The sequence below is a fragment of the Astatotilapia calliptera genome, chromosome 23, assembly GCF_964374335.1.
Source record: "Astatotilapia calliptera chromosome 23, fAstCal68.1, whole genome shotgun sequence".
Taxonomy (NCBI): Eukaryota; Metazoa; Chordata; class Actinopteri; order Cichliformes; family Cichlidae; genus Astatotilapia; species Astatotilapia calliptera.
Window position 1 is genome coordinate 29,747,501 of NC_137443.1, and position 72,089 is coordinate 29,819,589.

The 72,089-nt window shown below is 40.8% G+C and overlaps 2 long non-coding RNA genes across 2 annotated transcripts; one reads left to right on the forward strand and one right to left on the reverse strand.

Moving 5' to 3' along the window:
* Positions 1 to 8,265: 8,265 nt before the first annotated feature.
* LOC113016651 (uncharacterized) lies at positions 8,266 to 8,970 on the reverse strand. Its single transcript, XR_003271281.2, has 3 exons — positions 8,845 to 8,970; positions 8,589 to 8,767; positions 8,266 to 8,510 (listed from the first exon to the last, which is right to left on the reverse strand). It is a non-coding gene; the product is annotated as an uncharacterized LOC113016651 (long non-coding RNA).
* A 10,151-nt stretch (positions 8,971 to 19,121) lies between these two features.
* LOC145424528 (uncharacterized) lies at positions 19,122 to 19,482 on the forward strand. The gene is made up of 2 exons (XR_013905613.1): positions 19,122 to 19,283; positions 19,376 to 19,482. It is a non-coding gene; the product is annotated as an uncharacterized LOC145424528 (long non-coding RNA).
* The last annotated feature ends 52,607 nt before the right edge of the window (positions 19,483 to 72,089 follow it).

Sequence of the window (72,089 nt, forward strand, 5' to 3'; positions counted from 1 at the left end):
AAAGTAGCAGTTGATGTCCATATAAGGAGAACTTTTTGAGAGGTGGGGAATTGTTATCATTTCCAGTAAAGATCTAACTGTGATGTCATCATGGCAATATAAGGATACGGGACGGTCCATTCGAGGAAGGATTGTATTGCAAATTGTCTTCCCACACTGACTGCGCAAAGTGTGTACAATAAAAGATCACTATTTTTGACACCTACCCCGGACTCAGCCTGCTTTCTTCTCTTACCCAAATCGAACGAACTTTAACAATTCTTGGTGCCGAGAACCCGTTGGGGAGGAGAAGAGCGTGCGGCTCGTCGTGGAGGTGACAAAGGGACGAAGGCCAGCAGCTTATCTGAGTGACGCCCAGTGTTGGGTAAGTTACTTTAAAATAGTAACTTAGTTACATTACTAGTTACTTCTCTCAAAAGTAACTCAGTTACTTCAAGTTACTCGTTACTTTCAAAGTAACTAGTTACTAGGGAAAGTAACTTTGGTTTTACTCAGAATTCTCTTGTTAATGTGTTGCTTCCATAACTTTGCCAGTCTTCTAGCTTGCTTACTTGCCACTGTCATGGATCGCTGTGTGGCAGGCAGGAGGAGGACCCAAAATGCAAAACTCACAGACACGGGGTTGAACTCAAAAATTACAGCTTTAATGCTGGAGAGGCAGAACGTAGGAAATACAAAACTAAACTGGGAAAACTAAATACAAAGCTCGCCAAGAAACACAGGGAGGAACACACACAACATGAGGGAGAACGCGACACAGAACTGAGGGAGACGCAGACATAAATACACAGAGGGGTAATGAGGGAAGTGGGAGCACACGGGGAACACAGGTGACACTGATAATAATCACGGGACATGGCAGGAGTGAACACAACACTGACGGTAGAGGTGAAACAGGAAGTACAGAGGTTCAGACAGGAGGAGAGAGAGCACGGGGAGAACACCAACATAACGGGCAGGGGAGACACGGAATAAACACGAAAGGGGACGAGGGCTCATGAATACACAGAGGGGCACACAGGGGGTGAGAGTCACAAAGGGAAAGCACTCAGGGAACAACACAACAGGGCAACTCAGGAAACAGAGCCTAAACAGGGAACAAAATACAAACATACAAGAAAACTAAGAACACTGGGCCAACATGGCCCAGGACCATGACAGCCACAAGTGCACTGTGCCACCTACCAATAGAAAGGAAAAGATAATGTGCATATTTCCATGAGAGAAATCCCACGCCTGGACCGTCATTGACTGCTGCCATGATTCTAGCCTACGTCACAGCGTCATGCGCGCCTTTTACATCCAACACAAAAACTGGAGTCGTGGTGCTTTCGATTGTACTCAGAACTCGGAAATTCTGCCTTCTGAATAGGAAGATGTAGGCAACACCAGACTGCAGATGAGCTGCATACAGGGCTGGACTGGGACAGAAAATTGGCCCGGGCATTTTGACTAGAGACCGGCCCACCATTATAGGAAAAATCTTAAAGCCTTTGAATGAAAATAAACACTGTTGTGACAGTGATGTACACTGTTCTGATGGTATATATGCATCAATCTATCAATCGTTTGTTGTAAGATTCAGATAATTATTTTTTAAAAGCTAGACATTTTAAATGAGAATAAGAAAGAAAAGTATTTCTTTGTGCCCCCCTTTCCCTGTTAATGCCCTACATGCCCCCCTGGCAACACTTTGCTAGATCTGCACCTGCACAGTTACCAGCTGTCAGCTACCTAAAAAAGGATCCTGGTGTTATTTGTCTCTCAGAAACAGTTCATAACTTCCCTTCAACTCATTCATGTCACCTAAAAGGTAAACCTGTTTCTCCATCACCTGTTCAGCTCTGATGATTCAGTAAGGACATCTCCTGGTTTCATCTTCATGTTTCCCTCTCACCAGATAACCAAACCATATCATGACCAGCAGCTTTTTTTTTTACAGCTGTGGCTCCAGTAAACATCAGCTGATACTAGAAATTAATATTAAATAAATTCTAACAATAGCTGATCAAGCTTAAACGTGCTGCTGCTGCTGGTTTCCTCTTTCGGCGCAAAGTGAGCGATAAACAAACAAGAGAGCCGATCAGCTGATCATTGATCAGTTTTCATGATTGAAGCAGAAACGGGAGCGGGAGGGGGAGAGAATGAGAGAAGAAGAGGCAGCTGTGCAGCAAAGACACAGAATAACTCCAGCTTTGTGTCTTTTTCATTGTAGCTGAATTACGGGACAAACTGTTCCTTTTCACCTCAATAAGAAACGTGTAATATTTTCTCTGAATACCAGGCGGGACGGTTGGCAACTCTAATAACTTATGAACAAAATAAAGTTCAACATCATTAACTTCATAGCACCCACCCAGCTGTATAGAAACTCCGTCATGCTAGCTAGCACGCAGTACGGAAAAAGTCAGAATAACGAAAATAAACTCCACCTAAACTTGGTTCATATCTGACCCAGAGAGACTGCAGGTCATAACTTCTTACCTGAGGTTCAGTTCACACTTGGACCGGCGGCCGCCTCGGGTCTCTTTTCCTTCTGCGTCCCTTTCTCTCATCCACCTGCTGGCCTCCACCACTTGCTAATGTTACTGAATCTGTGGAAGCTCCGCGATAGCCACCACACGAAGTAACGAGTAACGACCCTATCTAAATCCCAGTAACGAGTAACGCGTTCCTGATTTTGGCATAATAACTAGTTACCGTGCTCGTTACCACAATAATAACGTAGTTACTGTAACGCGTTACTTAATAACGCGTTAGTCCCAACACTGGTGACGCCAGATTAGCAGGCTGTTAGCAGGCTCTGTCTCTGTGATGGGGGTCTGTTTGGGGGATTTTCCTCCACACAGAGTGTTTTCTTCTTGTTTTCAAGTGTTTACAAAAACTGGTTTTGTGGCCACAGTAGAGATTTCCTTCCTACATTCATGACTATATTTACAGCTCTAAAATATCTCGGTGAGATGCTGCTCTTTCTCACTCACAGCAGCCTACCTGTGTCTGAATGTGACCACATGACAACAAACCACAGCAGAGCAAAGAAGAGGAGGTGAAGAAAAGTGTGCTTGTGTGAGAAGAGTGGTGTTTGTACAGACAACTACTGTTTGATGAAATTGGAGCAACCTATTGAACTAAGAGAAGAGAAACAAACTAAAGCATTGATCCTGTCATCCCAGTAATGATTCAATACTAATATCAACACTGGTATTGATACTATCAGTATTTGGATCAGTCCAACCATCCCTCATATGGGCTTATGTTGTCCTGTACAACAAATACTTTAACACTTCAAAAAAGAATCATCATAAGGCAAACTTAGATAGGGCTGGTCTGCTTTTCTCATAACAGGGACATCCAATTCTTAATCCATAGGGTTTAGTATGATGTTGGCCCACCCTTTACAGTTAAAACAGCTTCATGGCAACCGCAAAACCCACACTCATCCACTGGGTTGTCAGACGAAGAAGTGTGATTCACCTGGAGTCCATTGGCGGCGTGCTTTACACCACTGCATCTGACACTTTGCATTGTGCTTAGTGATGTAAGGCTTGGGTGCAGCTGTTTCCATGGAAACACATTCCATGACGCTCTGTATGCACTGTTCTGATCTAATCTCAAGGTCACATGAACTTTAGAGATCTGTAGCAACTGACTCTGCAAAAAATCGGCAACCTCTGTGCACTATGAGCCTCAAAATCCTCTGACCTCACTCTGTGATTTTACGTGGACTATGACTTCATGGCTGAGTTGCTGTCGTTCCCAATCGCTTCCACTTTGGTATGATACCACTAACAGTTCACTGTGGAATATTTAGTAGTGAGGAAATTTCACGACTGGACTTGTTGCACACATAGCCTCCTATCACAATACCATACCAGAATACGCTGAGCTGCTGAGAGTGACCCATTCTTTCACAAATGTTTGTAGAAGCAGTCTGCATGCCTGGGTGCTTGATTTTATACACCTGTGGCACGGAAGTGACTGGAACACCTGAATTCATATTACCCTATTTATATTAGCCTAGCCATAGCTTTGTAGGGTTTCAGAGTGGTTTGATGTTGCAACATAAAAGCATTAATCCTGCTAAGTCTCCACTAAACCTTTTAAATCTTTTTTTTTTTTCATGCATTCTAGATGGTAAATTTTATTATAACAGCTAGGGGAAGAAAGGGAAGAATAATTTTTCTACTAATTTCTATTTTTTCCCTTTAATTCTGTGACTGCCATAATGACATTTCCACTAGATGTGAATGATCACCTACCGTACCATTTCCACTTGTCAGTCTTTTGTGTCATTTAAAGCAGATTGCTCAGCCAGTCGGAACACCAATCAGTTAGTCAAATTTTAAGAACCATGATAATAGCATTAGAGTTAGATTTAACCATATGTAATACTTTCTAATAATCTGACAGCAACACAAAGAAACCATACATTTATTTCAAAACAGCACGTATCCTATTAAACTTTTGGCCTTGCACAGCTTCAGGAATTTAGCACTTTGAGGGAACGGTCTGCCAGACTCCAAATAACAGAATTTCTGAGCAGCTCTAATCAGTGAGGGTTGAAATAGCATCAGTAGCATTAATGCCATTATATCTGAAAAAACAAAAAGTAAAAATAAACGTATATAAAAAAAACCTTATATTATTTTTTTTCTCCCAATTCTAGTCAGCTCTCTGTTGTCAAAGAAAAAAAGAAAAAGCAAATATCAACAAAAAACAAAAATTATGCCCCAAAATCTTTATTAAAAACCAGAAAAAGCAAGCAAGGCTGAACCATATTGACATGTTTTCTCTGTGTCTCTCTGATACTTTACCTGGCAGCATGTGGTTTGAATCAAATAACCTAAAAGTACAAGCAGCTGAAAAAGAGACAATATCCAGTTACAAGATTCATGTATTTTGTGGGTAAAAGCATAAAAGATTACGTTTTATTACTGAATCTCGCTTCTGTGTGGATCAATATTTTCATGTTTTTCTTACGTAAGAAATATTTAAGTCGGGAGGTGGAAAATAAACTCCAGGGGTCAGCAGATTAGAGGGAAAGAAATTTGTCACATCTGCCCTGTTGAGCTGCTGGTTATGTCCAACTCACATATACGTTTTCCTGTGTGGAAAGCAGGCCTTTATACTTCACTTCGGGGACCTCACAGAGCATGCATCTTCATGAATTTAATTATTTAAAAGAAACCATATATTCACTTTACTGTGCCAACAACAACAGATAATGTGTTTCCTTTGATTAATCTTGTTTATTTGCATATTGTCTTTATGTGTGTATCCAAGGGTTCCTGTGCTGCACACTTTACATCTGCATAGCTCAGTTTTGTTTGCATAAACCTGTTGTTGGCCTATTGATCGGTCTGCACTCTGAAACTGCCAATCAAATACATTTATAAAAGGAATTCTTGAATCAAAGTCTTTTCAGTCAAACCTCTTGGAAACATAAAAGAAGTAGATCAAACCCAGAGTAAATCCTCTGTGAAGAAGCGCAAAGAAAGGTCGCCACACTTATGTGACTGTTGCACACTGGACAGAGTTGTAGTGACATTTGTTGGACAGCGACCTGCTTAGTGCAGCAGACAGAGAAATGAGAACGTACCAGTCACCTGTTACTAGATTCACTTAGAAAAAAACATGGTAAAATATTTGTGCAGTCGCCTGTCGGGAAGAATCTGATCTAAATCAGAAAATGGAAGTGCAGAAGATCCATCTGAAAAGCCCATTTCCTGTGTTAACCAGAACTCCAATGGAGGGAAGGCAGTGAGAACATTTTGCTCTTACTTGACACTTTCTGCCTCCTCTTACTTGACTCGTTCTCTTGTCTGGTGCTAGCACATCTTCCTCTCTGGTCATGTAGGTGGAAGAGTGAACGAGGAGAGTTATATTAGTCCTGATTTTTACCTGAGGTTATTTTGAAGAAGAGGCATTTCCTGTTGAGTAGCAGATGGAGGTACATGCTGTTCAGGTGAGGAATCCAATGATGGGACACACAAAGGAACTCACATCAGTGCCAAGCTGAGGATGTGTTGATGATGTAAATTAAACGTTCATTAATTTGGGACAAATTCAGGATCATCAAGCTAGGAGGTGGGGTGAATCCATTTTATGGTGAACAGCTGAGTCTGACAGTTCAAAAGACATTCATTCACATGAAAGTCTTTCTACTAAAAGTGCGCATGAGTTGAATATGCTTAAGACCAGAAGTACTCGTCAGAATGGTCCCCCAGAATTGAATTTTTATATATATATATATATATATATATATATATCTCATAAATGTTATTTATGAGGAAACAGCATGTAAGGCCTTGTTCACATAGGCCTAAAGACCAGTCAGTAACCAGACGCTGTTGTGTGTTTTCTGTATTTAAAGATCTTAATCTCAAAAGTAACTGCTAACAGGTCAGAAATAACAATGTAAACTGTCAATATGATTATTATCAACAATAAAGGCTGATTTGTCTGGGGAAATACCGTTCACCTGTGTTTATACCTCACATTTCTCCACTTGCTGGTCAGCAGTGTCAAATAATTCATCATCACTCTCATGTTCCTTCAAGGTTTTGTGTCCTTTTTCTTTTGCTTCCTTTGATCTCAGTTTAGTTTCTTGAGTTCAGTCATTTCTTTTGTCTGCTTGGATTAGACGGTTTATCCTGCCGGTTCTGTGGAGCGCTTTTTGTTTCTGTTTCTTGTCAACAAAACTCTCTGCCATCTGGAGAATCCACATCCTCCATGTGGGTCCATTTCTCACCACACACTCAGAACATATATCATCATAAGTCATCATAGAGGATAAAATCTAAATCAAAACCCCTTTAAATGAACTCTGTTTTGTTAACAGATCTTTACCTTTAAATATTTTCTTTCTTTTGAATAATAAGCAGAGATTTTGTATCCCTTGCAGACCGCACCAACACCTCTGATAAGTGGCACCCAGAAAGCTTAAGGATAGCTCATTTAACTAGAGCCATTATTCAGCTTTCAGTCTGTGGACTGGATGGTTTTCACATCTGATGCACACACAGGGGAATACACCAGTTCGCTTGAAGAGAACATTAAACTTTAAATTGTGTTTCTGGACCACACCCAGAATCAACAACAGGCTTTACACTTCAGAAAACAGAAGTGTAATCTCAAAATCTCAAACGCCTTCTGGCTAGGAAATAAATCCCCAAACCTGGGCTATTGCAGGGCTTTGGTGCTGTGCAATATATACTCACCAGACACTCTAAGGTAGACCGTCACACTGCTGATTTGGACCCTCTTTTGCCTTTCAAACTGCTTCAGTTCTTCATTGCACAGCATCAGGAAGGTGCTGGAACCACTTGCTCTCGTTGTCTATATCAGTGTTTCCCAACTATTGGGGCGACCGTGGCTCAGGGGGTTGGGAAGCGTATCTGTAACCGGAAGGTTGCCGGTTCGATGCCCGGGCTCTCTGTCCTGGTCGCTGTGTCCTTGGGCAAGACACTTTACCCTACTGGTGTCGGCCAGAGGGGCCGATGGCGCGATATGGCAGCCTCGCTTCTGTCAGTCTGCCCCAGGGCAGCTGTGGCTACAACCGTAGCTTGTCTCCACCAGTGTGTGAGTGGCATTGTAAAGCGCTTTGGGTGCCTTGAAAAGCACTATATAAATCCAATCCATTATTATTATTATTAACTATTGTGCAGCAGCACATAGGTGTGCTGTGAGAAATGATCAGGTGTGCTGTGGAAGATTATCTGGTTCCACCTGATTAGTACTCTAAGTAACGGCGTGAGTAAAGGGGAGAACAATTACATTCTCTTCCACTAGAGGGCAGTACAACTACCTACTCTAATTAAATGTGTTGCCATTAAAATCGCTGAAGATGAAGAAGAAATTACGTGATAGTTACCGTGAGTGAGACAACACAGCAAGTATTAGCAATAGATAAATATGTGAAAAGAAAAAGTAGTCAATCTACGGAAGAGGATTAGGGCCACTGGAAAAAAAAAAAAAATTATTTTTTTCCTTCCTTTCCAGAATTCTGAGAAAAAAAAAAAAGTCCGAATTTTGTTGTCTACATGAAATTATGACCCCACCACCTGAATGTCGCAGCAGAAATGGAGACTCTTGAGACGAGGTAATGTTTTTCCAGTTTTCTGCTTCTGAATTTGCACAACTTGTTCTTAGGAGTACAACCTGGTGTGGTCTTCTGCTGCTTGCATGCTCTTCTGCATGCTGTCATGGCAAACAGCCAAATCAGAGGAAAAGGACTCAAGTGCTGAATTCAGATGGAGGTGTGGATAAATGTGTGAAACAATATTTATTTACAGCGCAGTGAGACAATACAATGAGTGATTTTTAACTAGAAGAATGAATAATGAATAATGAAGTCAACGTGAGCTATGACAAGAACGGGAAATACTAAACAACACTAAGCAAAACTGGAGCTAGGCAGACAACGTGAATAATTAGAGCATTGCTCTGACTGGGCTCCCGTGATGTGAGGCAAAGGGAAAGTCAGGTGGGAACCAAGGAGGTCAGAGTCACTGGAATGAGAGAGGCAGATTCAGAAGTTGTCCAAGGAAATGCGGCAGGCATGAACAGAGTCTGATGTTGGTGCTTACTTGCCACAGGTGGAGAAACAGCGTGGAGTGGTTGGGTCCAAGTGGTTCCAATTACTGCGGCAGGGAGGCAGGCAGGCAAGTGAAAAGAGCAAGAACTGTAGCTGTGAAGTTGTCGAGAAGTCCAGCATCCTGAGGTGAGGATTATTTTCAGAGGTGGAACATAGCAGTCTGGTGAGTAGCTGAGAAAGAAAAAGCACAAAGTAAGTTAAAGTAGCTTTTCTATAAGTTTTGCAAAGCTGTGACAGCCTACACTAACTAGGGTTAGCTGAAGATCTGGCGAAGAATGGCTGAGAACGCTGGACCTAAATACTGACAGCTTTGTTACCAGCTGGTGTGGAAAACATGCAGGAACGAGGTGGCTCCTCCCAGAGGTGGAACTGCCAGCTCTATGGAAAAACACAGGCACTCACCCAGACCATGACACATACCTTAGTTGCAAAGAGTGGTTATTTGAGTTACCTAGTTACCTACCTAAACCCTAGTGATGGCTGTGTGGGAAAGTGTTGTAGATTAGCAGCCTCTGAAATACACAGACCAACAACCACGCCATGTTCACAGTCACTTCAATCACCTTTCTTCTCCATTGTGGTGCTCATTTTAAACTTCAGCAGGTCCTCTTGACTGTGATTGGCTGAATAAATATGTACATTAATGTGATGGTGAACAGATATATCTAATCTCACATTATGTACTTTATAGTTGTTGTCTTAATATTGTTTTAATGGTTAACTGTCACGGTCCTGGGCCTGTGACCCAGTGTTTTGTTCTCTGTATTACTATTGAACTTTGATTTTGTCGTGATTGATCAGTTCTTGGTTTGGGTTTTTTTTTTACTGTTGAAGTTCTTAGTCTTCCGATTTCTGTGTGTCATCCCCTGTATTTCTCCATGTGTCTCTCCATGTTCCAGGTTCAACATCTCAGGTTTTCAAGTTTCTAGTCACATGGTTTTTGTTTTTTGTATTTTTATTTTGTAGCTGTTCCCAGTTTAGGTTTTGTTAGTTTAGTTCCCTGCCATGCTCTGCTTTGGTTTGTATTTTGTCTTCCTTTATTAATAAACTCTCTCACAACTACACTGTCATCAGTGCTTGCGTTTGGGTCCACATCCTTCATCTACTGACAATCGTGACATTAACTTAACATCTAGCCAAGAAACAACAGTTGCACATCAACCATTTGGCTAACAATGGCATTTAAGATTTAAATTAAAAAACAAACAATTGAATTAATAAACAAATAAATAAAGAAGCAAAACCTGCCACTACAAATATGGGATGAATAACCAACAGATGTTTAATGTGTGTTTTCACAGTTTGTGTTATTTTCATAAAATAAATGAATTAAAACAATGTCCAGAGAAAAGGTGATAAAACATGAAGTGGAAGCTCCATTTGTGCTTTTACCACTATGCTCTTCTTCCAGAGATAATTGATTTTTCTGCACGCTGTTCTGATCTTTTGTTTCCCTCTCTCCACTCGCCATCACACAGATCTGTGACAGTTTGAAACTTGCTAGTCACAGTCAGTCAGTTAACACAGTCATTTAAAACATTTAAAGCACAACAAGAAACCAAATGTTCTTTAAACACAATGGTCTTCTATTCACCGTAATGAGCAGAGTGAGTGAACTTCTTAATCGTGCCATTTTTTCCCCACTCATCACCACAAATTTAACAAAAAAAGCCTAAAAACAAAAGGTTACTTTTCAAAGTACTCTTTAGTGTTTATTCTCTATTCCAAAGTTGGCTTGAAATAGGTATTCAGATAAAACTTTACCCACAGTAATGTGTTATGTGTCCAATAAAAGGCGCATGGCCAATTGAAAGAGAGGCTCTGTGTTTGTGTGATGGCTAGTTGAGAGGCGAACATTACTCTCTGATTGGTTTAATTAAATGTGCGAGAGTGACAGCACATTCAGGGATGGTCATTTTGAAAGCGATCGGTGTAATCACACACTTGTCGTAATTGGCAATCTGATGCAACAGCAATTTCAATCAAATCATAGGATATCCACACTGACAATTTGTTTATCAAATGAATTGAAAGGTTTTTTATCCAAGTTTTTTTTTTAAAGTGTGGACCTGATTGTAACTGGTATTTAAATGTAATTTTAGAAGCACTCTTCTATACATTTGCGTAACTTGAAAAAATTGGACACTGCCCAGTTGTATTCCTCACGATACCCAGAAGGAGGATGATGGGTGTAGCACTTTTAACCACAGTCAGCTGCACGTTTTGTTAGAAATGGATGAAAACATGAGGGATACTTTCACATTTATTAAAGCTTGTCTAAAAACATTACTTACACTGCATTGCAAGAGGCATGGCATTGTATTTCTCATTGTTATAGAATTAAATGTCTTCAAAATACAAGTCCACTATGCGAACAGTGTAGAAATATGTAATTATAAGACACTAAGTTTATAAAACACATTCTGCTTAAAATTGCATTCACTTCAAAGCCAAAGTTCTTGATAAGAAGAGCTATTTTTTAAACAACCTTGAAAGGCATGCCTCATTAATTTAGACACGTTAAAATAGACTGCAAAACCCTGAGTCTTCCGCCTTCTACAATGAATCACGCCAGTAAGTTTTATCAGACTTTTCTTGTCTGGTCTGCAGCACACAGTGAACCCAACAGGTAGCAGAGCAGCAGGCTTAGCTTTATTCTTTTGTCTGTGTCTCCACAGGTTGTGTTCAGGCCCAGTCTGGCTGCCCTCATAGCTAAATCTGTAAAGTTGCATGGGAAAAATAGGAAGAACTATGAAAAGGCACCTGGCAAACAGTTTTACACTGAATGGGTGTTTTTATGACACCTGTTTAAGATGTGCTCACACTAGAAAAACAGTTAAAATGTTTAAATTGTGTCAGTATTCACAGTTTTACCCTGGCCTGTCCTTCCTGTTCTGTCTTCTATGAGAAACTTGGTAGCTTGAATTTTTTTTGTCTATTATTCTGTTTTTTAAACCATTTTCTTCTGTTTATCTGGTTCAGGGCTACAAAGAGCTGGAGTCTATTCCATCTGTCATAGGGCAAGAGGTTGCAAGGCACTGTTCATTACAGTGGAGGGTGATGTAAGTCCACCATGCAAGGCATGTTATGACAGTATATAATTATTATATGCATGCACATAAATGGCATAGACATCATTTTTTGATAAATAAGGCTGATGTGGTAACACTCTTGTCTGAACATGGAGTGAGTGTTGTTGTTGATCAATTAAACTTTGTTTCTTCATAATTACTTGTGGATTTCCTGATTTGTAAGGAGGACCTTTGATGGATCAAAATGTTGCCATATTTTGCATCTGAACCTTTTTTTTTCTCAGGAAGTATGTAAAAATCAGCCAAGTATGCAGATAATGTGAATGTCTGTAAAGTTATATGCAAAACTGTATTGTAATGTGAGCGTTGTCTGCGATACACCTTTGGAACAAACACAGACTCAGCTTGACCTTTCCAACTTTTGGGTTCACTCAAAAGAACAGTTGACAGCTGAAGTAATTGCTTGTAAGGCACCTATCTCATGAACATGAAATGATACAGGAAAAGGCAAAAAATGTTTTTCTTTATTAGTCTCTTTGTCACACGCGCACATAAACACAGCTGCAGTGTTTCAGACTTCTCCTCCAGGGCAGCGTGTTGAGCGCTGGCATATCGAGGCTGCGCTTTTGTAAGCGAGAACATTGCTATTGATTCCTGTTCACCTCACCTGAATCAAACGATTTCTAAATGGAGCCGATTCCACAGTCAAGCCCGCTGCTGATCATGTGACCCCCAGCTCCCCTCATAAATAAAGAAATATGCTCTCTTTACACATTTCTCCAGTAATTTAGCTGTCTAATGACGTTATAGTAAATTAGTCCTGCTTTTAAACCAAGTAATGTATTCCTCAGTTTTCCTGCTGTTGAATAGATGGAACACGGGTCACTCTGCCTCTGAGACTTTCTAACTCATAAATCACAATTTAATTAGTTTGCGTTTCAGTAGACTTCACCGTGCTGCCAATAAGAGACAATTTGAGAGAAACAGTGAAACTTGTGTTGGGAAGTTGGAGAGAAATATTAGATATTGGCACCAAATGTAGGCAACTGGCAGCTGAATTCATATTTCCGATGTGCAGTGCAGCGCTCTTCTAACAGGGTTACAAGCAGCGATTGGCTGTGGCTGTAGGAAAACAAAGAGAATGAATGAATAAATTCAGACTCTTTCCGTTGCTTTGCAGTGGGGGACTTTGAGGAAAGGCCCAAAAGGCCACAGTGAAACCTTTGTGAAACTTCAAAATGGCTTAAATTTCAGCCATGACTGATTTTAGAAACTCATTCAGGACTTGAATGTTGAGCTACAGTATATTAATGATGACTCTATATTATATTTTCTCAAATTACACTGCATGAAATAATAATTGAACTCATTTGGATTAAATTGAATTTGCTCAACCATTTCCACAAGGGATATAAAGCTCTGCGCTATCACGATATTGTTGCGGATTGATATGTCCGGCACCCCTAGCTGTAGTTTTGATTGACGTATTCTCGACCGTGGGGCTGGCCGGCGAGTGTAGATTAAAGAGCAGAGATCATCTCAAGTGCGGTAAACAAACCTAAAAGCGGTGAGGTTTGACTATTTCTCAACACAACTTCACTTTGAAAACCAAGAAGAAAGGTTGTCTACTTAATGCCTGTTGATTGCGTCTGCCTCCAGTTTGCTCATTTGGCCCTGAGACGGATTAAAAAAAGTTGTTCAAAACTTCAAGTTGAAAAAAGCTTGAAATGTGTAATCAAACATCATCGTGACTCACTTCAAAGTGGGGAAGGTGCTTAAGAAGGTGTAGCGTATTAATCACTTAACAGGTGATAAACTAAATAAGGTGTAACTGACACAAGTAGGCTCATTAAATGTTGTGCAAAATTAGCTACACTTGATTAATTTATGCCACTTATAATACATTTATGTTTCATTGATTTCATTGATGCTTTCATCCTGAATGGACTTCTCTGGGCACAGAGGGCAGCTTCCCTACATGTGCGGGCTGGAATGTTTAATGTTAATGGAAAACTCATTAGATAACAAAATACACGAGACATTAAACAGATGCCTGATTATCATCTTAAATCCCAATATTAGTGGAGTTTGTAAAGTGTTTTGTGTGTAAACTTTATGCTTTGATGTGATGGGATATATATTTACACACACTTTTGGCTTTTGGCCTAATTAGCCAATGGACAACAGCTTTATAAGCATAGATCTGTAAGATTTGCATGTAATAATAGATACACTGATGCAGAGACAAAGACATAGAGGGATACAGATGATCAGACACAGAGACATACAACCCCACAAATAGCCACTCTATACACACATGAGATATACATAGACATACTCCTACATTCACATTTCCATTTCCATACTTTTCCATTTAGGAACAGAGCATCTACATGTGAGCACAGTTTCAAGAAAGTACGTGAGATATGCATGACCTGTGACCTTTTGGGGAGGGGGGGCACATGTTCATACTGACGGCAATTTGTCATGTCTGATGAGTCACAGTTTCTGCTGCAACACTCAGATAGTAGAGTCAGAATTGTGTAAACAACACGAAATCATGGCTCCATCCTGCCTTATATCAACGGTTCAGGTTGTTGGTGGTGTAATGGTGCGGGAGATATTTTCTTGATATAGTTTGGTCCTTTAGTATCAACTGAGCACCATTTAAACACCACAGCCTATTGTTGCTTACCATGCCCACACCTTCCTGAGCACAGTGTACCCATATTCTGATGTTTACTTCCAGCAGTATAACACAACATCTCACAAAGCTCAAATCATCTCAAACTGATGTCTTGACCATGGCATTGAGTTCACTGTACTCAAATGGCCTCCACAGTCACCAAATTTAAATCCAGTAGAGCAACTTTGGGATGTGGTGGAACAGACATATCGATTGTTTTCTTGTGCGTTCCCAGGTTTGGTACATATTGGATTCTCTTGAGCTCGACTTTTACTTGAGCACCAAAACAAGACACATTTTAGAATGAATAGACCATTTAAATTAAAGGAATTAAGTGCTCTAAAATTCAAGTAGATTGAGACATTATGCTAATACTGCACAGTCAAAAACAAATCATTTAAAGCAACGTAGACTTCATAATAGCACAGAAACTGAGAATATCCCCAAAGTGAGCTACTCTTAATATTTGCATAAATCTATCCATCCAGTCTTCTACATAGTTCGGTTTCTACCAACTCAGCAGCTCATTTTATTTTGGTCTGCCACCTTCATATGCCACTATACTTGGAATGTGATTTTTCCTATTTTTAAATAAAATAGTTGGTAGGTATCAGTAGGGTTCCCATCTCATATTTGCTCTGGAGTGACCATGAGGCTAAATGACTGAGACTAAACTAGTTGCCTGGATGTTTCCTTTGTGCTGAAAGACACCTGGTGAAAAGTGCTGAACCTTTAGATAATGGAAAGGTTCCTTTAACAACTCTGTCACCTTGGCACGACCCATTATTATGATTAATAGTGCCTCCATCCTCACGGAAAATTACAGCTATTTGTATATTTCCGTATGTATGTAGTTGTTGATTTACTAATCTGTGATGTGGAAGTCACTGTCAGAAGGCCAATTTGAGGATCCTTTATGATAAATGATGGTATCTATTGGAGCCAGCGGTGTGAAACCGGGTTATGACTAAGGTCACTCCAAATGGAGTTTGTGGGACTGTAGGTGCTTGCAAGTCAGTGTCATCAACATAGATCACAGAGACCCCCCTCCCTGAATGACCGAGCTGCTCTGACGCTTTTTAACTGCTGCTACAAAGACAGAGAACAAGATAGAAGAAGACGGGTTTTTTTGCATGTTTGCAAGAAAAATACAGCAAAATGGTGATACAGAGGCAGCTCAGATGGACTGTTTGATGTTTAAGAACACAAGTAGTGGACCGGCTTGGCCTCCCTTCAGCAGCTTTTTTGATTTATCGTAACAGAACATGTTAAGTGCTGCATTTAATGTAGCCAGATAGAATACCCATCTTCCCCTCCACTCCTACAGCACCCCGTGATCGTTATGTCATTTGTTTATGATCCACAGCCCCCTCATAATGGCCCGTTTGGCATAATGCAATCCATCAGTCTTCCGAATGGCCTACTTTCACATAGACACCTTTCCCCCTCCTGTGTGATGCATTAACAAAAAAATGCGTTAAACCAACGATTGACTTTGAAATAGCGACACGAGGACGTAGGTGTGTTTTCAGAAAGCCAGAGTCATTGCCGTTGGAGAGGACTATAATGTGATGACTACTTGGCAAGCGCATCCATTGTTATGTTTTTTTTTTTCTTCGTTTTTTTTACGAGTCTGTAGAGGCAAAGTTGAATGCGTTCGTAAAAAGCTTTAGGTAATTGACATAGTCAGCTAAAAGTGCCTGTGAGTTTTTTTCATATTTATATTAATGCCACTAGTATACCAGAATAGTTGAGGCTTGGAAATGTTTCCCAAAAAATCAAAGTAAAATCCTGTTTATGTACTGTGAACCAAAATGGAAAATTAACTGTAATCTCTTATCTGCTGCTCTCCACCACTTTTTGGCATTTTAAATTTCAGTTGTTGATGTGTTTTTGCTGAAGGGAAAGCATATTGTTTTATATTTCATTTTCACAAAAGTAAGCTTGGTTAAAGTAATCGTTTTATGCCGGGGCCATGGCTTGGAAATGTCAAGCCATCACATACAGTAAAAGACACTGCGATCTCAGGAGGCGGCTTAAATGATGAACATTGTCCATGGGCAGAAATAACTTTACATGAGCACAATATCCACTGACATTTGGTGTCTGTAGCACAGAGATCAGTGTCTGCTTTTTAATAATGACCCTCAGAATTATTTGAGGTTTTGAGAAAGTTATTGCATGTGGCAGGGGGGCATAATATCAGGGATTGACTGTTTCATTCACTGCAACATGACCTTACCCCTTTTACAGGCCTGGAGCCACTCTGTTTAGTGGAAATGTCATAACAGTCATGCACCGATCACCCGTGCTGAGGTTTTGGAACACAACTGTAGGTTCAACATAATAAAATCAGCCTTTTATGCAGATGTGTGGCTGGAGACGGAGATATCAGGGAAGAAGACTCACCTTTAGCTGAATATCTGCACATTATTTAGATACTGAAACAGTGTTTAGTGTTATTTACAGGGGGAAAGAGATCTGATGAGAAAAGTTGCTTGTATTTTCCAATAGATAAGCAATGCTTAAAACAGCACATCCACATTCATGTCAGCAACAGGCAGTATAACGATAGTCAGTATGGTGGAAGCAGCCAGTGGAGTACCAGGGGGAATCCAGGTTTATCTAGGATTGCCGCTGGCACCATAAAATCAGTTGTGGATCTAATCCAACACAAAAAGCAGGAATATGACTGGCCAACAAACAAATTTGACTTTATACTCAACAAGTGGATTTTTATGCAGGGGAATAAGGAAGCTAAGAAGTCAACTAAAGACTTTTACCCTCATATACACCTCCCACAGTAATTCTACAAGTTTGCTATGATGACCTGGTGAAAGTCAAAAGTTTAAGCCCTAGGGAATCACATGAAGATGTGGTGAGGCGGAAGGTAAAGTTTGGGCAGAAACTCAGGCTTTGTTTCCTGAAGAGATTGCGCTCTTCGGGAAACACAAAGAGATTAGCGCCTCAAAACTCACCTCTGTTCTGGGTCTCCTTTCGGAGGGTGTTTACAGTTCTGTGACTATGACCTGATGGCAGCACCAGATTCCCCTGAGAACTTGAAGTTAAGAAAAATGTAAGTTTCGATAAATTCTACGATGAACTTTCACCCAACAAACCCCTTTCTGTCTGTGGCAGGTAGGAAAACTCATCTTCATCCTTATACACAGTCAGTCCTCTTGAGAGAATCAACAAGGAGGTGTTGGTGGAGACCATCAAAGAGCATTCGATGATTTCCCAACAGGTTATTCATGATCACGATGGTTGAAGGGCTTCTCAACATAGCCCCCACAAAAGGTCTTCTCCTCTCTTCAGCTGCTGGCGGCAAAAGTATCACATTTATCAAGTAAGATGAGCAGAGGCCCTGTAAAATGGAGGAGATAACACACCTTGAAAGAGGCGAATAGAAGAGAATAAGGTCCTCCTCGCGCCTGCTGATCACAGTGATGAAAAAGCTGATTCACAAGGAAAACTGTGCTTCACCTCAAAGTCCAATTTCATTTGAAGAGCTGTAGAAGAAAACGAAACAATTCTGCAGATGGTGACCTGGCAGTTTTAGGAACTGATAATCCTGAATCTACTCTATTGTTTCTAATTGTAGACTTGTTTTAGACTAGGGGCATTTATACTTGAAATATTATAGTATAAACATGCAATATAATGGAAGTGGTGGGGAAAACTTAAAAACCACCTTTTTGCTTAACCTTCACTTTGTGGTATTTTGTGTTTGGAGTGTTTTTAACTAGATGACATAAACTGCACTTAAAACATTATTTCAGGTTATTGTGATTTTGTTAACTTCCCTGATTGTTATTGTCACAAAGTGTTATTGATGATTTGTTCAAGGGCCGTTCAACAAGATGAGCAGTATGCAGAGCCAGAACAGGGTCCTATGATGCTGACTCTGGTTGATTTGCTCTGATTTGCACATTTTGCATATTTTTAATGAAAAACAAGAAGCACTCCTAGAGCGCAGACCTCCATCAAGGCAGCTCACTCTGTGGGCAGTATTGACTTTTAAGGGAACAGTGTTGTATTTTGTTTAAATTTATCATTTTGAGCTTCACATCAATCTGCTGAATTTGGTCAGAGGTCAAGTGTGATGTGATATTCTCTTTATGTGATTCTTTCTATATGTTGAAAAAACCCACCACACTTATAAGACTCACAGTTTCTGAGTTATAAGGGTTTTTGCCACTTTCAACTGAATAAATTATTGCGTTGACGTTTCTTGACCTTGTAGTTGTAGTTGAAAATGTTAATGAATTGTTATAACATGCTTGTACGCATCCATTCAAACACTATGAAAAACATAACCAGCCTCCATTTCAAGCTGACTGTCTTAAAGATTGCTCTATTTTTCACCTTTTTGTTACGGAGTATAGCATGGTGGGAAAGGACGGAGAGAAACCCCCCCCCCCCCCCCCCCCTAAGTTTTGTTGGTTTTGTTTTTGAGTTTGTTTTGGATTAATTGCATGTTTTTGTGTTTATTTACGGTTGTTGCACCTGTGTGGGAGGGGAGATTTTACTCTAGCCCAGCTGCCAGTGAGGCGGAGTTGAATACAGGGAGTGGCTGATTGGAGTTCCTCTTTATAAAGGGGAGAGGAAGCAGGAAGTGTGGTTGTTGTTTTTTTAGTAGGACCTCGGTGAAGAAGGAGAGCCCCGGAGATCCAGGACAAAGTGTGCGCATTTTTAATAGAAAGGATTTTTTTTTAGCCTGGCCTGGTTTTTGCTTTTAACGAAACGGAGGACGTGGAAAGGAGGACGTATTCCTATGGAGCTGTGAGAGGACGTGCTGGGAAAGAGAGGACGTGCTGGAAAAAAAGGGACGTGTTGGAAAAGAGGAAAACGAGCACTAGACTGGAGACCTCCTGCGCCCCGATAAGAAGAACTGGACCAGCTCGGGGAAGTTTAACTGCCGGGAGGTAATGTAGAGACCCAGCCTCGAACAAAGTTAAAGCCTGAAAAGGTGGGTGGCAAACCTGTTTTAGGGAGCTGCAGGATTGATACGTGTTGGTTGCGTGTTCGTGCAGTGACCCTCTCTCCCCTGTTTGTAACTAGGCGAAGAACTCGGACCGCGGTGGTCTTTGGGCTTTGGATCCCTGGCCGGGGTTGTCTTCAGCCGGTAGTTTGCCTAGAGGAAGAACAAATAAATTTTGTGTAACCCATTGCAGTGTGTGCGTGGTGGTTTGTTGCTGGTCCCTACTAGAATTCCTATTCTTTTTGCACGGAGGCTCTCTTAACAGACCTCCCGTAACATTTTAAATAAACAATGTCTTGACTACTTGTCTAGTAATTGTGTGTGATGTAAATTTGGTTGTTGATAACTCAGTTAGACTTCTGATTAAATGTGAAGCAGAATCATCATTTTGAGAATCGATATATGCAAATATTTGTTTTTATCAAAGCAGTATTTTGCTTGACAACCTTGAAAATGCTTTAAAAGTGCTTGAATTTGACTTTGGAAAAAGGTGAAGGAGCTCTGTGGCCAAGATGCAGCGAACCATGCAAGATTTTGATGGTCTACCATTAGGCATCCTTATAAATTTCCTCAGCCAGCACAGATGGTCTTCCACAGTGGTAGCCACTGTGATGGGAATCTGTTGAGATGTTTTTTTGAATGTTGGAGCGGAATTACACATGTATGCCCAACGCTTCCCAATGTGGAAAATGTCCTTTGGCAACGAGTGCAGCACCCGAATACAAAATAAGAGTGCAGTGGAGTATGCGCTCTCCTCAGAAGGACTTCCATGTGCTGAAAAAGGAACAGAGGGACTTAACAAGGCTGCCAGATCACCAGTCCATCTAAGCCTGTTTAAAGCATCCTGCCAGCACAGTACTGTTAGCTGTCCACACTCTGTATTGATGGGCCTGCACATCACTGCACCTCTGAAATCATTCAACCCATACAGGCCAAGAGATACGGTAGGAGTCCTGGTGAGGGTGAGGCTGTTTACTTACTTCGCCAGCAGTAGCGAGCTGTGTGGCTGGTGATGGAGGGGTTGCTGTAAGCAGATGGGCTGCAGGCAACCACCTCAATACTAACTGCTGCGCACTATATCTCGACACCCCGTGGGCTTTGTGACACTCAGACACGGAGTGAAATGATGCTGACAACTCAGTACCAAAGTGTTAAAAGCGGGATATGTAATGCGTCGAAGTGGTAACAGTTGTCAAACTGTCACAATCAAGATGACATATACTCTGACATGAGGAAAAAAGCAGTCTGCTGCAATAGTCACTGATGTAAAATGTCATGTTGTGAAGACACTTTTCCCCGAAACCCTTTACAGCACAATGAAGATGAGTTCATGTCCAAGCTTTATTTTCATGTACAGATGCAACTGTAGCTTTGTCAAAGTCAAAGTCAAAGTCAGCTTTATTGTCAATTCTGCCACATGTACAGGACATACAGAGAATAGAAACTACGTTACTCTCAATCCCTAGATAAAATAGCAAATGAACATTTAAATATAAGAGTGATTAAAAATGCAAGTAAAATAATTAAAAAGTAAAATTTAAATAAATAAATACAATACAATTTTTACATATAACAAGAAAGCTATACAATATACAATATAATGAGTAAATGACATTGAGTGCAAACCAGGCAGAGTAGTGCAAATGGGCAAATAGTGCAAATGGAGATTTGGTAATGTACGGTAAGAGATAGTGTAACAACAAAGTCTTATGAGGTAGTGGCAGTCCAATGCTCCACAAAGTGACTGGTAACTGGTGCAGGCCAGTGAGTGAGTTAGAGAGTGTGTGTGTGTGTGTGTGTGTGTGACAGAGTTCAGTAGGACCGTGGAGGAGAGAGGGGAGAGGGGGCAGAATCGGGAGGGAGTTAAGCTTCCTGACAGCCTGATGGATGAAGCTGTCCTTCAGTCTGCTGGTCCTGGCCCGGAGACTCCGCAGTCTCCTCCCCGACGGCAGCAGCTTGAAGAAGCTTTGCATTGGGTGCGTGGGATCAGCCGCTATGCAAAGGGCTTTTTTAGTGAGACGGGTGCTGTAAATGTCCTGGAGGGAGGGGAGAGAGACACCAATGATCCTCTCTGCAGCTCTCACTATGCGTTGGAGGGTTCTATGACAGGACGCATTGCAGGTTCCAAACCACACAGTGATGCAGCTCGACAGGATGCTCTCGATGGTGCCTCTGTAGAAAGTGTACATGATGGGGGCTGGTGCTCCTGCTCTTCTTAGTTTGCGGAGAAAGAAGAGACGCTGCTGTGATTTCTTGGCCAGTGCTGTGGTGTTGTACGTCCAGGAGAGATCCTCTGTGATGTGCACACCCAAGAACTTGGTGCTGCTCACTCTCTCCACAGACGCTCCGTCAATGGTCAGAGGAGCATGTTGGGTGTGCATTCTCCTGAAGTCCACAACAATCTCCTTCGTCTTCTCCACATTCAGAGAGAGATTGTTGTCAGCACACCACGTGGCCAGGCGTCTCACCTCACTTCTGTAGTCGGTCTCATCCCTGTTGCTAATGAGACCCACCACCGTTGTGTCGTCCGCAAACTTGATGAAGAGGTTGGAGCTGTATGATGGAGTGCAGTCATGGGTCAGCAGAGTGAAGAGGAGGGGGCTCAGCACACATCCCTGCGGGGCCCCCGTGTTTAAAATGATGGTGCTGGATGTATTACTGCCGACCCGTACTGCTTGAGGTCTTCCGGTGAGGAAATCCAACAGCCAGTTGCACAGTGAGGTGTTGAGCCCCAGCTGGACCAGTTTTTGAGTGAGCTGTTGGGGGATTATGGTGTTGAATGCTGAACTGAAATCTATGAACAGCATTCGAACATATGAGTCATTTTTGTCCAGGTGTGTGAGTGCCGAGTGGAGTGCAGTGGAGATGGCATCATCGGTTGAGCGGTTGGGCCGATACGCAAACTGGAAGGGATCCAGGGAGGGGGCAGGACAGTCTTGATGTGTTGCATGACTAGTCGTTCGAAGCACTTCATCAGGATGGGAGTAAGTGCAACAGGATGGTAGTCATTAAAGCAGGAGGGAGATGACTTTTTTGGAACCGAAATGATTGTGGTGGCTTTAAAACATGTGGGGACGACAGCCTGGATGAGTGATATGTTGAAGATGTCTGTGAAGACATCAGTGAGTTCCACTGCACAGTCTCTCAGTACACGACCAGGAATGTTGTCAGGACCCGGAGCTTTACGTGCATTGATCCTGCTGAGGGATCTCCTCACGCTGTCCGGGGACAGAGTCATCACCTGGTCACCAGGAGGGGGTGGGGTCTTCTGTGCAGTGGTGCTGTTTTGGACTTCAAAGCGAGCAAAGAAAGTGTTCAGCTCGTTCAGCAGGGGGATAGTGCTATCACAGGTCTGTGGTGGGGGCTTGTAATCTGTGATGGTCTGAATGCCTCGCCACAGGCTCCGTGAGTCTCTGCTGTCTTTGAAGTGATGAGATATTTTCCTGGAGTACTGTCTCTTAGCCTCTCTGATGCCACGGGAAAGGTTGGCCCTAGCTGTCCTCAGGCTTGCCTCGTCTCCAACTCTGAAGGCAACATTCCGAGCTTTCAGCAGCCTGTAGACCTCTCCTGTCATCCATGGTTTTTGATTGGCCCGGACAGTTATGGTTTTTGTGACTGTTACATCCTCAATACACTTGTTGATGTAGGCAGTAACAGTCTCTGCGTACTCCTGGAGGTCAGTGGTGTTGTTATAGGTGGCAGCCTGCTTAAACATGTTCCAGTCTGTGGTGTTGAAGCAGTCCTGTAAAGCCTCTGAAGACCCTTCTGGCCACACTTTTATCTGCTTACGAACCGGTTTGGTGACTTTAACGAGCGGTCTGTAGGCAGGCATTAGCATGACAGTGATATGGTCTGAGGCGCCGAGGTGGGGGAGGGGAAAAGATTTGTAAGCTCCTCTCTGGGTGGTATTTTGTGTAACACAAAAACTTTAACAGAATTACTCCATACCACAGCACCGGCTAACACAAGCTTAAAACAAAGAGCAGTTCATCAAATTATTAAAAGAAAACCCCAATACATTTTCCACCCTTTTGCAAGCAGATCGACAGCTTTGGGACTGAAAAATGAATGTATACAAAAAAATGTGCAAATAAATAGACAGTTTGTTACAGATATAGAGGCAGAGACGTATTTATTTTCTCTACATAATGAGACACTGGTTTATGAATGCATCTGTTAGTTGCAAAAAGGTTTATTGACAAGCAGCTCGAAGCTTGAGAGACAAAATGTTTACTGTGCATTTTACTGAAACTATCATTTCCCCCCCGCCTAACCTTGATGAAAATGTTTTTGTTGCATATGCTGGGAGTCAGACCTCTTAAACCTTTCACTTCAGTGCTGCAACGCTACGTAATTCACAAGCAAAAAAAATAATAAATGCCTTTTAATGTAATCTACTTAATTTCATATGGACTGCTGCATTTGAAAAGGTTGTTTGTTGTGACACGTTAGCTCTGTGGTTCTGACAACCTCACACATTTTTATTTTATATAAAGTTTTATCTGAAATGCTTGCAATGTGAACCTTTAAACAACGTCTCCGCATGCAAGTGGTGGCGGCTTGATTGGATTACTCAACATATTTTCCTTTGACTCTGCACGAGCAAATCATAATTTTGACACAAACATCATATTCGACTGTAGAGCAGCAGTTTATCAGGGACACTGATGTACAGTCACTACAGTCACCCAGGTGTCGGCTGTGTGATTTAGGCTAGCCTGACGTATGCGTAGCAGAGGCCCAGGCAGTTTTAGCATGTGTTCATTAGCGGATGATGGGGAAGCTTATCATTCTGAATAGCCTCATTAGTGATAGGGATTAATATGCCGTAGGTTCATTAGAGAGACAGGCGGAGGACTGTGTTGCCAGAATTGCAACAAGACTGCTGGTCAGAGCTGGCCTTCGTTGTAGTGTAGTTTAAGCTATTAACGATGAAGCCTCTGTAGAGTTTTGATCATTTGATCACAGCAGATGACACAGTGGTGTATTGTGATTCGAGTCTGACAGCATCCTGGCTAATGCTGCATTTCTATAGAAGATGCAATGATCACATTTCAAAAAAATACTGTTAATTACAGTGGCTTGCAAAAGTATTCGGCCCCCTTGAACTTTTCCACATTTTGTCACATTACAGCCACAAACATGAATCAAGTTTATTGGAATTCCACCTGAAAGACCAACACAAAGCAGTGTACACGTGAGAAGTGGAACGAAAATCATACATGATTCCAAACATTTTTTACAAATAAATAACTGAAAAGTGGGGCGTGCGTAATTATTCAGCCCCCTTTGGTCTGAGTGCAGTCAGTTGCCCTCAGAGGTTGTCTAAGAGAATATTGGGAGCAACAACACCATGATGTCCAAAGAACACACCAGACAGGTCAGGGATAAAGTTATTGAGAAATTTAAAGCAGGCTTAGGCTACAAAAATATTTCCCAAGCCTTGAACATCCCATGGAGCACTGTTCAAGCGATCATTCAGAAATGGAAGGAGTATGGTACAACTGTAAACCTACCAAGACAAGGCCGTCCACCTAAACTCACAGGCCAAACAAGGAGAGCGCTGATCAGAAATGCAGCTAAGAGGCCCATGGTGACTCTGGACGAGCTGCAGAGATCTACAGCTCAGGTGGGGGAATCTGTCCATAGGACAACTATTAGTCATGCACTGAACAAAGTTGGCCTTTATGGAAGAGTGGCAAGAAGAAAGCCATTGTTAACAGAAACCCATGAGATGTCCCGTTTGCAGTTTTCCACAAGCCATGTGGGGGACACAGCAAACATGTGGAAGAAGGTGCTCTGGTCAGATGAGACCAAAATGGAACTTTCTGGCCAAAATGCAAAACGCTATGTGTGGCAGAAAACTAACACTGCTCATCACTCTGAACACACCATCCCCACTGTCAAATATGGTGGTGGCAGCATCATGCTCTGAGGGTGCTTCTCTTCAGCAGGGACAGGGAAGCTGGTCAGAGTTGATGAGAAGATGGATGGAGCCAAATACAGGGCAATCTTGGAAGGAAATCTCTGTAGTCTGTAAAAGACTTGTAAAAGACTGGGGCGGAGGTTCACCTTCCAGCAGGACAACAACCCTAAACATAAAGCCAGGGCAACAATGGAATGGTTTAAAACAAAACATATCCATGGGTTAGAATGGCCCAGTCAAAGTCCAGATCTAAGTCCAATCGAGAATCTGTGGCAAGATCTGAAAACTGCTGTTCACAAACGCTGTCCATCTAATCTGACTGAGCTGGAGCTGTTTTGCAAAGAAGAATGGGCAAGGATTTCAGTCTCTAGATGTGCAAAGCTGGTAGAGACAAACCCTAAAAGACTGGCAGCTGTAATTGCAGCAAAAGGTGGTTCTACAAAGTATTTACTCAGTGGGCTGAATAATTACGCACACCCCTTTTTTCAGTTATTTATTTGTAAAAAATGTTTGGGATCATGTATGATTTTCGTTCCACTTCTCACGTGTACACCACTTTGTGTTGGTCTTTCACATGGAATTGCAATAAAATTAATTCATGTTTGTGGCTGTAATGTGACTGTCACAAACTGAAAGCAGGGACTCAAGCGCAGAGCAGGTTGACGTATCAGAACACGATTTATTTACACACCAGTGCAATACTATATACAGTGACGGGGGAAAGTCCAGGGTTCCAGGGGATTAGGGGAAGGCTCTCTCTCTCTCTCTCTCTCTCTCACGCTCGCTCACGTCCTTACATCCGACTCACACACGTCCGTACCGCGGGGAGGTCACAGGTCCGGGAAGATAAAGTCAGTAGCTCAATCATCCAGCGATGAGAGGATCTGTGACCCAGCCTCAAATAGTAGATCGGTAATCAGCTGATCGCCATCAGCTGATCGCCAACAGCTGTGTGAGCCAAGGGTGGGAGCCAGCTGTGAGCTTCGCCCAGGCAGAGTGGTAGGGGAGAGAGAGAAAAAGCAAAAACACAAGTGTAGCCTTGTGAGGCCGGCTGGGCAGGCACAGGGACCATGACAGTGACAAAATGTGGGAAAGTTCAAGGGGGCCGAATACTTTTGCAAGCCACTGTATATGACATATGTATCTTTTTTTTCTTAGCTTTCTTTCAAGAAGTAATTGTGCTAGGTGTTTTTTAAAACAGGCAAGGTAGTCAAAATAGTGATTTGATGTACATATGGCCATGTAAAATGTACTGTAACCAAAAGAGCAGCTTGTATATGATATACCTGAGTGTAAGTAAAGTGACAATAATGTTGACTTGAGTAAGACATAGCAAGTAATTTTAGATACAGTACAATAATATGTAGAAGTCTAGAGCCAACCATCTAAAACAAAATAACACCCAGTTTTGGTTCATACAGTTTGTTGTGCTGTGAGCTGGTTGTTCACTAGTGATTAAACTCAGGTTAGCTAAGGTTGCTCGGTGTTGGCATTTTAAGAGGAAGAGAAGAGCAAAACAATTAAGGACAAGAATAACGATCACAAGCTTTATTTATGTGGAAAGGTCCAGTTTTAGACATTAGGTCATAATCTGTCCATAAATTGGCAATAGAAGAAGTTTTATAGTTGAAATCTGCTGCAAACAGAGCCTTTGAGATAAAAAAACAAAAAAACAAAAAACAGAGGTTCAAGTTGACTTCACTAGAAAAAAAAATGAGGACGTGATTCATTTTCATCAAAGTTTTAGACATCAAAACTTTATGGGATCCAGTGGAAATTCCATCTACAGGAAGCCATAAATATTCTGATTGTTAGACTGAGTTATCCATTCAACAAATGCTCTTCTGTTTGCATCTGAATGACTGCTGGTGGGCCACCGCATACTTGTCCTGTGCTAAAAGCATACTGGGGAACTTGTGCACCAGCGTCTTCGCGGCACATTAAATATTAATTTGAAGCGCGACTGTGTGTTCTTTTATTTATTCAATATTTCACCCACTAAGATTCAATGTTTGAGTTAAAAAGTTCTTTGGAGCCCATTGTTTCATCGCATAGGGCTTTAAAATGCCCACGGGTCAGAAAAACTTCTGCAGTTACACTTTGTTCCTTCCGCCTTCACAGTAAACGCAGAAGAAATGCTGCTTTTGTAGTATAACGCTCATTTGGTGTGTTGACTCATGCGGTGCTTTTGACTTAGTTTGACTCTTCTTGTCTATTCTAATATCTTTTCCACTTTATAGTGCATATAATATCAAAATTCTGCCACCCTCTCAGAGAGAAATGAGGCATGTTACATCAGGGTTAAGAGTAAAATAAATAAATAAATAAGCTTGTAAAGTTCTGTGAAATTGCTCTGTGATATTTTAGTAGGAAAATTAGATTTTTAGCAGTACACTCTTTTGGATTTGAACCAACATGAACATTAGCTGTGAATTCTTATGTTGGTGTTTTAAGCCATCAATAAAACTACAAAGGGAGGGAAACGTTTTTTGAGAAACGTTGAAATGCAGTATATGACACTTTTATGGTACAGAAATGATGTGATTGTGTACAAAGATGGGGGAAATTGTAAACTTTGGCATTGCAGCAATTACCATTTAAATGTTAAGACATGCAGGTTACAAAAGCTTAGAAATAAAAAGGAATTTAAGACTGATTAAATTTGGGGTACATAATTTTTGCTGAGGGATTCATGTCTTAGGAGTGTCATTCTAGAGCAGGGATGTCAAACTTATTTGACATCGTGGGCCGCACGCAGCTCACTATGAGCTTAAGTTGGCCAAACCAGCAAAACCCCATTGTAATATAGGAAGAAGAAGTGCAATTTCAACAGCACATCTCTGATTTTCAGTTAAAATACAGAAAATGTTCCTTTTCCCCCTTTGGACCCATTGTTAAAAAATTTTTTTAGTAGACAGTGGATCTTTCTATTGTTTTTCTATTACTTAATTACTTTGGTGTAGTATGAATGACAATGGTGGATGTCTTTATCAGTATGAATTAGTACGAAAAATCTCAGTTGGTCTGATTCTGACCTTTCTTGGGCTAAATCTGCCCCCTGTGCCTTGTGGTGGACAGCTCTAATTTTTCCCCCTGTATGCTTTTGCTAGAAAGTGATTTACACTGTGAAATGCTGTCTGATCAGTTTTGCTATATTTAGCTACATCTGAGGAGAGAGTATAAAGCTTCACGCTTTAGAATTCATCCTGTTACTTTTGTCAGCAGTCGTGTCATCGGCGAAAACTAGCCACCTGATTCTAATGGCAGCCGTACTTGCCCACGCCATAATACTGCCTCCACTATGATTGAGAGATAATGTGGTGTGCTTCAGCTCATGGGTCCTTCATATTCTTCTCAGTACATTTTTCTACCTATTATTCTGGTACAAGTCAATCTTCAGTTAATCTTCTTCAGTCCAATGTTTGTTTGTTTTTGTTTTTTCCGCAGTTGTGTCGACTCTTTTACATGTTTTCTATCAAAGTCTACTTCCTGTGAGTGTAACCAGTGGTTTACCTCATTGTACACTCCCTGCATTTCCCTTCATGAAGGCGTTTTTTTGATTGTAGACTTTCAGAGTGAGATATCTGCCTCCTCAAAAATATTCTTCACTTGGTCAATTATTCTTCTTAACCATAGAAATAATTCTGCCATCATGGACTGTAGTCGTATTCTGTGCCCTTTAAGAGCTTTAAGACCTTGTTGATTTAGGTTGTTAAAGTTTTTGCTCTCTCTGGTTTCTCTGTCATCTCTTTGGGCCTCATATATAACTTTACAGTGAAAAGTTTTAAAATACAAATGCTTCATTTGCAATGAAAAAGCAAGGCCTCACCTGGCCATGAAACTGTCTGACGCCTTGATTTAGAATCCATTGTGTTCCTGTACAGAGGCAGAACTACAAGGACTGTGTCTTTGTCCAACACATTTTGGCCCTAATTCTAAAACTTGAGCAAAGAGACTAAAATGATAAATCCCAAAAGGTTGATTCTGTTCAAATGGATGTAGCGTTTTCAAGTGTTCAGATGAACAGAATCAAGCTTTTGGGATTTACTTACCTGGATGATTGAGCATGCATCAAGACATCCAATAGTAAAATATACTAAAACAAACAGCTGTCGAGCTGTAAACAGATTTGCTTTATGATCACATTTGAGTCCTTTAGTTGGGTCTTTACTTCTCTCTCTACCTCTGCTATCTCTTTTCAGCTTTTCTAAAAAAGCTGAAAAGATACAGGTGATGACAGATCTTCTTAATAATTGATTAAAACATACAGTACCTCAAGTTACCTGGACTAGTACAGTACCAACACAAAACAAACAAAAACAAAAAACCTCTCAGAGATCTGATACAGCCCAATCTGAACCCAACAGTCTGAGTCACATAGAAAGTTGACAAGCAGGCAAAAAAACCCTTTTTTTCCCTTTTAATTTTCTTTTTCTGTTTTCATTAACTTGCAGGAGTCGACACACGAATTGTTTCTCCACTTACAGACTTAATAATGCATGTAATAAATTAACAACTGCTGCAGTTTTACGAGCGCACCGAGATCAGCACAAGGCTTATTCTTAACCCTCCCCTCTTTTCTCTTTCATAATCAAAATTCTAACTTGTTTGTTAGCCCTGTGGCACTCTCAAAAAGCACCGAAAACATTACAGCCGCCCACCACTGGCAAGGAATTAGCATGCAACAGATGTTGTGAGGCGACAGAGTTTGTCTTTCACAAAGACGGCAACAAAGCATCAAAAACAAACTCATGTACAGATGTACCTGACAGCAAAAGAGAGAGCAGAAAGGGGTTGGAGCAACCCAGTGATGCTGAGCTCTGCTTGTCTGAAAACTGTCTCCTCACTAAGCTTGGGGTAAATTCAGCTGCCACAGGTGATATACCTGATGTGAGGGAGACACAGAAGCTAAATGGGAGTGTGTTTCTTTTATTTAAATGTTAGAGCCTTTCATAAATAATGATAAAGATTCAGGAACTCGTTGTTTCCGGGCCTTGAGCTGGAGGGATCTTTCTAAAATGTGAAAAATGTGCAACATTTATAAGCTTTGTGTCCTCTTTTTGAGGTTCTGATGCATTTGGTCACTGAAGGCTGAAGTCATTTTGGACAGCGTGGTGCTCACAGTGTGCCCTGGCCTTTGGGATAATCCGACATGATCCAAATTTAATGTGCAGTGAGCATCTTCAAGAGATGGCGGGAGCAGGATTTGATGCATAATTCTCCGCCATCACCACGAAGATGGAAAGCCGGAATGACTTCTCAAAACCATTCTGTTGACTGTGATTAGAGCTGATCTGTGCCTGGCTAAGTAGATGCCAGAGAAAGCGATTTCACAGCAGTAAAGAAGTCCCCTGTACGCCTCAGTTCTTTTCACGATGAGGTCATTTTGGTCATGACCTGTGTTGTGATTGAATTTCAACAGCAGACAATTCGATGATCAAATGTGATTACCTGCTGTTCTCATATACAACGCCCAAAATCAGCATCTTATTTAAGCTGTTTCCATCAGCTATGATCATCGACTTTGTGCTTGAACACAGCCATGATTTAAGTCTGCGTTGTAACAAGTTTCCTTTTGGGGGACTGGCTCCCACGCAAAAAAAAAAGTTATGCCAAACATGAATTAAATATAACAAAAATAATGAGCTGGGAGTATTTGCAGTGGCTGTATATTTCCCCCCACACACAAATAACGGGGTGATATTGCAGATATACCTGCCTCTAGATTAAATTCACACCCCAATTTTAATGGATGTGCTTTATTTATATGGAAATAAACAGCATGAATGTGACTGTTAAGACCATATCCAGATGTTGGCAAATGAGCAAGTGATGAAAGGCCCTCGCCTCGCCAGCTCGCTGTTGCTCGGCAGTCATAATAGCACCACCAAAAACTTTGACCTGAATAACAGCGACGTGCATCCCAGCCATTGTAACATGAGCATAATGGATTTTCTCCTAATAACTGTTTTAATGGATTCATTTGCATAAGGAAATGAGTCAATACAGTATATGTGCTATCTAAAAATAGCAGTGAATGTGGAATTTCATTGGCAGTATAAAATTGAATTCTGAAGAAGACGAGTGAAGCTGACACCTGTGTCAGTTTTATTTTCCCTCTAGCCAACATGGAGCTCAGCATTTCTGACTCACAGGGTTGACAGATAACTTTAAAAAAAATACTAAAATTATATATGTATATATAATTTTAGTATTTTTTTTAAAGTTACCTGTGCAAGTGATGAAAGGCCCTATATATATATATATATATATATATATATATATATATATATATATATATATATATATATATATATATATATATATATATATATATATATTACCCCTTCACAGTGTAAAACTTTCTGAGGCATTTAACTAGCATCCCCCTCAACTGCTCATGAAACTGTGGCCCTGATGACGTCTTGTTACGAGGCTCTGGGCAGTTTTACAAGATTTGAAGAGTCTGGGGAGCTGAACCTTCTTTAGTGTTATTTCTTTTAAATTACAGCTTTTACTTTGTTACTCAAACACATTTATTAAAGGGCAAATAAACCTATGTTAATGTTGTGGCATTTAGGGTGGTTATTAATATCTATATCTCGATCTATACTCTTGCATAGCTGTGATGGAAAATTATGTTTTTTCAAATAATTACAGACTTCTACATATATTCTGACCTTCAAACAAACATCGGCCAACCAGAGATTACCATGTTTTAACTACTCTCGCTCATGCTCATGCTTTGAATTTTTGCATACAGGTACGGACACTCTATTAATAGCAATGTTAGCAGTCATTTATAATCACAATTATGCATAAATATAAGCTTTAATACACTTAAAACAAGAGGAATTATATGACATTTCCCCCCTGTATAGCTGTAATGAAGGCGGGAAGGGCTATTATTTGTAGCAGGTTCATTTCATGAAAATTAATGAGTGACTCTCATATGACCTCCCTCAAATTAGAAGATTGCTTTGTACAATTACAGATACCTAAACACAGGAAATATTCACACTACCTTTGCTGGGCTGAAAAATGCATTAAATCTGGTAAAAACAGCACCCAAAATCAGTTTTACAGTTAGCTCTTTGGACATTTTTTTTATTATTTTGCCTCTGAAATTAGACAGTTAAGATATGATTGAAGTAGATACCTTTCATCTTTAATTCAAGGGGTTAAACAAAATTATTGTGTCAACTGCTTAGGAATTACTACAATGTTTATACACAGTCCCCCATTTTCAGAGACTCAAAAGTAATCGGACATTTGACTGACAACTGTACAGACCAGCAAATGCAAATTCCTGCTATCAAGTACTAAACTGCAGCATGGATTGTACGTAAAATTAGCACAACAAGTGATTATTTTCTAGTTATGCCCCAAATATATAGAAAAGATCAATTTTAGTGATTTGAAATAACTGAGATGATGGCTAGCAAAAAGCTAGCAGGTGCAGTTGTTTCAGCACCCACTTACCATTCAAAGAGCCATTCTTTTAATTATGCATAACTTTAAGCTTTAATGAAATTTTGAATAAAGTTTACAATAAATTAATTACCTGTCCTGATGACATGGACAGTTTTAACTTGGGAGTCTCCAATGATTGACTCACTTGTGGACCAGCCTAACGTAGCCACTTTAGCATGTTGTGTTTGCTACAACTGCAGGACTTCACACTTGGATTTTTTTTTTTGCACAATAGTTTTTTTCTTTAACTCATTGCTTTTATATTTTCAGTGTTTAGACATTGATGTAAAAACAAATGAGCCTGAAACATTCAAAATCATTGTCACTGGGTATCATTTGCTAGCTACGGCTAACAAAACCAGTCATCTTTTTTTTTTTAGCAAGATTACATACTTGACAGCTAGAAAAGAGGTACCTGCTTTTCTTTTTTTTTTTTTTACCTGTTTGTGAACTGAAATGCCTACTGTTCCTAAAGATCAATATGAATTTCCAGGGGTAAATTTATCACCAGTATCTCAATACCATTGCCGCAGTAAGACCCAGTTAATGCTATTCATGGCACGGCATAGGAAAAAGAAGGAAAAAAAAAAAAAAAGATTGACACTCGAAAATAACTCCCCATTTTTAATTAATAAAAACAGAGGCTTTGTAGACACATGGACTTTATCTGACGACACTTTGAATTTCAGTCACTGCTGATGAAAAATGAACAAAGTCAACTGCTTAAGCTCGGTCGGAGGAAAGCGCTGTTTGCTTATCTGTGTGTACACGTTTGCTATGGCAAACAAAACATGAATCATAGAAACAAACATTTTGCATGTTTAACTTTGGAGAGGGAGGAAATGGATTTCCAGCTGTTCAAGTGAAGTCAGAGAGATCGCTGCCAAACAAAGCCATAAAAAAAAACACAATCGGGACGAACGCAAACAATCTCTGCTGCAGCGGAATTGCTTGTCTTTTACTTGTGTGGTGTAATTTATTTTAAGAATGTGGAAGATAAAGGAAAGATCTATCCATTTGGCATGTCAAAGGAGGGCAGTGGCACAGATACGCAGTTCATTACTAGCAGGCTGATAGAAGTCTGCAGGGATGAGCTAAGGGACTGGAGCACAAGGAGTCCACAACTTTTACAAACACATACAACCACTGAACAGAGCTGACTCATACCTCAGACTGCCTGAAGAAGTGTAAGACACCCTTGTAACAGATTGTAGAAATCCACTTAAATGGTTGTGAAGCCCACTCTCTTTAGAGTAAATACAAACATATGGGTGACATATTGAAGGTAAATCCACTTAGAATATCTTAGTAAGGTGTTGGGCCTCCATGTACTGCCAGAACAGATTCATTTCGCCTGGGATTGTCTCTAGTGGAGAGATAAACACCAGCCTTTTCTGTAGATATTATCTCTGTTTGGTGTTTTGATGATAATGCTGCCCAAAATAAGTTAACAGGGATTTAACAGGGATGAAATCTGATGACAGCAAGAGCCAAAGAATATGGTTTACCTCATTTTCACACTCATCAAACCAGTCCCATCAGAACAGCAGTGTTTCTTTATAGGATATATGTTATCACTCAGAACAGCTTTGTATTGATTAGAAGTGACCCTTCCCTGAGAAGGGACAAATGGACCTGAACCATGCCACAAAATGTTACGGTCAGCATAACAGAGCCAGATCCCCTCAGTACAGAAGGTTCTTACTTTTTTAATCAACTGTTTACACACACGCACTAGCCACTTTATTAGGTATACCTTGCTAGTACCAGGGTGGTTCGCCTTTTGCTTCCAGAGCTGTCTTTACTCTCCATGGCACAGATTTAACAAGATGCTAAAAACATTCCTCTGAGATTTTTGGTGCACACTAACATGACAGCGGCACACAATTTGTTGGCTGCATGTCTACAATGTGAATATTCCATTGTCCTATATCCCAGTGGTGCTCTAGGTAATTTCAAGCCGACTTACTCATCTTACTCATCTTTAGTTCGAGATGACAGGAGCTTTGTGACATGGTGCTTTATCTGGCTATGGTGTTTAAACGATGCTAAGTTGGTACTGAGGGGCCTAAAGTGGGCCAAGAAGACATCCTCCACACACTTTTACCACCAAGAACCATGACTGTTCACACAAGGCAGGATAGATGCATGCCTTCATGTTGGTGCCAAATTCTGGGAATGGAATACAGCAATGAATTTAGAGACTACACGATAGCTGTGTGGTTGTAAGACTTCCTGTTTTGAATGGATATTAGAGTGAAAGATGGATGTAGAAGAGAGGTTAAGGATTTCTGGTTATTAGGCAACCAGTTTGTGTTGCATACAAAAAGAATAGATAGTGGAGATGATACAGCTGTTAGTAGCACAGGGCAAATAATTCAAATTGCTTTTACTTATGCTAATTTATGCATCATTAACAATATCACACAAGAGTTATTTATATATAACTTTTCTGGTTGATATGCATTCCCATTAAATCTCTACTGTAAATCATCCTGTATCAAAGATAATTTTTCAGCTCTATTGTGATGTAAACATAGTTCAACAACCATATTGTCACAGACATGAATTTAACATTGAATCTTTTTACTTTCAGACACATCCTGTAGTGAATACAGCAATAATCTTCCATAATCCCCCAGAAAGGATGAAATTACACTTAATGGTGTTGGTATCATCACCTGGTGCTTTCCATATTCAGAATAGCCACTGTTGTTTGTGTTTTTCTTTGTCTCATGAACACTACACACTGTGGTTTGAGTAACAGTTGTGCTTACTGCCGTTTGTAATTACACAGAAATGCTTTCAGTGCTAAAGAAAAAAAAGGTGTGAAAGTGAAACTTTTGTGTGTATTAAAGAGATGATAATTTGTGCAAACAGCACAGCAGAAAACAATGAAAGTAACTTTTTTGTGGTTGTTTTTTGGTTGTAATGTCAGCTTATCTTTATCACTTATCTTTAGTTTTTAAATCACAGGCTGTAGGATTGAGCATGCACTGTTTCCTGGATTGTTATGACAGGATGACATCACACAAACACAAGGATTTAATATGCAGTAGGCACACCTCATCACATCTCCTCTGGAGACTTAAACTGTTTTTCCCAATTAAAAGCCATTAGATCACAATGAAAAAGCAATTTTCAAGTATTTGTACCTAATGCAATTGTAAATGATGTTGCAAGTGGAGTTAATTTATACCAGTTTCCCCTCTAGACAACTGGCAATTTGTACTCTTCTCTGCTTGTACTACGCCATTTCCAAATGTTCAATACTGCGATGAGGCAGCGGCGAAAGGAATATTGGGCTGAGTTAATTGGTGCAAAGGAGGACTTGGTGGAGTGTTTTAAATTTACCTTTAGACTGTGAAAGAACTTCGTTCATCCACACTTAACTTGGGCTTGTTAACTCTTATGTTACCCAGGCATTTTAGAGACTGAAATAAAATAGGAGTGTTTATTTATGGGTATCAACCCTTAATGTTTCTTTTACCGATGGTGGATATTCTAAAAATATTGTAATGTCATGTGGCAAACAGCAAACCTAGAAGCCCTAACAGTGACTGACTATTCCCTGGCTGTGGGGATGATGGGAAATGAGGCCCTGCAGGTATCATATGCAGTTATTACAGTTTTTCTCGATTGCTAAAACACATTTCTTGAAACTACGCCTCATATTCTCACAACAGTAAACACAAATCCATAACATCTCACTCAATTTCCCAAACATCCTATTTCCAGGTCAAAATGAAGCTCTACACTCAAAACTATTCACTCTTGCTGAAAAACCAAACTTTGCCCTCAGACATCAAACACAAGCCCTCAAAAACACACACACTACAACAGAGTTTTGCACACTGGTACAATTAATTCAAAACAATAGTTCCAAAACAATTAGGTTTCTTATGGTTCTCCCCTTCAAAACCCTTGTCACATGATAAACACAAAAGACGCAACCAATGTATGTACAGTGGCACATTGTCATTCATGTACTATACAGTACAACACACACCAGAAACATTATCCCACCTCAGCATCTTGTCTTTGGTCTGGGTCAGGCCAGAGAATCTCATCCACATCACAGGCTATATTGGCCCCAGCCAGGCAGTGGGGGTAAAATCCTCTTGCATGCCTGATCCACCCCCGGCATGCATCTACTGATATGTCTAGGCAGGCCTCTTCCATGGCCTGAAGGAGGTGAACACGGACATAAGGTTCTCGGTCATACACTTTCCACCGCCATGCCGAAAATAACTCCTCTATCGGGTTTAGAAAGGGAGAGTATGCAGGCAGAAAGATATTAGAAAACCTTGGGTTATTGGTAAACCAGTCACGAACCAGAGCAGTGCGATGGAAGCTGACGTTATCCCACACAACAACGTAGTGAGGCTGCTCTGGCTGTGCTGGTTCCCTGTAGTGCAGCTGGAACATATGTTGTCTTAAACCATCAAGAAAAGCAAGGAGAAGCATAGTGTTATAGGGTCCTAGTACGGCATGGCGGTGGAGTACCCCTCGTTGGCTGATGGCTGCGCACATAGTGACATTCCCCCCACGCTGACCAGGGACATTTACAATAGCCCGATGGCCAATTATGTTCCTCCCCCTTTTCCTTCTTTTGGTCAGGTTAAAACCTGCCTCATCCACAAAGATTATTTCATGGGGAACAGGCCGTCCTTCAATCTCAAAGATTCTCTGCAAAACACATAACACAGTAGAGTCTATCGGTACCCTGAACCACAGTTCAAGAGTGCTGAAATGGCAGCATAAACTGCCATGCTGTGATGGTACACAATACTTTATACAGTATCAAAACTCATACCTGAACATATTCCACACGTTGGTTTTTCACTCTGTCAGAGTTTCGTTCGAAAGGGACTCGGTATGCCTGTTTCATCCGGAATTGATTCTTTCGGAGGATGCGGTCAATTGTGGAGAGGCTGATGGCATTTATGCCTCGAAAAAGATGATCATCCTCAATCACTCTCCTTTGAATCTCTCGCAGGCGGATTACATTATTTGCAATTACCATGTTTACAAGTTCCCTCTCTTGCTCCTCCGACAAAAGCCTTAACCTGCCTCCACCAGGTGGTCGTCTCTGTGTCCTACAAAAATAGAAGCACTCATTACTGTAACTGTCACACATTCATTTTACAGGCAAATAATGGAAACATACTGAAACTCAAGACACATAAGTTCAGTAACTTAAACGTTACTGTACAAAGCAGTCTTACTGCAAGTACACCTACCTGTTTTTCTCCCTGAAGGTTCTGATGATGGAGGCAACAGTGAAGCGACTCAAATTTGGTTGTACTCGTTGCCCAGCCTCCCTCATAGTCATCCCATGGACAAGGACATGGTCAACTAAAGTGGCTCGAATTTCATCCGAGACTGACTGTCTTCTTGCCCTTGCTCTTCCCCTTCCTTGTCGCCGTCGTTCTCCACCTCCACCTCCTTCACCACGTCCTCCTCCTCCTCCACCTCTCCCTCCTCCTCCACCACCTTCCTGTTGTCCTAGACCACCTCCTCCTCCTCTTCCACCACGTCCTCCTCTTCCACCACGTCCTCCTCCTCCACCACGTCCTCCTCCTCCACCACGTCCTCCTCTTTCACCACGTCCTCTTCCTTTGCATCTCTTTGGATCCATTGTTTCAAACCTGAATGAGCTGACTTTGGCCCTTTTATCTATCCATCGCAGGTTCTGATTGGTGTGTGCTAAATTTTGACTCCTAGTGTTTCCACCTGGTTAATTGTGTGCTAATTGAGCTCAAGCTGTGCTGACTTAAGTTAACATTATTGCATGCTAGTGCTTTCTAAATGACTACATGGTGTAAGCACTGTAAAATGTAGGGATTTGTGTGTAGAGTTTTGCAGTAACAGTTCACCAAATTTGAGTCATGTGTCAAAGCAGGGAATAGTGTTTATAGTTCAGGGAAATGGGTGAGCTTTTTGGACAATAGCGTTACGGTTTTGAAATTTTAGTTTAGAGGCCTGGTTACAGTGTTTAAGCAATCGAGAAAAACTGTAATGGGACTCTTGCATCAAACCCTCATACATGTGTCAAGTTAGCAATGGTATGACCTCTTAGTTGGTTGTCATGTAATGGCAGCAAAGCTTTCTGGCAGCCTACTGTTGATTAAATAAATGATTGGTTTGGGAATCATTTGATGTGTGCATTTTTCCAGAGCAGTTGTGAGCACGGCTGTGTTGTAGTAAGAAGGTTCTTTTCCGTGTGGCATAACTTGCATAACTTTACTCAGGCATGTTAGATTAATTTTTGTTTCTACATTGGCTGCAGGTGTGGATGTGGGACAGTCTGTCGCTCTGTGTTAGCCTTGTGATGGACAAGTGACTTGTCCAGGGTGTACTTTACCTCACACCCTCTCAGGTGGGAGAGACTCCAGCCTTGACGTGGGCCTGTTGTGGATAAGCTGTTAAATCATCCTGATGGTTATATGTATGGGAGATGACCCCAAGGGTGATGGAGAATGACCGAGCTAAGATCCTGTGGGACTTCCAGATACAGACGGACAAAATGGTGGTGGCTAACCAACCGGACATAGTGGTGGTAGACAAACAGAAGAAGACGGCCGTAGTGATCGATGTAGCGGTTCTGAATGATAGCAACATCAGGAAGAAGGAACACGAGAAGCTCGAGAAATACCAAGGGCTCGGAGAAGAGCTCGAGAGGATGTGGAGGGTGAAGGTGACGGTGGTCCCAGTGGTAATTGGAGCACAAGGTGCGGTGACTCCCAAGCTAGGCAAGTGGCTCCAGCAGATCCCGGGAACAACAGCGGAGATCTCTGTCCAGAAGAGCGCAGTCCTGGGAACAGCTAAGATACTGCGCAGGACCCTCAAGCTCCCAAGCCTCTGGTAGAGGACCCGAGCTTGAAGGATTGAATGCCCACAGGGGCGAGTGGGGAATTTTTATATATATATATATATATATATATATATATATACTCAACAAAAATATAAACGCAACACCTTTGTTACTGCTCCCATTCCCCATGGGATGGACGTAGAGACCTAAAATTCATTCCAGATACACAATATAACCATCCCTCCCAAACAGTGGTCACAAATCAGTCCAAATGTGTGGTAGTGGGCACATCTGCTATATTGAGATAATCCATCCCACCTCACAGGTGTGCCACATCAGGATGCTGATCTGACATCATGAGTAGTGCACAGGTGTACCTCAGACTGCCCACAACAAAAGGCCACCCTGGAATGTGCAGTTTTGTCTCACAGCAAAATGCCACAGATGCCACAAGCAATGAGGGAGCGTGCAATAGGCATGCTGACAGCAGCAATGTCAACCAGATCTGTCGCCCGTGCATTGAATGTTCATTTCTCAACCATAAGCCGTCTCCACAGGCGTTTCAGAGAATATGGCAGCACATCCAACCGGCCTCACAACCGCAGACCTCGTGTAACCACACCAGCCCAGGACCTCCACATCCAGCAGGTTCACCTCCAAGATCGTCTGAGACCAGCCACCCAGACAGCTGCTGGAACAATTGGTTTGCACAACCAAACAATTTCTGCACAAACTGTCAGAAACCGTCTCAGGGACACTCAACTGCATGCCCGTTGTCCTCATCGGGGTCTTGACCTGACTCCAGCTCGTCGCCGTAACAGACTTGTGTGGGCAAATGCTCACATTCGATGGCGTCTGGCACATTGGAGAGGTGTGCGCTTCACGGATGAATCATGGTTCACATTGTTCAGGGCAGATGGCAGCTGAGAATGTCCCAGTTCTTGCATGGCCAGCATACTCACCGGACATGTCACCCATTGAGCATGTTCGGGATGTGCTTGACTGGCGTATACGACAGCGTGTACCAGTTCCCACGAATATCCAACAACCTCGCACAGCCATTGAAGTGGAGTGGACCAACATTCCACAGGCCACAATTGACAATCTGATAGACTCCATGCGACGATGTGTTGCACTGCATGAGGCAAATGGTGGTCACACCAGATACTGACCGGTTCTGGGTCCCCAGACCCCCAATAGCGCAAAAAACTGCACATTCCAGGGTGGCCTTTTGTTGTGGGCAGTCTGAGGTACACCTGTGCACTACTCATGATGTCAGATCAGCATCCTGATGTGGCACACCTGTGAGGTGGGATGGATTATCTCAATATGGCAGATGTGCCCACTACCACACATTTGGACTGATTTGTGACCACTGTTTGGGAGGGATGGTTATATTGTGTATCTGGAATGAATTTTAGGTCTCTATGTCCATCCCATGGGGAATGGGAGCAAAAACAAAGGTGTTGCGTTTATATTTTTGTTGAGTGAATATATATATATATATATATATATATATATATAAATGATTATATCAGTTGATAAGAGATACACAACAAGATATTTTCTGCATCTCACTACTGTCTTTTACATTAAAAATGCCACTACCGCACCTCCCTGCCTCCTAATGTAGAATATGATGCTCTTTAAAAATGGAAATAAAGAATAATGTCTATGAATGAAACAGGGTTATTACGGCAGAACTAAACTAAATTATTACCTGTACTGTAATTCCCAACCAAAGTTTAATAATGACAAAGGTGCTGGTGTCTGGAGATGACCTTTGATGCTGCTGTGTCATGGCTGACTCAAAATTGTGGATTTGCTTTGAATGCAAGATGCTGCAGACAAAAGGGCAATTTTGTGACTCAACAGCAGTAAACAGGGACTAAAGACAAAAACATAACAAGAATGAGGCCGTATGACCTCTCTGCCCTGTCTTAATTTCAAGGAAGTGTAGAAAACTGGAGTAGAAAACACAATTTTCAGACACATGTGCAGCATTAAACAGTAAAATACTTGATAAAATTATTAAAAGTTAATGATATTTGGTGGGAGGACCGGTGCCACCCAATGGTAGACGCCTCTGTTGCCTGGCTGTTGGCTTACTCCCCCACGCTTTAATCTTTAACTAAATGACACACCATTCATCCACCGAACCTTCGAGTAAATCTTACTTCCCCGTCTCTAACAGAGGTCACGCTCTGCAGCATCACATAAAACAATGTAAGGCTGGACGATACAAATGATAGGTCAAATAGGAATGAATGATGACAGATATTATTACACTTTCTTTCAAGCAAGGAGAGCCACTCCTTGGCTACGTTATGAGCTAGTGTTAGGGACAGGGTGATGATCATGGCTAAAGCCATATTGATGACAGCCAGTCTAATCTAACCCACCCTCTGTGTTTATGACTGACTTTCTTTCAGGGTTGCAAATGATTAAGAATAAAAATAAAAAACAAAAAACTATGTTGCTTCAGTTGTCATAAAACACTTCAAAAATAAAAGAAAAACACACATTCTTGGCTATCATGTGGGATTAGTTCTCATTCATTTTCTATTAAGAGCAACAAATCTCTACTGCAATTTTATGAACCCTTTGTTCAAATTTATCTCTTCTATTTCAGTCTCGTGTGTTTTATGGGAAATGACAGAGATAAAAACAATTAGTTCTTTTTATGATTAAATCCAATCCCATTAAAACATGTATCGGGAAAAAAAAGAGAGAAACCCCCACAAAACCAAAGACTTTGATGCCTTATTTAATAGAGGGTTTTACTGAACAATGTGATAACTGAAGATTAATCCATAAAACACACATCTGAAGGGTTATAAAGAAATACATTTTGCCAGTGCATGATGTGACCAAAGAGTTTCATTTAAATGGAAATTTTAGACTTGCCTAAGTAACCTGTAAATCCACACCCAGCCAGATTTGTAGCATTTTGCATGCAAACAGACACAAAGAACTGTGGAAGCAAACTGCCTACGCATTAATAACTTGAAGGATAGGCCCAAATGTAGCCATGCAGCGCAGCATTTAACCACCTAATCATGAGCAGTGTTTTTTTTTTTTACCCCTAGTGGATGATTTTAAAAGCCCTGCTTCTTGCTGCTGATTAATAATAAAGTGCCACTGAAGGGCAGAGATATTATATTAATGACACTGAAGGCAAGAGCTGTCTTTGTGAAACTATTTCTGCCTGTCTATCTCATAAAAAGGTAGCTTAATGTCATTCATAGGTGATGTGCCTTATGGTCACTTCACATCAGAGATTTTTGATGAAATGTACTGCAGCTGAAAATCACAGCTCCCCTACATATGCCACATTATACCGGCATATGTATTGACAATAAAGTAAATAAAGCTGCTACACAACTGTACATGTTGATACAGTTGTGTAGCAGGCAGGAAAAATGAATTATTTGAAAATATTTTTGCCTGTAATTAATATTAAGGAACATTAACAGCAGTGACTAGTCCTATGTACACGTCAGAAACTGTAGCAGGTGTTTGATCTGACAGTTGACTTAAGCTGTTTGTTGGATTTTGTGCTAAGAAGTAGAGGGTTATGATTGCAACAGTTAGTGGATGACACACGAGGCTTCATTAAAATGCATAAAAAAAATGAATGTGTAAGTTAATTTTTACCCAAGCCATCAGTCAAGTCTTTAAGATTCCAGAATTTATTTTTGAACCCTACACAGGACACATTATTGAATCAATAATTCACAACAAGTCGCACAAGTCGAAGGCACTGAAGCAATGTACTCGCAACGAATGAGAGCACAGTCCCCTCTATTTTAAAGGCTCAAAAGTAACTAGACAATCGACCGACAACCTTTCTCATGGTCAGGTGAGGCCTCTTTCCTCATTATTTCTTTGCAAATAAAAGATCGTTAATCTTTTATCTTCTAAAGTGCTGAACTTGGATTTGTTGTATTTTTAATTGAATTATCAATATGAGGTTTTCAGTGCAAGTGAGGGAGGCAGGGGACGCCATTGTGGCACATTGTTAAAAAGAAGGACTATGTTGGCCAGCTCAGCAACAGTAAGAGGCCTGATAGAGCGCAGGAGGCAACCAATGCATGTGATCGCAGCCTTCTTTCTCTTCGCAGCATCTAACCAAGACAAGAAAACTCGGAAGGAGGTAGGTGTATCACTGTGAAAGTTTACAATGAATGCAAATAGAGAGGATTTATGAGAAGGTGAAAACCTCTGGAAGAACAGAAACTCCAGATTAGACTTTGCCAGAAAACATCTCAAAGAGCAACAAATCTCTTCTATGAGTTCATGAACCCTGAATCTTTTCTAATTCAATCTCATGAGTGTTAGGGGAAATGACAGATAAAAACAATTATTTCTTCATATTAATACATTTGCTCCCCTTACAACATGTACTGGAATGAAACAGAAAACCCCACAAAACCAAAGACATTCACATGCACAGTTATGGAAAAATTCTGATGAAACCTAAATGTACTTGTACCACAGTTTGTGGAAAGAGAGAAGTATAAATAAAAGTTCATGCTGGGGACACGGATGTTGCATGTATGGCTGCCAGTGGAACCAGGCCACAGATGTTTATTGAAGATGTGACTGCTGATAGAAGCAGCAGGATGAATTTTGAAGTGTACAGGGCTATACTCTCTGCACAGATTCAGCCAAAACCTGCAAAGCTGATCGGATAGTATCTCACAGCAAATAGATAATGAGCTAAAGCATACTGCAAAAGCAACCCAGGAGTTTCTTAAAGACAAAGAAATTGGAAATTGTTCAATGGCGAAGTCACCTGATCTCAGCCCAACAAACCATCTCAAAGGAGGAAAAAGCATTTGGCGATCTCCATGGTTTCTAGACACAGGCAGTCATTAATTACAAAGTATTTTCATTCATGTAATGTGTCCTGTTATGTTAGCTTGCACAAATACTTTTACACCTCTGGAAATGGGAGGAATGTGCATAAAAACAGGTGTAATTCATAAACAGTTAATGTAGTTTTTTTTTTTTTTAAATCCCTTGAATGAAATCTGAAAGTCTGCACTTCAATCACATCTTTATTGTCTGATTTAAAATGTGATGTGGTATTGCACAGAGGGATAAGAAATATATCTTAATCCAGAGCTCATGGAGTTAACTGGTGATGTTTAATATGCAGGCCTGTTAAAGCTGCTTATTTATGTGGTGTCAATCACCCATTTGCCAGGAAACTTAACAAAAGTTGACAACCTTGCAACCTGTGATTTATTGCAAAATTATATATATCTTTTAATAAAGGTCCAATTCACATAAGATTGAACTAGGGAGTATTAGCTGAAAATCTAGCAGTACAGCACAGAATAACTATGGTTTCTAGTGGTCTATTGTTATCATGCTACCTGAAGTACAAATCTTTGAATTTAATGAACCTGAGTTGGAGTGAAATAAATTGTGTGGACCAGAAACTGGGAGGTCTTCCTTTAGCTTTCAGCAGCATAGAAAAGCTGGCGTTGTTTTTCTTATCTGAAGGTGAACGGATTTACAGAGCTCCCTCTTAAACCTTGACTGAATTTGTTGAAAAGGCATGAAAAGTGTTACAGATTATAACCTGTATTTGAATGGCAGCAGATGACTATAATTTCAACAAGTGAAAGGTTTTTCTTTCAGGGCAGAATTCTCAGGAAAAGAAATTAAATAATAAACTAATAATAATTTAAAAATGTGCATGCTCTGGTTGGAATGTGATGTTACCAGGGTTTCCTTTAAGGCTTGATAACCAAGCAAAATAAATGAAAGCAAATGAAAGATATGTCAACGTTGTTTCCCATGAGCAGAGCTGTTATTAGTTGCTTCTGAGAAATAAAGTTACCTGCTGGGTAAGTTGCACATTGTAGACATGCTGCCAAATGAGACGCGTCAATAAATTAAATCTGTTTTTCACGGTCGAAAGCATTACAAAGTTTCCACTGCACGAAATGCTCTTTGTATCTTAAACTTCCAAGCTGGTGAAAGCACACGTCTCGCTCCTCCTCCAGTTTTCGTTGGATCTGTTGTGACCTGCAGCACATGTACCTACCTAGAAAATCAGGTTGTGGTAACACAGCAATATCTGAATAAGTAATTATAATATAATGGCTTTAAGTGGTTTTGGGAATTGTTATCCCCTACACTGCTTGCAGATGCTCAGCACTGATTTTGAATAAAGTAGTGACTTGAATAGCAAAGGACTCAGTCATGCAGTGCTCCCTCTCCACCAAGTTGTGCCCCTGTTGTTGCCTGACATATCTCAGGGCATGTTAATGTAGGAGGATGATCTTGTATAGTAAAATTATAAAACTGACTGCACCCGTCATTTCTCTGAGAACTGCCTGTAAATTAAAACATACACAGTTAGCTGCTATTATTCACACACAGTGGTCATTGGGTCAGATCATGTACTTTACCCTAAACCTTTTGTATAACAAGGACAAAAACTGTGGGCACCAGGGAGCGTGGGCGAGCAGGAATGACAGTTGCCACAGGTTTCCATCATTACACACGTTCATATATAAAGCTTTACATGGTCTACAATGGGCAACAAAGAGGTGCTTTGGTTAGCACTGTCACTAAAAGGACTTGGGTGGGAATCACCACGTTAGTTGTTCTCCCTGTGCCTACATGGGTTTACTCCAGCTTTACCCCACCCAAGAGATCCTCATTATGTTAAGTGTTAAAATGATTATAGGAGGGTGAGTGTGGGGTTGCCTGTCGCTCTGTTCGCATGGATGGACTGATATATTAGGCCAGTGGTTCCCATACTTTTTTTGCTAGGCCCCCCTTTGTTTTACAAGAAAAATGTTCGCGCCCCCCTTTCTCGCACGTGCGTACGCACATGCACGAACACATCCTCCAACCACACACACCCATATTTTGCTCCATTGCGGTTTCTTTCACACCTCAAACATTTAGTAAACAATTAAGCAAATACAAGTAATCTGCAATAAATGACAGGTAGTAATAAAATAAACTACTAACTCTTTTAGGCTACCTTCAAACATACACGGGTATTTTTGAAAACGCAGCTGTTTCGTCCACACATAAACGGCGTTTCCTATCACCGAAAACTGAGATTTTTTAAAACTAATTTTTTCCGCTTACGTGTGGACGAGGAATACAGAGTTCGTTGCAACATCAAAGGTATTTGCCTTTTTTCACGTCACGCTGTGTGCCACATTTACATGAGATGAATTGCAGAATGGCAGATAGAGACAAAATACTGTTAATCTTACTATCTTCAGGTTTTACACGCTTACATATACACGCAGTTACTGTCCCTCCATTTAGAAAGGCAGAGGCGTCACGGTGTGATTATTTTACTGTAGTTGTTTCTTACCGGTCGATCTACGTCCCTACCCTCACCTATGGCCACGAGCTGTGGGTAGTGACCGAAAGAACGAGATCGCGGATACAAGCAGCAGAAATGAGCTTCCTCCGAAGGGTGGCTGGCCTCTCCCTTAGAGATAGGGTGAGAAGTTCGGCCATCCGGGAGGGGCTCAGAGTAGAGCAGCTGCTGCTCCACATCGAAAGGAGCCAGCTGAGGTGGTTCGGGCATCTGACAAGGATGCCCCCTGGGCGCCTCCTGGGTGAGGTGTTCCAGGCATGTCCCACCGGGAGGAGGCCCCGGGGCAGACCCAGGACACGCTGGAGAGATTATATCTCTCGGCTGGCCTGGGAACGCCTTGGTATTCCCCTGGATAAGCTGGAGGAGGTGGCTGGGGAGAGGGAGGTCTGGGCCTCTTTGCTTAGGCTGCTGCCCCCGCGACCCGGCCCCGGACAAAGCGGATGAAGATGGATGGATGGATGGATGGATGTTTCTTTTTTCATGTGTAATAATATTCAACATTGCTATCAATGCATTTTTCAAAAAATGCCTCTCTGTGCAAAATGGGTTTAAAAACATAAACAACTGTGGGATACTGTTTGTCCGTGATTTGAAGAGCCCAGCGCTGCTCCCGACACAGGGAAAACCAATTCTGCAGGGGAGACCTACCTCGGCACTTGTGCAGGTGAAACCAAAGGGAAGATATGCTTCACCATATTTTCTAGTCTTTGGCTTAGAATGAAGTTGGTTTGGAAACATATTCAGCTCTGCGTTTTGCTGTATTAGCCAATGGTGCTGACAAGACATTATGCTTCCTATGAACTTTATTTCCCAAAACAGGCCAAATTAACTGTGTCAACTGGAGAAGTACTCCACACAGGCACTAACAATCACTCAGAATTTTTAATCGTGGGCCATAATGATTTTATAAAATTCCCAGAGGTCAGTGGTGGAGAGCCATGTGGCTTTTTTTAATGCCCAGCATTCCATTAGCAATATTGGATGGGTTTGTTGATATACGTGCTTGGTTACTCATTACTAATTGAAAAAATTACTTCATTACTTTACTAATTAATCAAAAACTGGAAAAATTATCACAAGTCAGCTCCTTAGGTGCTTAAAAATGGCAAAAGCCTCAACATCGGAAAGTTGCATCTGTTAGGGGAAACATGAAATACGTTAAAAAGAGGACATTCTATTGTTAAACCAGCAGATATAGTAAATTATTTGTACTTTTCTTGGGAATTCCAGAGCTAATTTCTGACTTAACCTCTGTGGACTGACAGCCAGTGTCACACAACTTTGACTTTCTGTTCCATCCTCTGGTTACTGTTAAGCAAAAAAAAAAAAAAAAAAAAAAAAGCTAATTCACTCAGATGGTTATGAGACAGAATTTCAGTAGATGTATTCCCATCTTTGCTCTCCTGTGGACTGCTGATGCAACAGTCACACTAGAGAGAACAGTGGTTGGGAACCTTAGGACCGAATGCAAACAACTTGCGATCATCTTGCCTTTCAAATAGTTGCTTCAAAGATGGAGACCAGATCTGAGACCACTCAGATTTGACGGTTGCTATTTTGAAAGCAACTTGTGTTAAGATGGCATTATGACAATCAGACTCAGTCAGCTATCACTTCTTGGGTGAAGTTGGATATTACATGGACATGCTTGTTTGCTGTCTGTTGCAGATATGTTGCCAACTACATAGAAATGCACAGTCATAAGTTATACTAACTACTTACATTCAAAGTCCAGCTGGAACTTCAAAAATCTGAAATAGAAATCCAGAAATTTGCCTACAAATAGAGACATAGTTTTTGTAGGACTTAAATTTAACTTCAAAATAACACATTTGCTTAGCAGCCTTGCTTTATTACATGAATACAACCAGAATGCAACCAATTGGGAACCAGTTGAGTTGAGTTCACTACTGCAAAGAGATGTGTCACAGGTGAGCTCTGCTCATAGGTGTTTTATTTGCAAACCTTGGCTAACCTGAGAGTGATTGCAGTCAGAGTCAGATCGCAATTGTCTGGAAACAGACTCCCACCAGGTGACCCGTACAATTGTTTTGGAATTGAAAATGGTCAGGTGTTGCTAACCTCTTTGCAAGCCCTGCAAAAAGGTTTTTTAGGCCACAGACTTTTCTCTACCAGTATCTACTAAATCACTACCCATCAAAATTAAGCGCTAATGAGACCTATTTAAAAAGAGTTCCATTCTTATGAAAAATCCAGTAAGTTATTATATTTTCTGCTGCTGTTCTTCCATTATAATCACAGAGACATTAAAAGAACAAGAAAAACTGAATAATTAAGCCATCTTTTTGTTTCTTTCACCCTATTAAGGTGTGGTAAGTTGTAGCAAAACCTGTCAACCTAAAGAAATTATATTCAACCTATAAATTATGAACCTGCTTTTTATTTTACCTTCTTGGCAATAACAGCAATTACTGGCTGCGCATTATAGTTTTAAATTACAGGGACAAATGCCACAGACATTAGTTATTGAGATGAATGCTGCCAGCTTTGCTTCATAAAGAAAACTAATTAATATCACTAGCTATCACACTGTATCCACGAGTTTGCATACATCAAACAGTGATTCTATCAAATTAACGCCTATATCCTCATGTTAATCATTAACTTAATTAATATAGCAGTGACATAAACATGCAGTCTGCTCAGACGAGATTATCCACCAAATTTAAAATGAAACCTGTTTGTCAAACAGGTTTTATGTACACAGCTGCAGGGGGAGAATGTTTTTTTTTTATTAAATCAATAAACATAAAATTCACATTAATTACAGTACTGCTGTCTACACTGTATAAACTAGTTCATCTTAGTTTCTCTTCCTGTCAGCAAATCTCAAAAGAGTATTTTAAGACATGAATCAATTTCCATACATTTTGCTGCACATAGCCACAGTGCAGTAAAGAAATTATTGCATATTTTATATGGTGTTCACACATGTATTGTATTGTACTGAAGCAGTTCTGTATAGTCTCTGAAACCATCCTGTAAAAGTAGCAGGTTTTGGTCATGATGCTGCCACGAAACATTACTGGAACAGTTCTGTAGTTTACCACATTTTGTCACACCTGTGACCAGGCAAATATTGAGAAGCACCTTTTATCTTCTCTCCAAACTGGCTGGAGTTTCTGTGTGTGTCAAAGGGGCCTCTGTCAGTTGCAGTCCACCACTAATCCTCACTGTGTTACATGATTGCTTTAAAATAAATTAAAGGTGGCTGTGATTAGGACAAGGTTGTCTAGTAAAGTTCACCCATCTACCAGATGGGAGAATCCACACATTTATAGGTCACAGGTAATGTATTTTAGATTCTAGACTTCTATTCCCTTAAAATAATATATTTAATTCAACTTAATTCAGTGCAGTTTTGTTTATATAGCACCAGTCCAGCAGCAGCAAGAGCAGTCATGTCAAGACGTTTTATATCATAAATACCTCTACAATACAACTACTAATGACAAATAATAGTTGTATTTGAACAAAACCACAAGACTTCTGGAGTAACGTCCTTTGACAGATCAGATTAAAGTGGAGATGTTTGGTTATAATGCACAGTGCCACATTTGGAGAAAGCCAAACACAGCATACACAGCAACTGTCTAACATGTTCGTGGTAATGCTTTGGACTTATTTTGCAGCCACATGACCTAGGCACCTTGCAGTCCTTCCATTCACTGAATCAACTTTGAATTCCTCTGTATATATTTTGACCATGTGCAGATTAGAGAAAATCTATAATAAATTCAAACCAGTGCATGAAATTCTTGTTTTATAAGGTAACTAAAGATGCACACTATACAATCATTCCACCCTGGAAAAGGAACTGTTCAAAGAAATCATTAAAACCCCAATTACCATGACATTCACGCTCACAATGAGTGTATGTAAACTTTAACTCAGGACTGCTGTTCTAAAATATTGGTTATAGTAAGACTAAACAAGGTTTTCAATTTTAAGCTACAAAATAACATGTTTCCATTTACAAACATGTCAGGGTGAGAGAAAATAAGCTCAATACAAGCGCTCATCTGTTTCAAATTATTTTCTCGCGGTAGGCACTAAAACACAAGTCCTGATTTGCTTCTTGTTCACTCGGTAAGAAAGTCTAACAAGTGCTAGAATTATAGAGTTTAGCAGAAGAAATGTAAGAAACCGAGGCGAGGCCATTACAGTTTAATGTCTGCTGTCCTCATGAATCAGGCACCCTGCGCAGAGAATCATCTAAAGGTGGGGGGGTGCTTACGATTTTTCCCCAGAGGGCTTTTTCTCAGCTTGGCATCCCCAAGGTGAACATCCTATTAACCCCTCAATGTTTGTGAAGAGACATATTGGTTCATTTCAGTGCCAATGGACCAGGAGGCTTTTAGAAAAGATACACCAACACATACATGCTTTTCTCAGCATTACCTCTCCCTCACAGACATTGAGCAATATTGTCACTTTCAGCAACCTGTTCTCCTTTAAAAGCTGTAAAAAGGTTTGGTTTTGACATAACAGGCAGATAATTGACCCTTGTCTTGAATATAAAATGGTCAGGTGGGATAGTGGTGCAATGATGTTGGCACTGTTGACTTAAGAAGAGAAGGCTCTGGCTCTCTGTGAGAAATTTCTCAGTTTTCCACATGCCTGTGCAAGCTTTCTCTCACTACTGTAGTTGATCTCACTACTGTTTAACTCTAAAGATATTCATCTTTATAAAACTAAAGGCCCTAAATTGTCTGTTGGTGTTTGGCCCAAACAGCAAAGCAGGATTTGTGACTGAACTATTGGCTTTCATTGTCATAATGGTGATTTGCTTCTTGTCGGGGAGCATCGTGTTGGTGACCAATGCTACACAGCCTAACCTGGTCTAAATTAGGTTATGTTTAGGGTAACAGATAAAACACAGCCTATTGACTCTTGGTTATCTTGAAAAATGCTATCATCTTTTGTAGATGGTGATGCAATGTTTTTTTTTCCTGTCAAGGATCTATAGATTATGCGAGATATATGATCACTGGCTGCATTATTATGTAGACCCATTCAACTGCTTGTTAATGCAAGTATCTGTGGCAACAACTGGGGTGGCTGTAGCTCAGGAGGTACTGCAGATCATTTGCTAATTGGAAGGTTGGTGGTTCCATCCCTGGCTGCTCCAGGCTGCATGCCAAATATCCTTGGGCAAGATACTAACCCCAAGTTGATCTCTGATGCATCCATTGGAGTACAATTGTGTGTGAATGTTAGATAGAAAGCACTTAGGCATAGAAAAAGTGTTTGTGTGAATGAGCAAGTTGTATAAATGCTTTGAGTGCTCTGGTAGAGTAGAAAAGTGCTACATTACCAGTGTGTTTATTATTTAACTCAAAGCAGTCTGCTTGGAATGAGCAGAAAGATCAGAATGCACATGAAAGTTGACTTAAGTGACTTTAAACATGCCATAGTTGTTGGCTGCTGTTAAGCATTTCAAAATCTGTAGTTTTCCCAGATAATACTTTGTCGTCAGACCTACTTATGCACAGATTTGGCATTTTGGCTAGCTTCCTCACTGACTTTGGCTTCAGCAACTGTGTTGCTTTTAGTTAGAATTATATTTTCTGGAAGTACAGAAAGACAGATGAAGTTGGAAGTGGAGAGCACCCTTAAAAAATGACTGCAAGACTGACAAGATTAATCACAATTAGCTAAAGACCAATTGTTTTTTTTCTTTTTATGGTATTTGTTGATTCTTCTATAAACACAAACAATTTTTGTTAATTCAGTCGACACTGGATAGATTTATTTGCATTTAAATTGGAATCTTGACACACTCATCGTTAAACTAAATAAGAACAAAGATAACCACATATAGTGCTCCCCCCTCTTAATGTTAGGAAACTATTTTCATCCAACTAGTAATGGAAAAGAGAGAACTTTATTGCCCAGACGTTCTTTTCTCTTGGTCTTCGCCCATACAGAAACGATCTGTCCGCAATAGTGAGAAAGCTTTTTCAGTCAAATGAAAAATAACTTACTGCCAGAAATCTACTCATGATCTTGTTGTGTTTGATCCCAACAACCACATTATTTATGTCCATAGCATTTGATCTTAAAACTGACTGCTGTCAGCTCGACTTGATCCGAGCCTGTCATGAAAATGGAAAACAAGCTCCTGGCATCCTCAGCTCATTGTCGAGGAGATGTCACAGCTTGCACACCAGCATATTCTCTACATCAAGCAAACACAGTTAGCTCTGGAATCAGAGGGTGAGAACTGGTAATGAGAGGGGAGCTCCGAGTTCTCTGCGATTTCTTACCTTAGCTGTCTGTCAGGAACCTCGTTATCTCAGCTTTCTACTGCTGGTCGGCCTTGTTATCCTTAAGTCCTGTCTATTGTCATATTTCCTCTAAGGAAAAAGAATACGTATCTATTCATAGAAACCAGGACAAAATTTTATAACAATATAACGCCTGTAGGGATTAGCTGGTATCTTCACAGAGCTAAAATCACCTGTTGCATTACAGCTAGCCAACATCAGTGGAGGCTTGATAGCATTGTCAGAATCTGGCAGGCGTCAGATCTTTCAGTTCAGTGATCATCAGTCCAGTGAAGCAAGACATTTCTCTTTTGACACTGGATTAAATCCACTGCTTGCTTCATTGTATGACAAGATCACAACCTCAGGGTCAGAAGTAAGTCAGCTCTGTCTAGCAACTACCATCAACGCATACTTCACTGTTGCAGGAAATCTGTGTGCTCCAAAAGCCATCAAGCACATCAAGTGCCTGGCCTATTCAAGGACTATAATCACAAATTCAAGATGCTAGATTGTCCTCTTCTTTTGGTTTGTGGAAGTTTACATCTACAAATTTGGTCAAAAATTTCCCATACCTTTAAGCTGCATCCACATTGAAAGTGATGTGATGACCAGACACAACAGAAAGTGAAGGACATCCTGCGACTGCAAGCGATTTTCGGGTCCCACCCACTTCCTGTCTTCCAGAAAGACAGGAAGCGGGTGGGCCCCGAGATGAACTTTTATCAACTTCCAGCTGAGTGTATGAAACATCTAGCAGTGCAAATGACGAATACCCTTGACTGATGTGATACTAAATAGATTAGACATTACCTAGGCAAGAAAGTCTGGAATGTCCAGGAACTGCCAAGCAATATTCAACGAGCTAATCGCTTTCAATCTGTAGCAGCTTTAGTCTGTTTGTCTTGTCTTGATTAAAATATCGGTATAAAAATGTGTTTTCTGTCCAAGAATATTGCTACAGCACCATCTTCTGCTGGAGTTGGAGACATACTCACCTAACCGGTAAAATAAATAAATAAATTCTAGCTTAAGTTGTCATTTCACCAATCACTGAAAGTTTTTTGTTGAATGTAAAGTGTTTCATTCCATAGCTGTCATGGTCCTGGGCCATGTGGGCCCAGTATTCTTAGTTTTCATGTATTTTTGTATTTTGTTCTTTATTTAGGCCATGCTTCCTGGGTTGATCTGTTACGTTGTTCCTTATGTGTTTTCCCTTCGTGACTCTTACCCCCTGTGTGCCCCTCTGTGTATTTATGAGCCCTCGTCTCTCTTTGTGCTTTATTCTATGTTTTCCCCAGCCCGTTATGTCTGCGTTCTCCCCGTGCTCTCTCTCCTCCTGTTTGAACCTCTGTGTACTTCCTGCTTTACTTTGCCCATCTCCCATCAGTGTTACGTCCACTCCTGCCGTGTCTTGTTATGATTATCAGTGTCACCTGTGTTCCCCGTGTGCATCCACTTCCCCTGATCTTCCCTCATGTGTATTTAGTCTCTGTGTTTCGTACAGTCTGTGTCGCGTCGTCTGTGTTCTCACCTCCATGTTTTCCCGGTCAGTCCTTGCAGTGATCATCATAGTCTGAGTTTTCTTAGTTTGTCGCAGTATTGGTTTTCCCAGTTTAGTTATAGTCTAGTCACGCCATCCCTGCTTTGTTTGTGCACTTTGTCTTCAGCCATAATAAAGGCTCGCTTTCTGTTAAGTCCACTCCCGTCTACTCACTTGTGTATGCACCTGGGTCCATCACACACACCACCGCACGGCCTGTCTGCAGATCGTGACAATAGCAGAAATACATGAAATGACTCAACACTGTTTCACTGATGGTGAGGTGTAATTACTTACACTTCAAAGCCATGGTAAACTTCACACATAATTTACACAATTTTTACATTGCCAAGGGGTTTTAGTATTAAGGTTGCATCTAAATGCTGGCACTGTTCAAACGTTCATGGAAAATAGGACATGCATGTTACAGCATGGGTATTTTTGTATATTGCTTTTAATCTTAGGACTCCATCACACTGGCCTAGAGACCAGTTGGCAATCCCCTAGTAACCTCCAGTCACAAGAGAAAATATGTATTAGCCAACCACTTGGCCTGTAGTGGGTGATGGAGGTTGCTGGCTGTTGCTGGATGAAGTCTGTCACTCAGAGGGTACGCACCAAAAATGCTAGCATGCCACAGTCAGCCATAGTTTGCGTGGAACTTGTCTGCAGACAGGCTAACAACTAAGCATTAGTATAACTAATTGATGCAATATTCCTTCTGAAGGTGTGCCTTAATGCTACCAACATGTTTTAAAAGGTTAATTTTTTTACTTCAAGCAACCTCACACAACCATTTGCCAGCCACTTGGGGAATACACATATTTTAGTGACCATGGTTACTGAGTGTCACTGGCTAGTGCTCAAGCCTATTATTAAGTTATTTTATTGAATGAAGGCATTATTATATCTAAGCCTCATTATCATTCTTGACATAAAATCATAGGAACATAATTTATAACTCCATTTATTTATTTTTTGCTTTATTATTTAAACTATGCATTAGAAAACAATTTGAAAGTTAGCACATTTTGTGAAAGGGCAGCAACTTTGTTTGTTTTGTATGGCAGATTGTGCCTTTAAATAAGAAACCCTCTAAAGAAACAACTCAAAAGATGTTCTCACTGTCCAGAGAAAACCACATGGCATATTGTTTCAAACTGTGAATGAGGCATTTTTAGTGCGCCCCACTGACAGTGCTGCAAATCAGACAGTAGCTTTGACACAGCCTTTTGTCTTTCCCTTAAAACTCCCACTCCGTACTGACAGAAGGCTTCTTTATGAAGTGAACTTTCCCTTTAAGACCTCAGTGTCGCTGCTCAGAGCAGTGTTTGCTTTGAGAAGCAGAGAACATGCCAGACAGTTTAAATTAGAATCACTTTCTCCTGACTAAACACCAAACCAATCATTTCAATAGCACTTAGACAGGCTACATATTTGATGAATGCCTTCCTTCAGTTTTACCCGCAAAGTATATTGAATTGATTGGATGTTTTTAAACAGGCACATTTGTTGAAGACAAATGCGCTATTTAATATTTAAGTTTTTCAAAGCTTTCTTCATGTGAAAAGGGGCCTTTAATTAAACAGAAGGCAAAACCCCTAGAATTAAGCTGCTGTATCTCTTCAGTGCTCACAGTCCTCTTGGGTTATCACAAACAAGCCAGTTGGAGGAGCCCAGTGGACTGCTTTAATGCATACAACACATCAGAGGTAGTCAGGTTTGTTAGCTTGGCACATCTGAAAAGCTCTAAAGAAATAAACAAATCATAAAACCAAATTTCAACCTGTCTTCAAATCCAAACTGCACAGAAGCTCACTGGAGGAAAAAAACTAACATGTTTTTATAGAAGACACACAGGAATCTCTTCATAGATTCATTCAGGATAACTCTGTTGAAACGAGCTGCTGATCCATATATAACCCATCAGCTTCCAGTTTGATTAAGAAACACATTAGTTACTCATCACCATATAATTTACCCCGTCACCCTCCTAGTCTATGTCTAGGCGAACGTCTTGTCACAAACAATTACGCCAATAAAGATGGAAGCTAATTAAATTAAAGGCAGTGACGTGTCTTTTGTTGCAAAGTCATCACAATTAGGCAGCCTGGAGGGTATAGGTTACTGATGTCAGTGTTTGCTGGGATAAGTCAGCCACAGTGACTCACATTATGCGATGAGTTACATCTTGGAGAGAAGAACTTGATTGGGCTTTAAGGGGATGAGTCTTGGTGCCAGATTTTTATGCTGTAGCACATTCCAGTTCACACTGTGAAACCATCTGTCTGTCCTGACCTCACACCTTTGCGGTATATACGTTCTTTGCATATTTTAGTGTCTACATTTCATCAACATGCCATTGCCAATTAAAATTGAAGGGTAGAGAATATCACTTCACTAGATTTATTGCTGTCATAATCATCTCGGATTAATTTGTAACAAGCTGTAAAAACTACAGATAGGGCTTTTGAGGTGTAACAGTAGATGTTTGACATCAAATGTGGAACAATCTAATTCTAAAAAAAGAAAAAACACTTTGATAATACTGTACTGCCATGTTCTTACTTTTTCTATGGGTCATTTCTTGGGAGTCAGTATCATTCCAACATCTTCCATATTTCATTGTTTTATTTTAGTAGGTTTTTTTTCTTGTGTGTTAATGCTTTTACCTGTGTTTATTTAGTCTCTTCTACTAACTTGGTTTTTCTACTTTCCTTTCTGTGAAAATGTCCACTGTGCAGCAGTTCTATGGGACACAATCCTTGACATCAGAGGTCTTTAAAAGCAAGGAAGGCAGAAGAGCATCTAAATGCACAACACATCGAACCTTGAAGCAGAAGACCACACTGGGTCCCTTCTCATGTCAGCCAAGAACAGGATATTAGGCCTTGGTCTCAACAAAATTTTACAGCAAAACATTAAAAAACAATCATGCCTGGTCTGATGGTGACCCACAAACAGTGTTTACTATTTGTTTTCTTCCATATATAAGCTGTAATTATTTCTTCCATGTATGGTAACACAACTGTATTAGTGAAATATATTTTTTGCTCTCCATAAACTTTGAAAAAAGCCAAAGCCCATTGCACGATTTCATTTTCTGACTTGCTTAAAGTTTAACTAGGGAAATACAAAAAGCCTCAGTATTTTCATAAAATTTATAATACATGCATATTTAACTCACTTAGCAGTCACACATATTCTTAATCAGAGGCGAGAAGGATTAATGAATGAATTACATGCTTTAGTGATCCCTGCTGAGAAATTCTGTTTTTGCCTGTCCCTCTCTGCTGGAAGGTCAGCGCACAGGGTCAGCTACAGAAAAACACCCCAGGAGCTAATAAGGCTTCTTTCTAAAGGACAGTGGAGCAGACTGGATCGCTGCCAGCATGTTGAGCTTGACCCTGGGTTGATTCTTTTGAAGGTTGGCCCTTATAATCACGAAATTGTCAGACCGTCTCCAAGCTATATATAAAAAAGAAAAAATTGAAAATTGAAACAAACATTTCCAAAACTAAAATTAATATTGCAGCAAATGTGGCATATCTGTGCTCTAAGGCCACTGATTGAAATGCTGCAGATGAAAACGAACAGTAAATCCATCATTCAGGCATGTTCAAATGAGGCTTCCACTTCATTACGAGGGGAACTGAACTCCAGCAGCTTCCCCGGGGTTTTGGTTACTAGGGTTGTCTAGAGGGTTGTTCAGCAGCATCATGTTTTTGTGTCTCTGTCTGTGTCTCCAGGAAGGGGAGCCCCATCTGCTGCCACACAGGGGGATAAGAAGAAAATGAAGAAGGAAAGAAAATTGCACACAGCTTTTCCAAACTCCATCCCACTTGAGTGTGACTCAGAGAAGCTGGTTTTGACACTGCCAGTGTGCTGGTGAGAATTCATAATCAGCATCATGTAACATCCATGTCAGTCACTGCAGCAGCTCCCTTACTGACTTCTAACATCCCCCTTCCAGATTTTGTAATACAACACAGATGATCTGCCTTACCTTACATTTTCTGTAAATCCCCACTGAGTCAAAGCCTTTCTCTGCAACCTTTTCTCTGAGCGACTTAATCTCCTGTCCTGTTATGTTCTTGTTGTGATTCTTATTTGCTTAATTATAATATTTAGCCTGGCTGCCTTTTCCCTGTTTTGCTTGTGTCTCAATCACCTAGTAAATTATTGCTTCAGTATGGCAGTTATTTTTAGTGACAGCAAAAGTAATACTGGCACCAGTAGCATTCTGACTCTATCCTCTGTGGCTCAGCGGGTGTTTTGCTGGTTTAGAAAAGTGTATTCTCTGACTTAGTTCCTGGAACATCCCCACCCCAGGCCACAAAAACTTTCTTTTTTTTATGATGTAGTTCTGTCCTTATAGTTCTTAAAGAGAAAACCTGCAGGCCAATGTGAGAAACTTGGCTTTTTACATTAAACATTCGCTGCACTATACCATATGCTACCACATGCCAAAGGAAGGCTTGCATATGCCTTTCTTTAAGAGGAACACTGGCACAGTGCATCTTTTCTCCAATGAGGGAGCAGTTACACTGCAGTTATCTCTGCAGTGAGTAGTGCTGCGTCATTCTACCTTTCCAATTTACAGTTGGCATACAGTTATGCTAAAAGGTTTGAGATCATGGGCGTGAATCTCATGGTAATTTTGGGCTTTCGATGATTTCTTTGAACTGTTCTTTTCCAGGGTGGAATGATTGTAGAGCTTACACTTTTAAAACAAGAACTGGGTGCACAGGTTTGAATTTACTTTGGGTTTTCTCTAATCCACACAGGGTCAAAATTATACAAACATCAATTGTGCTGAAGGTTTTTACAGCCTCTTTTAACTTGACAAGTCCAAGGAAGTAAACGGCTGGGGAAATTGGACAGTCTAGCCTTCTGATTAGCGTCACCGCTGTCTCGGTGGAGTTTAATAAACTCGGCAGTCTGCTCCTTGCTATCTAAAATATAACAGGACACTGGCATAAATTCTCGACTGTCTCATACTTCTGTTTAATCAGTTTTCTGTTTGACGTTTAGTCAGCTGTGTAAAAACCAAGAAGGAACCCACCCGGGGATTAATAAAGTTTCATTTTTTCTAATCTAATCTAATAACTTTAATCTCAGCCAAACCGATTTACTCACGAACAAACAAAACACTGAAAAAAGCCCAACAATAACATTTTAAGGTTGTCTAAGTGAATTATATATTACGTTTAACCCGAGTAGCGAAAGTCCACGGTGATCTGAAAATGATGTGCCGGGAGTTGTGCCGTTCTCGGCGGCTTCAGTGACCCTTGAGCTCCCGGCTAGCTGTCGAGCTGGTGGGTAGCAGACATCTCCGAAAACGTCGAAGCACTTTTGCAAATATGCGATATCTTGATAAACCGAGCAGATATTTGATGATTACACAGCTACTTTCTCGCCTGAAAATATGTTAAAAGTTTATCTTATGACCCAGAAGGATTAGTATGAGTGATTTTAAAACTTAGTAGCAGCCGCCATTGTTGGAAACTGGAGTTTGGCTGGGCCACGCTATGAATTCTGGGATATGGTATGCCACGAAGGACACACCCGACCCATCCTTCAAATTCGGGGAAAAGGAGGACGCATTTGTCGGCTGCATTCGGAGCAGTCTACAAATTTGGACAGCCTTCAGCGCGTCGCTGTGACGTAATCGGTCTACAAATGCGGCCTCAGGAGGATGCAGCCCATGAATTTGGACACGACCTATGATTGGCAACTACTGATAGTTTTTCTTTTTTTGAGAGCATTTTTTTGGATCGACCAAAACAAAACAATGGGAAAGCAGTCTGAACTCTGTAAAGATCTAAGAAGGAGAAGTTCAGAAGGTCTCTTTGAACCATTTATAAACAACTGCTATATAAAGATCGACGATTTCAACAACTATACGTAAGTAGAAGTTATTCAAATGTGACACCACTTTGCCAAAGTCAGGAAGCCTGGGTTACCCTCAGATGTTAGGATGTTCAGGAACTACCAAGTCTCAAGCCTGCCAGGAACTGGAAAAGCCTGCGATGGACCTGCTGAAAAATTTGGGTCGGTACCAGGAAACCAACCAATCTGAATATGCTCCACCAATTCTGCCAAGAAGAGTGGTCAAATATCCAGGCAGAATTATGCCAAAGGCTTGTTGTTGGCTATTTAAAGTTTTCCAAGTTTAACAAAATATTAGTGGGGGTGCATGTATAGAGTTGCACAAATAATTTGTGTGGCATCTTATTGAATGCAGAACACCTGTTGGTTATGTAATTAGTTTGAAATGGTTATTAAAAAAATTGTAAAAGGTAAATGGCTGCAAATAACTTTGTTGTTTGTAAAACTTGTGCATATGATTTTAAAATTGACAATTTATATTTGCATTTAAAGTTATCAAATTTGATTCATTAAACATGTCTGTGGTTATTACAGTAAAAGAATTTAACTTTTTCCACTCGGATTTTATGTTTTTTGTCTGACTTTAGATTAATTGTGTTAATACAGTATGTCAAAATGAAAACATAACTGTAAATTCAGACACGTGAGGTTGTGCTGAAAAGGATGATACCAAACAAGGCAAAGTAAATCGTTTTTAAAGGTGAAATGTGGAGAGAAAATCAAAAGTAGTTAACAATGGCCAATTATACCCTGGACCCCAGAGGGTTAAACATTAAACGTTAAAGTAATGCAATAGTTACTTTTCAAGTAATTAATTACTTTTAGAATATTGTAACTCAGTTACTAACCCAGTTACTTTTTCGAAGAAGTAACTAGTAACTACAATTAATTACTTTTTCAAAGTAACTTGCCCAACACTGGAAACTACCACACCTCACTTGCAGCTACATGCTTTTTATGGCTGCAGTGAATGACCCCATCAAATTATACTTTGCAGTCAGATTCAGTACTTATGATTTACCTGTTTTAAGTACATATGGCAGGCTTTATAGAGATATTACTGTCAATTTCGGCTGTTCGGAAGAAAAACATAGTGATTTGTATTAGCTGAGAGCTTTAGTGCCCCAGATGGATGTACATCATTATTTTCGTGCTCTGTAATTATGATTATAATAATTTTTATTTATATACTGTACAGTATTTATTTACCTATAATAGCCCAAATGAATCCATTAAATGCATAATAATGGATTTCATTTAACAGTTATATGTAATACATGTGAATATTCTCCATTTCAATATATATATATATATATCTTGAAATTGAAATTTTCACTGGAGATGTTCTGGACAAAAGTGACATGTGGTGCTTTGAGAGGAAGGTTTAGGTTTCTAAAGCTGCTATTTCTTAGCGCTGCTTTTTCCCTTATGATTTTGGGGAATATTTTTTTGACTTTATTTGATGTATATGGTGAAACCTGGATGAGAGGGTGACGGGAACAACGTAAAATAAATGCCCAAGGGCAGACTAACATCCACCTGGACACAGGAGCTAAAATATGAGCTTTCTTTTCTTTTACAGTAAAAAAACAAAAAAACAACTTATTTGGAGTCAGCCGTCATATAGACTTAGTCTTTACCTCGTGGAGCTCAGTTTGGCTTATGCTGCTGACCAGGTTGTAGGACAACAAGTCATCCCCTTTAAGCCCTACAGGCCACCCACAGCACACAATGTGGTACATAAGTTGCCCCACAGCATTGTGGATAAAGTTGTTTCGATTAAACAGTGCATTTTGTTTTGTCCTTGTTAAAATAAACTATTTCTAATTGCTGTTGTTAGCTCAAATATATCCTAAGTAAACAGAAATTAGTGTTTCCAAGCAGTGGTGATTCTAGAGTCTGTTAGGAGTTTACAGGGAGTGCAGAATTATTAGGCAAATGAGTATTTTGTCCACATCATCCTCTTCATGCATGTTGTCTTACTCCAAGCTGTATAGGCTCGAAAGCCTACTACCAATTAAGCATATTAGGTGATGTGCATCTCTGTAATGAGAAGGGGTGTGGTCTAATGACATCAACACCCTATATCAGGTGTGCATAATTATTAGGCAACGTCCTTTCCTTTGGCAAAATGGGTCAAAAAGAAGGACTTGACAGGCTCAGAAAAGTCAAAAATAGTGAGATATCTTGCAGAGGGATGCAGCAGTCTCAAAATTGCAAAGCTTCTGAAGCGTGATCATCGAACAATCAAGCGTTTCATTCAAAATAGTCAACGGGGTCGCAAGAAGCGTGTGGAAAAACCAAGGCGCAAAATAACTGCCCATGAACTGAGAAAAGTCAAGCGTGCAGCTGCCAAGATGCCACTTGCCACCAGTTTGGCCATATTTCAGAGCTGCAACATCACTGGAGTGCCCAAAAGCACAAGGTGTGCAATAATCAGAGACATGGCCAAGGTAAGAAAGGCTGAAAGACGACCACCACTGAACAAGACACACAAGCTGAAACGTCAAGAAATATCTCAAGACTGATTTTTCTAAGGTTTTATGGACTGATGAAATGAGAGTGAGTCTTGATGGGCCAGATGGATGGGCCCGTGGCTGGATTGGTAAAGGGCAGAGAGCTCCAGTCCGACTCAGACGCCAGCAAGGTGGAGGTGGAGTACTGGTTTGGGCTGGTATCATCAAAGATGAGCTTGTGGGGCCTTTTCGGGTTGAGGATGGAATCAAGCTCAACTCCCAGTCCTACTGCCAGTTTCTGGAAGACACCTTCTTCAAGCAGTGGTACAGGAAGAAGTCTGCATCCTTCAAGAAAAACATGATTTTCATGCAGGACAATGCTCCATCACACGCGTCCAAGTGCTCCACAGCGTGGCTGGCAAGAAAGGGTATAAAAGAAGAAAAACTAATGACATGGCCTCCTTGTTCACCTGATCTTAACCCCATTGAGAACCTGTGGTCCATCATCAAATGTGAGATTTACAAGGAGGGGAAACAGTACACCTCTCTGAACAGTGTCTGGGAGGCTGTGGTTGCTGCTGCACGCAATGTTGATGGTGAACAGATCAAAACACTGACAGAATCCATGGATGGCAGGCTTTTGAGTGTCCTTGCAAAGAAAGGTGGCTATATTGGTCGCTGATTTGTTTTTGTTTTTGTTTTGAATGTCAGAAATGTATATTTGTGAATGTGGAGATGTTATATTGGTTTCATTGGTAAAAATAAATAATTGAAATGGGTATATATTTGTTTTTTGTTAAGTTGCCTAATAATTATGCACAGTAATAGTCACCTGCACACACAGATATCCCCCTAAAATAGCTAAAACTAAAAACAAACTAAAAACTACTTCCAAAAACATTCAGCTTTGATATTAATGAGTTTTTTGGGTTCATTGAGAACATGGTTGTTGTTCAATAATAACATTATTCCTCAAAAATACAACTTGCCTAATAATTCTGCACTCCCTGTAGACCAAGGCCTAAATTCACATCTAACTTTCGTAACTCAGCATAGGCTGATGGATGTTTTCAATATAATGGGCATGTTCTAAAGTGAACCGTTTATGGAACCTGAAGCAAAGCTGAACTACGATCAACCCGAGTAAGTTAAAGAACAATTTGCAGCAAAGCAGATAAAAGGAGGGACATGCACAACACTGTTTCCACCTCAACATGGGACATGAGGCTCTCCAATTCAAATGTGCTCATTGTTAACTGACTAAACAGCTTGGTTTTCCAAGTTAACTTCAGTATCTGTAAAGAAGGCACATTTGTAACATAAGTTGTTATTAAATCAGGTTGGGAAGAATACACATTTAATAACTGTATGACACACTACTGACTTATGTGAAATCAAAACAGACGCCTCCTTGGCATTGTAACAACAATGTTGACTTTGGCGACACATCCATTCATCCCTGTTTCTCTTTACTTCCCTGTATCTCCCTTTCTCTGTCCTCCTCTCTCAGCTTTTGTGCTGACATCCAAAAGATGGAGGAGGACTAATGGCTCATAGACATTAGCTAATAACCTCTAATAATCTGGCCTATGTTAGTTAATGCTTTTGACACAATTTAGAGAACAAATATTCACAATCACACTCCTTTTAATTCACAGTAATGACCCTGCAATGCCAGAACAATTTGCACGTGCTTGCTAATGTTTGGGTTCACTTCAATTCAGTTTTATTTTTATAGTTTTAAATCACAACAGCAGAAGCCTCAAGGCACTTTATATTGTAAGGTAAAGACACTACAGACGACCCCGTATGAGCAAGCACTTGGCGACAGTGGGAAGAAAAAAATATATAACAGGAAGAAACCTCTGGCAGAATGAGGCTCGGGAAGGGCATCCCACCCCACTGGCCGTAGCAGACGTGGGGTGGGGGTAATAAGTCAGGACAAAAGACAGACTGTGGAAGAGAGCTAGAGATTTATAAAAACTAATGATTACTTTGTGTTGCTTCCTCCCCTTCCTGTCATGAGCAACACAAGTTTTATTATTAATGACAAGCCTCACTGTGGAAGCATTGATGGTGTGCAATGTAAAGTCATGAAATCAGGAAAACTTTTTAAACCTGTTTTCCTTCTTGTACCTTCTCTAGTAGACAGTTTCCTGGAATACAACATAAGAGGAAGATGGAGGAAGAGGTTATTACTATTATTACTACAGTTATTTTCAGGGTTGCAAAGATGAAAGTTAAAAACCCCTAAAAAGAGTCTTAACTTCCCAAGTTTCAAGTTTCAAATAAACAGCGTAGCCACATTTACCTGTAATGAAATTCTGGTGCTCGTGCTATGAATAATCATAATAATAAAAAAATAACGAAGGATTAAATATTAAAGAATTTAAGACAATTGTTTGGTATTTACAGTTTGTGCAAAAACTTGTGCAGTGAGGATTTAAAATGGTTGAAGTGACCGTGTGTAGAGTCCAGTAGTTGTAGTAAGTGTGTAATGATGTGTGCAGAATGTCAGCAGTTCAAAAGCCTGATGGTTTCTGGGCAGAAACTATCCCTGTGTCTGCTAGTGTGGGTCTGAATGCTCCTCAACCGCCTGCCAGACAGGAGGAGTGTGAAAAGTCTGTGGCTGGGATCAGAGAGGATCTGTTGCATCTTCCTCATGCAGCGCGGTCTACAGAGATCCGGCAAGGCTGGCAGTTCAGTCCTGGTGATGCGCTGTGCTGATCTCAACACCCTCTGCAGAGCTGTTACAGCTGCCATACCAGGTGGTGATGCAGCCAGTAAGAATACTTTCAATGGTGCATCTGTAGAAGTTTGTAAGTATTCTGGAGTTCATGCCGAATCTTCTCAGGCGCCGCAGTCTTGCTGCTTTTGTGATCACACCAACATGGTGTGACCAACTCAGATCCTCGCTGATATTGATGCCCAGGAATCTGAAACAGCTGACTCTGTCCACCTCTGCTCCTTCGATGTAGAGCAGGGTGTGGCCTCCTCTCTGCAGTTTCCTGTAATCCCAGATGAGCTCCTTTGTTTTGCTGATGTTAAGAAGCAGGTTGTTGACACGGCACCATGATGCCAGGGCTCTCACCTCTGCCTTGTATGCCATCTCGTCTCTATTCAAAATGCAGCCGATGATGGTGGTGTCATCTGCAAATTTGATAATGGTTTGGAGCTGTGTGTTGCTGTACAGTCGTGGGTGAACAGGGTGTACATCAGGGGGCTGAGCACACATCCCTGGGGGGTACCTGTGCTGAGTGTGAGTGTGGATGAGGTGATGCTGCCGATCCTAACCACCTGAGGTCTGTCTATCAGGAAGTCCAGGATCCAGCTGCACAGGGAGGAGCTGATGTTCAGGTCACGGAGTATGATGGTGTTGAAGGCGGAGCTATAGTCGATGAATAGCATCCGCACATATGTGTTTTTCTGGTCCAGGTGGGAGAGGGCAGTGTGAAGTACTATTGGTATACATTGCATCGTCTGTAGATCTGTTAGGCCTGTAGGCAAACCGGAGTGGATCAAGTGAAGAAGGGAGTAAAGATATGATGTGAGCTTTGTCTATGCACTCAAAGCACTTCATAGGGACACCAGACTGGAGCAGGGAAAGGTTAAAAATGTCTGTGCAGACATCTGCCAGGTCGTGGGCACATGCTTTAAAAACACGACCTGGAATGTTGTCTGGTCCAGAAGCTTTCCGAGTGTACTTTCCTAAAGTATTTACTCATGACTGCCTTTTCAGATATCTGAAAAGGGCAGCTGTCCTCTTCCAGCAAATGCTCCTGAGATAGATGTTTTTCAAAGCATGCATAGAAGGTGTTAAGCTCATCAGATAGAGAAGTTACCTCCCTCACTCTGCCTCTGTTTCCCATGTACAGTAGTCTGTGATGGTCTTCAAACCACTCCACATGTTCCTGGTGTTAGAGTTGCTGGAGCAGAGTTCCACCTTTTCTTTGTACTGTCCCTTGGCCATCTTTATTGCTTTCCTGAGGGCATACTGGGATGTTTTGTATTCACCTGGATCTCCAGATTTAAAGGCTGCAGTCCACACTCTGAGTGCTGTGCGGACCTCTCCATTAACCCACGGCCTCTGGTTGGAGTTTGTACAATAGCCCGTGGTACAATGTCATTGATGCATTTGTGAATAAAGTCTGTTAGGTACTCAGCATAATTGTTGATGTTGTTGTCAGTGGCAGTCCGGAAGACTTCTCAGTCTGTGATGCTGAAGCAGGGCACTGTCTGATTAGTTGATCCAGCGTTGAATCGAACACTCCATGGGCTGTTCGCTTTTCAGCTTCTGCCTATAGGCTGCCAGAAGCATAACCGAGGAGTGATCTGGTTTGCTGAAGGCCAGTCGGGGGCGGGCTTTGTAAGCATTTGCGTACGGAGTTTAAACGTTCTTCATGTTGGCTTTATTAAAGTCGCCAGCCACAATAAAAGCAGCCTCCGGGTGTAACGTTTCCTGCCGTTCGATAATATCAAATAGTTCATCCAGTGCCAGTCTGGTTCAGCGTGGGGGTTGGTGGGGATATAAACAGCAGTACAGAATACTGCTGTAAACTCCCTGGTCAAATAAGGTCTGCATCTCTTCATAAGATGTTCAAGATCAGGAGAGCACCTCTACAAAACTGTCTGTACATTAGTACACCACCTTTGTTGGTCATTACGCACACGCCACCTCCCCTACATTTACCCAAGTCCTTTGTTCTATCCCGGTGGTGAATGGAGAGTTCCTCAGTGACAATGGCCACGTCAGGGATGGAAGGGTCCAGCCACACTACAGTTCTTAATGTCCCTTTGGAATGTTATCCTGGCCCTTAGTTCATCCAGCTTGTTTTCTAGAGACTGGACGTTTGCTAGAGAATGCTGGGAAGCGGGGTGCGATGTTGTCTGTTTCTCAGCCTGACCAGAATCTCGGCTCTTTCTCCCCCTTTTTCTCCAGTGTTTCTTCAGCCCAGGAAGCCAAGGTGAGTCACCACCATTCACAAAAAAGTCAGTTGGTGAAGGTCCGGAATTAAAATTTTGATGAATGTCCAGGAGAGTTTGTCACAGGTGATAAAGCATTACAGGTTACAAAGAAACTAAGAAATAAAACAGCGAACATAAGAAGAACGCAAATTTGAGGAGGACACTGAGCGACGGCAGCCGTCCTCACCGGAGCCATCTTAGAAAAAACGATGGCGCCTTTTCCTTTTCATTTGAAAATACAGAGGATTAAACTTATGTGCTGGAGCCTGCACTGTCTACTTAGGTTTGCATAAAACATGTTCAATATTATAAAATCACTAAGTCTATGCTACCAATATTTTATTATATTTGCCAATATGGAAAATATAATAGAACACCCCATACTCTACATAGAGCACTGTAACAATAACTTACAGCACTCACCTTTGTAGAGTGCATGTCCAGATTTCTTCACATCAGACTTTCATAACTTAGCATTCGCAGCTTGACAGTTAGCTCTGTCAGACACAGCTTTCATCAGTCAGCTACAAAAAACTTTCACTGAAGATTTGCCCATGACTAGTGTCCTGCAAAACGATGCATAAAAAACTTATCTAAAAATGGCAGATATAACATTTATTTTGGTAATAGTTTTGGTAGATTACCAAACTGACTGGTTAAACGGTGTTTAATACTGGCTTTTAACTTTTATTGGCTTGCTAGCTTGGTGCCATGTCTCTGACTGTTGGCTAGCCATACTCAACTTGATCAAATGACAGCCAGTGGAGATGCTACAGGCTGGTCTGCGAGCTGAGTTAACTAATGTTAAATGCCAAAGGAAATAAAGGGAAAGATATAGTGTAGGTCGGAGTTGCATTAGCGACTCGCAGGATCTAGCTATATAGCATTATATCTTATCTTTACTGCTCTACTGTCGTTTCATTTCTCATCACTCCTTTTTTTCATCATATGGACACCTCTTTATTTTCATTGACTGGCATCAGTTTTGACATTTAAGTCATAAATACCACTTGCAGTGGAGTCAGGCATTGCTTCCTTAGGGAGGTCAGGTCAACCTTTCCAACCCAGTATCTAGGTAAAACGTATATTAGACATACTGGTACACTGTGTCCATTTCACGCTTTACCTCTCCCAAGCGTGAAATTTACATGGTGGACTGGCTTGTCTATTATACTCTTTGCCGTGATATCAGGTTGCTCTGACTGTCAATACAAACTTTGCACATAGCCCCTGCTTTAGTTTCAAGCCTTTCAGCCTTCAGAGGAGCCTGGGGCCCCAAGCAAGTTGCCTTGTCTGACGGCAAACTGCTCTTCCAAGTTAAAGAAAAAACATATAGAAAATGCTTATAATGTTCAGATGTGAATGGGTAAGATAATTAGGTAGCAGGTAGTTGGGAGGTATTCCTTGTGTGATTGTTTAGAAAAATATTGTTTCTGAGGTCAACAATGAATTTTCAGCCTTAAATATTGTTTATAGTTTATTCTCATTTCCGAACATTTGTGTCTCGTGGAGATTGTCAGACAACTATAACCACAACAATGAAGATATTATGATGACAGACATTAAAAACATTAACAACAAGAAAGTGCTGCAGTAATGTCACCAAAATTGAAGTGATTGTCATGTTTTGTGCGAAAGAGGTAGCAAAATGGCTTTCAATATACTGACGTAAAAAAAGTAAATACAGCATTTATTTTGTGCATTTTCTTTACAATTTGCAGTCATATATCAACCAAAGATGTGTGTGCCTATATCCATATATAATAAGGACAATACCACAACCACTACTTCTACTACTAAAAATAATAATGTCAAAAAAGGATCAGGTTACTTCTTTCAGTAACAGACTAACAGTTTGTTACTTTATTTCAGCCTCAGTTGATCTACACACTTTGTCTCTTCTTCTGTTTGTCTACCACCATTATGTCCGGTTGGTTAGCCACCACCATTTTGTCCATCTGTGTCTGGAAGTCCCACAGGATCTTAGCTCGGTCATTCTCCACCACCCTAGGGGGCGTATCCCATTTTGACCTCGGGACTTCCAGGCCATATTCGGCACGGATGTTTCTGTATGCTATGCTGGCCACTTGGTTATGGCGTTCCATGTATACATACTGTATATACACATACATTTATATACAGAGAGAGAGCTTCCTAATTGTTTTTTTTAATCTATAACGCATTAAGGTCACATTATTTTTGGAACAAGTTTAGATGTCTATACCTATATCAGCTATATCAGAGTGATAGTAGTAAGGTAAAATACATTAGCCAACCATTACTTGGAGGTTGTGTAAAAAAAAAAAATTCCCTGTAGGGTCATTGTAGGGCTTGCAATACTCCTTGGGAAACTGACGATAAAAACCAGGACTCTGTTAGCCGCATGTACAGGGTGGGCCATTTATATGGATACACCATAATAAAATGGGAATGGTTGGTGATATTAAAGTCCTGTTTGTGGCACATTAGTATATGTGTGGGGGCAAACTCCTCAAGATGGGTGGTGACCATGGAAGAAGTGACGCATTTAGAAGTCGGCCATCTTGGACTTTTGTTTTTTCAATAGGAACAGGGCCATGTGACACATCATACTTATTGGTAATGTCACAAGAAAAACAATGGTGTGCTTGGTTTCAACGTAACGTTATTCGTTCATGAGTTATTTACAAGTTTCTCTTTGTTCACAGCCATTAACATGTCGAAGAGGTTAACACGTGAGGAGTGGATCGAATCATTGCAGTAGATTTCAATGCAAGATACCCTACGAGACCACCCATCTCCCATGCTACAGTTAGCAAACTGCTTGCTAAGTTTCGTGAAACTGGTTTAGTGTTGGATTTGCCAAAATGTGGATGCAAGAAAACTGTCACTAATGAAGAAACATCAGTGGCTGTCCTAGCTTCATTCAGCAAGAGCCCACAGTGTAGCACTCGCTGCATGTCACTGGGAGTTGCATTAGTTGAACATCCCTTCGGTGGTGGATATTAGCTACTCACAAATGGCACCCTTACAAACTACAGCTACGTCTGAACGAGGATGACCCAGACAGAATTTGCAGAATGGGCAAAACAAAAATTGGAACAGGACCCTCAGTTCACGCAGAAGATTTTGTTCAGTGATGAGGCAAACTTTTATGTGAATGGTGAAGGTAACAAACAAAACCACCGCTATTGGTCTGACACTAACTAGGGATGGGTATCGTTTAAGTTTTATCCGATACCAGTACCAAACCGGTACTTTTGAAACGGTGCCGGTGCTAAAACGGTGCTTGAATCGGTGCTTAAAGAATGGAAAACACAAACTTGTCCTAAAACCTCTCATTTCTAGCTGGTTTTTTTGTAAAAAGATAACAATGTTAGCCTTTTCTGTAGCTATAGGGCATATGGTATCACTCTTGGCTGGAAGTAGTGCTTAAACAATGGAAAAAACGCAAACTTTGTCCAAAAACCTCTCATGTTTAGCTGTTTCCCATTTTTCCTTTGGTCATTTTAGCCTTTTTGGCCAGGGTGAAGGGAGTATCTGCCATCAAACAAGAAGACAGCCGCATGTAACTACGATGGTGTTTGCTAGTTCACCTTACATGCATTAATTTAATCACGTGGTTAGCTTACTCAACGTAAATTACACACAAACAACATTAAGCTACTCACTCAGAGAAGAACGGCTGCTGTTGCCATCATCACCCGTCATCATTTCTGCTACACTGACTCTCCTCTTCGGGTTCTTGAGGGATGTTGCTAACTCCGGTTCCGATAACAGGCACAACACCCGCAGAAGATGTGCTTGGTCTTGCAGCAAGCTATCAAATACGGTGCATTTCTCGGCTTAAACACCCCCCCCCCCCCCCCCCCCCCGCTATTTGTCGCCAGGCATTTCATCAGATTCGAGGTGTTACCTCCTTTGCACAGTATCACCTTAAAGCACTTGTTGCAGGCTGCTGAGTTTGCATCTTTTGCTGTGAAGTACAGCCAGACTTTTGGCTGCTTCGCCTTGGGCATTTTTAATCTGTAGCTCTGCTCTAAAAGAAAGTACGTACCTGGGTCCGCCTACTGCGCATGCAAAGGTA